Raw genomic sequence first — 72089 nt, forward strand, 5'->3', positions numbered from 1 at the left:
ACAAGGACAAAGAAAAAGACAGGGAAAGAGCATGATATGAGATACTTTTGCTTTTGACCTTGATGATATGAGATACCTTTGCTTTGAAGAAGCGGTGAATGAATCAGCACATGCTTCAATCCGCCGTTTCCTCCTGGGTCATATGTACTCCAGGCATCTGGTATCATCTTTGGGGAAGAAGAAAGAATTGAGTATTTTGAAAGGCTTTGCTGGGAGTGCGCCCTCAGAGGTGAGGGAGAGTTGGGCATTTTCTTCAGGTTTGCCTTGCCATAAAAGACGAAGGTCGACATATATAGAGATAATATCAAGTGGTGGTATTGTTCTTTTACCCGTGTCGACAAACGTCTCTTCGATTTTTGAACGGACGCCTCTTCGATTTCTGCACGACGCCCCTTCGATTTCTGAACGACACGTAGTAGTGCGTACGCGGCTCTGTCTGAGTTCTTTTGACAAAGTCGCACGCGTTTTCCGAAAAGCAGAGAAAGCGTCGCCGAAATTTACGCTTGTCGGCAAAAGTGTAGCTGCGATGATGACCTCCACGTGAACTTTTGACAAAGTTGCACACGTCTTCTGAAAAGCCGAGAAAGCGTCGCCAAAATTACGCCGGAAATTCCGGCTTTTTGAATCGGTGGACGCGTCGCCTTGGCTTCTTATAGATGTATCGATCACCGCAACAAACACACTCTGAAGATTTCCCATTCTTTGAAAATCGAATCCGGCCCTTTGAGAATTAACTCCATCCACCCCATCTCTTTGAACACTTTTGAAAATGGCAAACCCATCGAACCTTAGCTTAGATTTGAGTCTCAGCAGCGATCCGGTTGCGCCCCGTCAAGGTAATGTATGGCGTCCTTCTTTTTTATCTTCTAACGGTCTTCTTGCAGGTGAAGACTCCGTGATGCAGGACGCCACAACAGCTACAATAGTAGCTAGAAACCTCCTTACTCCAAAAGATAGTAGGCTGCTGTCAGGACGGTCCGATGAGTTGGCCGTTCAAGAGTCCCTCGCACTTAGTGTTCAGTGTGCGAGTTCTGTGTCCAACATGGGCCAACGCCTGCTTGCCCGCTCCCGTCAGGTGGAATCATTGATGGCAGAGGTGGAAAGTCTTAAGCAAGAGATCAAACTGCTTAAGTACGAGAATAGAAGTTTGCATGTGCTTGCAAACAACTATTCGACGGGCATGAAGAGGAAGCTTGATGAGCTGCAAGAGTCTGAAGGTCGGATTCACAGTGACCGTCAAAGGTTTTCGTCTTTCCTCCAGAGGCACCTTTTTCCTGGCTCATCCAGCGCTTGGCCAAGTATTGAGGCCTGGAATGCTCTAGCTCCGATGCCTCCCGCTCCGATGCCTCCCGCTCCGATGCCTTCCGCTCCAATGCCTTCTGCTTCAAAGCCTTCTGCTTCGACGCCTCGTAGTGGGGCTTCACGTAAACAACCTTTGTGAAGCACCACCTTTCTCCATGTTTAGTATTTTATTTAATAAATGAAATTTTTTTTTTTTTTTTTTTCAGTGCATTGGGTTGCCTCCCAAGTAACGCTTTCTTTTACGTCTTGCAGCCGGACGAAGAACCCAATCACTCCAGGATATGTTCACGAATCGGACGAGAACTCCGAGTCATAAACTAGTACCTAAAACAAGAAACAAAACAAGATTAAGAATCTGGAATAAAATAAAAACAAACGAAAATAAAACAATCCAAGAGATTAGCAAATTTTCTAGTCCTCGGCAACGGCGCCAAAATTTGATACGAGCATTATACGCATACAAATTAAACCCTCTTTTCGTCAAATTGTAGTATATGTATAAGTAGGGATCGTTCTGGACCGGGGATTAGGAGGGATTGTTAATCACTTGGATTTGACTCAAAAACGTAAAATAACAATATGAATGTATTTCTAACTAATCTAACACTTTAAAATAAATGGGGGATTGGTTTTGGATGAATTTAAACTAAAACAGAAACTTGGAATTAAAACAGATTCTAAAAACGAAATTAATGAAATAGAATGATGAACAACTAGTTAGAGGGTTCCTTATCCACACATGAACATAAGCATATAAATTGACTCCCAGTTATGACTTCAACAAACGATGAATGACAATGCTCCAAGTTAATTAGGTTCGCTTAAACTAACTTTCAGATTTCCCTAGATTCATTGGATTGAATGGGATACGCATTACAACCAAATTATTCCTAATCAAAGTCCCTAACCATGGAATACGCATGATAGAGACATTCAACAAAGATCATTAAGTTCAACGGAAATCATAAACATCGACTAGGCATTCATAACTATGGAATACGCATGTTAATCCAGCCTAGGGTTTACTAAACACAATCGTGACTAGCGATCTTTACTACTCATGAATATAAGTCCATAACGATTAGGTGAAATTCCCTTATATCCTAGCATCAAGTTTAGACATGCAAATTAAGTGTCGACCCTCAACCCACATACATAAACAAGTTCTTAATCAAAACAGAAAAGTAACCCACATCTAAAGTTCATGAATTCATAACTGGAGTAAATCAAATCATAACTAACATATGTCCATGGCTTCAAATTCGCCTCTAACTACAAAGAAATTAGTTTCACATGTTTAACATAATTGAATAACAAGTTAAATTAAACATGAAAACAGAAACAAGAAACAAGAAAAGAAAGAACAAATGGATGGAAAGTTAGCTACGGGGTTCATCTCCACATATGTTATACTTGCATAATAAAACGATTTCCAATTGCATTTCAATAAATCATTAATTCTCAACGCCCCGGGTTAATTAGGTCCGCTTAAATTAACCGTCAAGTTTTCCTTAAGTTAATGAATTGGATGGGTTAGCGCAACGCAATTCACAACATTCTCCAAAAGTCCTTTACGTGAAAAGCACAATAAAGATACAATCAAAGATCATTAAGCATCATGAAAACTTTAAGTGTTGACGAGGCATTCGTTACTATGGACTACGCATGAAACTTATGCCAAGAATTTATTTAACGCGATTGTTTATAAGCAACCTCCACTACTTGTGAATATAAGTTCGTAACTATTAGGTGAAACTCACTTATATTCTAGCGTCATATTGATGCATGAAAATTAAGCGCGCATTCTTAATAAACATTCATAAATAAGTTATCAATCAAACGGTTAAACAAATTGAACCACAACTTATGAAACGCAATTAGAATTAATCAAATCAAAATGCAAGCATAAACATATATTTCGAATCACCCCCTAGCTAAAGGGGGTTTAGTTTATTATAACTTTGAAATCAAAGAAATACCTAAACATTCCAACAACTCAAACTTGAATTGTATGAACGTTTAGGCACTCTTCTCTTCCATTCCTCATACGTACAAACAAAGAGAATTGAATTTAAACATTGAAATCAAAGAAACACCTAAACATTCCAACAACTCAAACTTGAATTGTATGAACGTTTAGGCACTCTTCTCTTCCTCGTTGTTGTAGCACAAGGTCTAAGGATAGTTTGATGGTGTGAATGGTTTGGGGAGTGGTGTTTGGATTAATAGGGAAATGGAAAAATGGTGTTTGGATTACAAGGGAACTCACGGCAAAGAGAAGGAATGGAAGTGTTTGTGGTGTGTTGTGTATGAAATGAGATGTGAATTGAATGGGTGAATGCAAGGGTATTTATAGGAGTAGTGGAGGGAACATATGGCTATGTCATTTGTAGGTGAAGTAGGTGGATGTTGTAGGTGAAGTAGGTGGATGTTGTAGGTGAAGTGGATGTTGTAGGTGAAGTAGGTGGATGTTGTAGGTGAAGTAGGTGGATGTTGTAGGTGAAGTGGATGTTGTAGGTGAAGTAGGTGGATGATATGTTAAGTGATAAGTGATAAGTGATATGATATGTGGTTATGATATAATAAGTGGTTAAGTGGTGATGATAAGTGATAAGTGATTAAGTGATATGATATGTGGTGATGATAAGTGATAAGTGCATGTGGGTTAACTAATGAAGGAAATGCATGTGCAATGACAATGTGTTAGAATGGATGTGTGTTATGCATGGCATGATTGGGATTAGGAAAGGTTTAAATGTCCTAAAACTAAAGAGAACAAGGTTCCAACACTTTGGCTCCAATTAGGTCTTCAATTTCGTCCAACACTTTGGCTTCAAGCATAAGCTATCCGTCCTTAGCCCAAAAGTGCTCCAAAAGTCTCCAAAATGCATCTTTTTGCTCCTTTAGCCCTTTGGACCTACAAACACACGAAAATAGCTTAAAGTACTAAAATAACTAAAGAAACATAACGTAAATGTACGAGAACAAGCCATTTAAGTCGCATAAATATGCTCCTATCAGTGCACAGTGCGGAAGCTAATAAAATAATAACAAAAATAGTACGAATAAATAAAATCAAGCTTACACAAAGTAATAACAAACATGTGCAAACGTAAGTGTGAACACAAAGTTCAGAGCACGAAGACCTAATGTAGTCCAGGAGAAAACGACACAACAAAAGCACACCCGAAGGTGGTCCTACACTGGTGATAATCTGTCAGATATGCCAGGGAAATCCTCCGGGAAGCCACTATGAGTGCTAGCCAACTAGAACCTAGAGGGGCGCAAAACAAAAAGTGTGAGTGGGCAAAAACAAAGCTTTTCAAAAGCCATTTCATAAACAAGATTCTAACCCCTCGCCGTAAAACCTGTATACTTCTCAGAAAAAAATAGAATATACATATATATATATATAAATCATGCTTCGAAATATGCCATGTCACATGTCTCTAAATGGAATGCAAGTGCTCAGGAAAGTCAAATCAATGCCATGTAATCTGTCAGCCGGAGTCACCTAACGTGACCTGTACGCTTGAATCTAGAGCTCAAATCTCCATCTCACTAACTATACCTGCACACGAGTCGGAACCACCTAAAGTGGTCTGTACGATAAGACTGGGTGTAATATAAGTACGCTCAAGTGCTACGATCACGTGAAGGCTAGGCGAATAATCGCGGGTCACCTACGAGTCGGAACAACCTAAAGTGGTATGTACGACAGGACTGTGCACCTAACTTGGATCCAAGATGAGCGTGTGGTGCGGGAGGTGAACATCACGTGAAGGACTGTGCCCAACTCTGGGCGGGAGCACTAACACCGGGGGTGCAGGTTATGAGCTCTCCATGCATCTCAAATCACTACTGAACGTAAATATATAAATATATGCGACTCATAATGCGTAAATAAATGGCAAATAATATGCATGGCATATAAACGTATAAACGTTTCAAATCAATTTATGGGAAAAACATAAGTATATAGGTATATACGAAAAACCAAAAGCCCACTCACTGGTATGTAGAAGGGTTGTAACCCCCTTGCCTCGAGTGACCGCGCTCGTCCTCGAGATAGGTTTCACCTATATGCGAAACAACTATAAAAACGTTAATTTTAAAACACATAACCAACCTTATGAAATAACTTCTCATACAATGCTCAAATGGGGTGTATGAATACACCAACGTGATCTACTCAACCTCAGGAACATCCCCATATTTTTAGAAAAATTTTCCACTGTCGCACGCACCCCCACGCACCGGCCACGCGCAGGCACGTGCCTGGCACGCTGATGACGTCAGTTAACGCCGTCAGGAATATCCCATTAACTTTAACGGATTCCGTTAACGTCGTTAGGAATATTCCGTTCAAACTGACGGAATATTCCGTCGTCTTCTCTAGCGAGGCTCCGGCGCCGGAAAATCGTAAAAATTTCAAACCTTCATATCTTCTTCGTTTTTCAACCAAATTTCACAAAATCCATACCACTTTCAAGTGCTAAAATCCACGGAATCTCGCCAAGAAAACACCACCAACTCCAGCCAACTTTGTAACTCACGATCCCGACATCCAAAACCTTCAAACGAACCACCCCGAGCATCCTAAGGAACTCACCAAGCTTCTTATAAGCTTGAAATTCCCAAAAACACAAGAATTAACGTGTGCATAAACAGTGACAAAATCGGGGTATCCCGAGTTCAACGTGAAAACGAAGGTATCCTTACCTGAAATGGGTACGGTTGAACTTCTACGGACCTCACGAGCATGAATATATACTTTGTTTCCTTGATCTGTGAAGATTTGGAGGGTTTTGAGGTATGTTCGTACAAACGAGAATGGAAATGGGAGAGAGAAATGGCTCGGGATAGGGGTGCAGGGCAGGGAAAGGGTGAGGGTGAGTGTGGGGAAATGTGTGTGGTCCACAACCAGCCAAACCAAGCTAAAAAACAACCAGATAACGAAAATTCACACTAGGGACAAAATCATCATCTCACACTTACAGTTTGAAAATTCCGGAACGGGCTGTCACACCTCGACCCTATAAGAATGTAATGAATAAATTTGATCTTCAATTTAAAATATTTACACTAGTGGATACCACAAAATCTTATTTTATACTTAATGGAAGTATAACATTAACTCTTAAGTGTTTATTTAATCTACCGTTTTGACACAATACACATTCTACGAAACTTTTTTCAATGATCTAATCGTCAAACTTGTTTGTATATACTCCGAAATCGCATACATAAAAGCTGTTTTCCTATTTATAAGAATTTAATCACTAGCTAGCTCATGTTCTGACATTTTCTTAGTCTTTTGAATTAATATTAGTTTACTTCATCAGTCAGTTTCTCATCTCTTTCATTTATATGAACATGGCTGATCTCATTCAAGTGACACAAGATTTGGTAAAATAGCTGATCTCATCCATTTATTTGTATCATTTTCAAACTAATAGTTTCTAATCGTCAAACTGGTGAATGTGCTTTTGAAGTGTTATGTGCGAAGACGAGTGCTCATATTATAACAAAAAATAAAAACTTAATCCGTGAGCATAATATTCTGACGGCCGTCCAAAATTTTGCTTTGTTCGTGTCGGTTATATTCTACAAGGCCATGAGTGAAAAAAGAATATTTAAACCATGTGTTTATTTACTTATTTTTAATCAATATAACATTTACAATAATAAATAGTCAATTTCTGTAGGTTATTGTCACATCCCGGCCCGGGACGGATCCCTTCCCGGGCCCGCTCCACCACCGTAGCACGATATTGTCCGCTTTAGGCTTATCATTCCCTCACGGTTTTGTTGTTGGGAACTCACGAGCAACTTCCCAGTGGGTCACCCATCATGGGATTGTTCTAGCCCCCTTCTCGCTTAACTTCGGAGTTCCTACGAAACTCGAAGCTAGTGAGATCCCAAAAGGCCTCGTGCTAGGTAGGGATGAGAATATACATATAAGGATCACTCCCCTGGGCGATGTGGGATGTCACAATCCACCCCCCTTAGGGGCCCGACATCCTCGTCGGCACACATGCGACCAGGGTTAGGCTCTGATACCAAATTGTCACATCCTGGCCTTAGGCGGATCACTTCATGGGCCCGCTCCACCACAGTAGCATGATATTGTCCGCTTTGGGCTTACCATTCCCCCCTTAGGGGCCCGATGTCCTCATCGGCACACCACGACCAGGGTTAGGTTCTGATACCAATTTGTCACATCCCGGCCCGAGGCGGATCACTTCCTGGGTCCGCTCCACCACCGTAGCACGATATTGTCCGCTTTGGGCTTACCATTCCCTCACGGTTTTGTTTTTGGGAACTCACGAGCAACTTCCTAGTGGGTCACCTATCATGGGATTGCTCTAGCCCCCTTCTCGCTTAACTTCGAAGTTCCTACAGAACCCGAAACCAGTGAGCTCCCAAAAGGCCTCGTGCTAGGTAGGGATGGGAATATACATATAAGGATCACTCCCCTGGGCGATGTGGGATGTCACAATCCACCTCTCTTAGGGGCCCGACATCCTCGCTGGCACACACACGACCAGGGTTAGGCTTTGATCCCAAATTGTCACATCTAGGCCCGAGGCGGATCACTTCCCGAACCCGCTTCACCACAGTAGCACGATATTGTCCGCTTTGGGCTTACCATTCCCCCCTCTTAGGGGCCCGACGTCCTCGTCGGCATACCACAACCAGGGTTAGGCTCTGATACCAATTTGTCACATCCCGGCCTCGGGCGGATCAATTCCCCGACCTGCTCCACCACCGTAGCACGATATTGTCTACTTTGGGCTTACCATTCCCTCACGGTTTTGTTTTTGGGAACTCACGAGCAACTTCCCAGTGTGTCACCCATCATGGGATTGCTCTAGCCCCTTTCTCGCTTAACTTCGGAGTTCCTATGGAACCCGAAGCCAATGAGCTCCCAAAAGGCCTCGTGCTAGGTAGGGATGGGAATATACATATAAGGATCACTGCCCTGGGCGATGTGGGATGTCACAGTTATAACCGCCACCGTTAACTTAAAAACCGCCGGAATATGTTAAAAATATTTTTTTTTTAAAATTCAAAAATACTGACGGTTATAATAATTTTATGGTGGTTGCATCCGACACTAAATATCCGCCAGGAATTTATGTCGAATATCTTTTATCTGACATAATGGCTTATTAAATCGCCACCATCATCCGACACCTAAAGCTAAGATTGTAGCTGTCACATCCCTAGCCCCCACCATATCCCGGGCTCGACTCCACTGTATCACGATATTGTCCGCTTTGGGCCCCTACCACACCTTCACGGTTTTGTTTCTAGGAACTCACACGACAATTTCTCAGTGGCTCACCCATCATGGGATTGCTCTCGTGCCCTATTCGCTTAACTTCGGAGTTCCGATGGAACCCAAAGCCAATGAGCTCCCAAAAGGCCTCGTGCTAGGTAGAGATGGAAATATACATATAAGGTTTACAGGATCCACTCCCCTGGGCGATGTGGGATGTAATAGTAGTAGTGCTAGAAACCTCGTTAAGTTTAGAATTTTAGTGCTCGCAAGTATACAAATCAAATGACAGTATAGCATATAAGCATAGATATCATCCCACAGAGATCAAATTGATTCTAAAGATTTTACTAACTAAATTGAAACAAATTATAATTGAGAAGCTTTAACAGAAAAAGATATGATGATTTGAGTTAAACTTAAAATTAAAATAAACTTGAAATTAACCACATGAAAATAATAAAATTAAAAACATAAGAAAAATAAGACCCATGGCATCTTAATTCACCGTAACCAATTCTACATAATTCCCTTAATATGGAATGCTCAAGTTGTTCCCCAATATTGATGATTGGTTATCCTAAATTATTCAACAACCATGGCATCTGGTTACATCAAAAGTATCCTTACATGTTAACCCTCTTTGGCATCTAGATGAATTTAAACAAGCAGGAACCTATTAAGCTCTAAATTGTAGGAAAATCACATAAACCCTAATTGCATGGTGTCTACAAATAGGTGTTTATGGTATCAATTGCAAGAAGCTAAACGAAGTTAAGTATGGCATCTACTCTAACTTGCATCAAACCTAGAAGGTGATCTAAATAAAAATCAAGCACATTACGATTAGCAAAAGATACTCAGTATGGAATAAAAACTTGATAATAACAATACAACAAGGGAATTAAATATTCATGATCAGGCTACATCGTAACCCTAGAAAAGATGAAAAAACACTCTAGCTTTCTTCCTCCTTGCCTCAACCTTCTCCTCCAATATTTTATTTTGATTTTGGTTGAATCCTCACAGTGGAGAATCAAACTCCATATATAAAACCCATGGCAAACTAGGGAATTAAAGGCTAATTGAAAAACCTTTAAAACCTGTAAACCCCTAAGCATAATGGACTTTAAGTCCTTATTAAAGAAATGGAAAAATAAATGGAAATAATAAAAACTAGAAATTAAGTCTCTCCTAAATTCCATTGAATAGTATCTCCATGTCGATTTGATTCCAAAACCGTTGCAATGTGGCGACTCGTCCTGAATAAATACATATTTTCTCCCCTAATGTGTGAAAATGACGATTATGCCCTCGTTGGCTTGGTGAGGTGGATGTACGTATATAGTTTTAAATTATTTTTCCCGTTCATATGATCAAATTGTACTCGACGCCACGAGATCGTTGACGTGAGTTAGGGCCGAATCTAGTTCGTAGCGAAAATGTTACCAAGGAATAAGTGAAATTTGGGTTGGTTTCTTTTTAGTTGGACTCAATTGTTTGAGCCCTAAACATTGTAGCCCAACTAGGGCTTGAGACCCTTTTATTTCTAACCTATATCATGACATACACACACATGCACACGTGCCAAACCCTTCCCCCTCTCCTTCTTTCTCGAACCCTCTCTCTCGTCCGTATAACCATAGACCAATTATGCAAAAAATCCTCCAAACCTCATGGATCGACCTTTCTAGGACCATCATCATTATTCTCTTTACTCCACAAGACTGGTGGTACCATTGGTTTGAAGAAAGGGCATTGGGAACCCAAGAACTTGCGAGCTCTGATGGGGTAGAAGTTACTCCGACATGATCGTTGAGATTTTTCAAGGTTTTAAGGTCCAAAAAGCATCATAACCAACTCTATTGGGACCCTAGGTTAGTTTTGAAGTGACTTGGACGTCGGAATAGGGTAGTTCGCAGAGTTGCAAACCTTACTAGAATTATGTTCTCCTTGTTGAGAGCTTCAAATCCATATAAGATTTGTGGAATTTGGTTGAAAAATGAATGAGAAAATGAAGTTTAAATTTTTCCAGAATCCAGCATTGCAAACGGCGACCGGCGGTGGTTCCCAGCGAGTCATCGGAGAAGGAAGGGGAATATTCCGTAAACTTTGACAGAATATAATGACGGCGTCAGGTAATTTTAATGGAATATTCAAGGAATTTAACAAAATATGCCCTAACGCCGTTAGGGATTCCGTCAGTGTGCCACGCACGTGCTTGTGCGTGGCCGACGCGTGTGGTCATGCCTTGGCCATGATGGTATATTCAAATATGGGGATGCTCGTGGTGTTGAGTTAGCTATGATGGTATATTCAAACACCCCAATTGAGCAACGTATGAGAAGTTATTACACGGTTTTGGTTATGTGATTAAAATTAACGTTAAATTAATTGTTTCACATATAGGTGAGACGTTTCCGGAGGACGAGCGTAGCCAGGCGAGACTCGAGGGTAACAACCCTACTACATACCAGTCAGTGGGCTTTTACTTTTCTATATATACGTATATATGTTTTCCATTTTCCCATAAATGGTTTTAAATGGATTTTCGTTTTTAAATGCATATCATTGCATGACGCTGTGGATGCCAAAGTGAGCTTCAGGTGAGTGCATATTGATGATAGTAATTGCAGTGTGTATGGTTATGTTTAGATGCATTTAGTGCTTATTATCTTACACCTTGGTGTTAGTGCTCTGCCCAAGGCCAAGGCCTAGCCTTTATGTGATCGCTCACCTTCCGCACCACACACTCACCTTGGATCCAAGGTAGGTGTCAGCCTGTTTTACAGACCATATTAGGTGGTTTCAACTCATAGGTGACTTGCTATACATCGCACAACATTCACGTGATCGTAGTACTTTAGTGTATTTATTTACACCCAGCCTGTCATACAAACTGCATTAGGTGATTCCGACTTGTGTGCAGGAATTAGTAGATGAGTTATAGGCTCAACTGTACAGGTCATGTTAAGTGACTCCGGCTAACATATCAGTTTACATTGAATTATTTCTCCTGGCTTACTTATTTCATTGATGAGATACTTCACATGGCATATACTTGGTTTTCACTACTCTTGAGCATGATTTCTACATACATATGTATTACTATTTTTTGGGAAATTATACGGGTTTTATGGTGAGTGGATATTATTTTTGGAAAGAGAAATGGTTTTAAAAAGCTTTGTTTTTGCCTATTCACGTTTTCTGTTTTGCGCCCCTCGAGGTTCTAGTTAGTCGTTCGTGTTGGTGGATTATGAGGACTCTATGGCGGTTCTGATAGACTTCAATTAATGTAGGAATTTTATTTCATAACCTGTGTAACTAATACTTAGCCTGCTGGACTGCACTTAGGTTACCTATGCTCTAAATATATGTATTTACACTTTAAATACCTTCACTTGCACTTATATATTTGTCTAGTGTTAGTTAGCTAGTTTGGTTTTTGTTCACCCACATTTACATAATAATATCACTTCCGCATTGTGCACAGGGCTACGTCACCCTCACATGACAACCAACATGCATCGACTTCGATCGGGGTGTGTCAGTTTGGTATCAGAGCCTAGGTTTAGCAGTCTTGTATATTTTGTGGGTATTCTAATCATTTTGAATGTCTTATGTCAGAACCATGCCGCCTTGTAGAGAGCCACGTACTTTCCCCCAGTTTAATTTTCTAGATGTTGCCCAACTTGGTGAAGCCATAGCTAATGCCATTCAGTGCACACTTTGCCCTCCCCAGAGAACTCCCTTGGAGACCATATATAACTTAAAGTTGAATAATATTATTGGTACTCAAGGGCCCGAAAGAGTTGAGCGTTGGCTTAATCATGTCGAGAAAACCTATCGGGTAATGCAGTGACAGGGGAATTTCCCTGAGGATAGATGGGTCGAGATGACTACTTGGTTTTTGGGTGAGGAGGCTGCATCATGGTGGAAGTAGGAATCTTTTCAGTTGTCACTGGAAGAAGCTGTAGATTGGGAGGTTTTTTAAGCAACTAATCCAGAAGAGATTTGTACCTCCAGAGTATTTGGATCGTAAGAAGGAAGAATTCTCGCATTTAAAACAGGGGAAAATGTCAGCTAATGAGTACTATAGAAAGTTTATTAATTTGTCTCGATATAGTCCAGAGATTGCTGAAAATGCTGCGGAAATGCTTCGACGATTTAAGTGGGGTACTCGAAAGAAATGGTGTTCTATGGCGACTACGACTCCCTGCTCTACATATCAGGAGTTTTATGAAGTTCTACTTTGGGTTGAGGACTCTAAGAATGCTCGAGATGATAGTGAGGAGGAAGAAGAAAAAGATAATAACCAGAAGAAAAATAATAATAAAGATAAAGGCCAGTCATCATAGGGACCTCGCAAGACGCAAAGTTTTCAAAGAAACGGTACTAGTTCTGGTTCTCCTAGTGAGGGCTCAAGTTCCACTGCACTGCAGAGGGGTGGTCGTTCAAGAGGTTCTCGTTCTAGAGATAGAGAGATTTTAGTGGTTCTAGTGGTCCATTCTGCGGTAGATGTAATAGTCGACATTTTAGGGATTGTAACAAGGTAATAAAGGATATTTTGTTTGTGGTCAGACGGGACACCAAGCTAATCAGTGCCTTCAGAGCTAGCAGAAGCCCCAACCACCTACCTTGCCACCACCAGTTCCTATTTAGCAAGTACTATGGCCTAGTGGCTATACCCCGACGGGTTATGGGGGTGTATATCATTATCAGGGAGATATAGCCCTATCTTCTGGAGAACCGTATCAGTACCTGATAAGAGCATATTTATGCGACTTTATTAGCTTGTTTCTTTGCATTTAGTGAGTTAGTTTCTATTTATTATAGTGATTTAAGCTATTTTCGTGTGTTTGCAGGTCCAATTGGCAAAGATGACAATAAATGGCCAAAAGGAGCAATTTGGAGCAGTTTTGGACTTGGATTGGATATCATGTGTATGGAGCATAATGGATGGACGTTTTTGGTGACAAATGATGCTAAAAATGTGCTACAAATCTGGAAGAATTAAATTAAGGCTTGGAAGACAAGGAATCAGCTGAAAATAAGGAGATCTTATCCAACCTTATCCTATCTTATCCAGTCTTATCTTATCTTATCCCATATTATCCAAACATTATCCTATTTAATCCAACATTATCTAAACTCATCTCCAGCTGCAAAAGGAGTCCTTATCCTATTCTAAATCCATCTCATTTGAATTTAGGAGTCCTTATCATGTTTTAACAATGCATATCTGATTCTAGAAGTCCTGAAATCATGCAAACAGTTTAATTCCTTTTCTCCTAGAATTGTGTGGTGCCCTAATCCTTTTCCTCCACAAACAATGTCGTGTGTCTGCCTTATATATACACACATTGTGCCACAATTTAGAGAGAGAGAGAGAGAGTTTTAGAGAGAAATTCAGAGAAAAAATATAAAGGGTGTCGCAGCGTTGCCAGGAAGGAGAGCTTAGAGCCGTGCCTGCCATCTAAGGCCTTTGGATTACTGGAGCATTTCTAGGTGTATTCTATCCTTAGTTTCAGCTTCAATGTTTAAATTAGATTGTTTTTATTTAGTTGTGATAGACATGTGGAACTAATTTTGTTTTAGCTAGAGGTGAATTCAAAGCCATGAACATATGTGTGATATGAATTAATTACATCTAGTTATTGTTTCATAAATCATGAATGCAATTTACTTATCTGTTTGATTGATAACTTATTCTTGTATGTTGATTAAGGAGGCCTACTTAGTTTGCATGCATGAATTTGATGCTAAAATATAAGGGAATTTCACCTAATAGTTATGAACTTATATTTATAAGTAGTGGAAATCACTAGTCATGATTGTGTTAAGTAAATTCATGGCAAGAGTATCATGTTTTTCATAGTTACGAATGCCATGTCAATGTTTATGATTTTCATAGAACTTAATGATCATTGATATGTATCTCTATCATGAAGTTCATATAGGGAACTTGATAAGAATAATTTGATTGCGTTGTTGAGTCCAATTCAATGAATTTAGGAAAATCCGATGGTTAATTTGTGCAGTTCATGTTTAACTTGGGTCATTGTCATTCATGGTTTATAAGAATAATAACTGGAAATCGATTTGTGTTGCATATGTGTCATGTGTGGAGAAGGACCTTCTAGCTAGCTTTTCACCCCCTTCATTCACCCCAATTTAGTATCAATTAATTTTGTTTTTCGCAACCTATTTAGTTTTAGTTTAAAATTCATCCAACCAAACCCCCCCTTTAGCATTTTGTGTCAATTTACTTCAATTTTCGTCCAAAACACTCCTTAGTGCTTGTTTTGTGTTATTTGAGTCAGTCTAGCTTAGTCTTGTGTATTTGACTTTAGTTTTCAGTTTTTGAGTCAAGTTAGTGTAGATTAGCATCCTTCCTAATCCCTAGCCTAGAATGATCACTACTTACGTAAACTACAATTGTCTAAAAATGGTTTAATTTGTGTGTTAGTTTTTACCACATCAGTACCCACATGACCCACATCACCAGGGTGGTTATGCTCAGTACCTAGGAGGTTACACGCCATATCCACTATATCCAGTGGTGGATCACAATGGTATCCAGGAGGGCAGTCCTAGAACGTTGAGGTTGCTTTGGACAATGATAAAATGCTTCAAATACTAACTTCTTTGACTTAGGGATTACAAAATCAAGCCAAAGAGATGGGGGAAGTGAAGAAGCAAATTGGGCAGATGGCGGAGTTCATAGGGCAGTTTAGATAATAAGGCAAACTACCTAGCTTAACCATTGACAATCCAAAAGAAGGTTTTGAAACGGCCAAAGCTATCACTTTGAGAAGTGGAAAAGAGGTTGGAATCAAGCTAGATACGTCCACGTCAAGTCAAAAAGAGTACGAAAAACTGCTGCTCGAAGAGGGTGAAGTGGACAAAGCCACGGCAAGGATGGAACAAACCTTGTCACAGTCCCCTAGTGCACCAAAACCATCCCACACCACCAAGGTAAGTCTAAATTCAAATTTTTCTAGTTCTATTCCACTAAATATGCCCTTTCCTAGCAAGTTTAGGCAATCAAAGAAAGAAGATAATGAGAAGGACATTCTGGAAACCTTTAGGAAAGTTCAAGTCAATATCCCACTCCTTGATGCAATCAAGCAAGTTTCGAAGTATGCCAAATTCTTAAAAGGAAACTACCACCTAAATGTAAAGATCCGGGTAGTTTTACAATTCCTTGTGTTAGTGGCAATACTAAGTTTGAACATGTTATGTTAGACTTAGGAGCTTCAATTAATGTTATGCCTTACTCAATTTATGCATTTATGATCTTAGGAAAGCTTAAAAATGATGGTGTGATTATTCAATTGGCCGATCATTCTAATGCATATCTAAAAGGAGTTTTGGAAGATGTTTTGGTGCAGGTTAACAAGTTGATCTTTCCAGCGGACTTTTATGTGCTTAACATGGAAGATTCAGCCTATTCTACCCCATTGCAGATTCTTCTTAGGAGACCTTTCATGAAAACAGTCTGCACCAAGATAGATGTGTTCAATGAGACGTTAACAATGGAATTTGATGGGGAAGTTATTGATTTCAATATTTCTAAAACTATAAAATATCATAAAGATGATCATTCTTGTTTTTTTATTGATATATTTGATTCATTGGCGCATGCCTATCTTGACTCCTTGCAAAGGGATCCCCTTGAAATGACCATTACAAAAGGAATGGGACTCAAAAACCAAAGGGCAGGAAATGATCAAACCCACGACATGCATGAAGAGGTCCTTGCCGTGCCTACATGTGAAGATGAGGCCGAGATGGTTGCTGCCCTTCAGTCGTTACCACAACACTTTGGTAAGCCTCCAAACCCAATTCCAATTCCTGTTTCTACTAGCAAGTTGTTACCTTCAGTGATTCAGGCACCTATTCTTGAGCTTAAACTATTGTCGGATCACTTGAAGTATGTTTATTTGAGAGAAAAAGAAACGTTACGCATCATTGTCTCTTCAACACTTACGGCAATGGATGAGGAGAAATTGATTCGGGTGTTGAAAGGATGGACCTTGGCCGATATTAAGGGTATTAGTTCTACAACTTGCACACATCGCATACTTCTAAAGGAGGTGGCTAAACCAACTCGACAGGTTCAACCCTCCAATGATGGAAGTTGTGGAGTGATTTATCCTATCTCGGATAGTTGTTGGGTTTCACCGGCTCAAGTTGTGCCAAAGAAATCCGGAGTGACTGTGGTGAAGAATGCTGAGAATGAGCGTGTACCAACCCGTATCCAAACAGGTTGGAGAATGTGCATTGACTATAGGAAGCTCAATGCCAACATAAGGAAAGATCACTTCTTTTTGCCGTTTATTGATCAAATGCTTAAAAGATTAGCCGGTCATTCTTTTTATTGTTTTCTTGATGGTTATTCGGGATATAATCAAATTGTTATAGCTCCAAATGATCAAGAAAAGACTACTTTTACTTGTCTATTTGGTACTTTTCCTTATCGTCGAATGTCATTTGGTTTATGTAATGCACCAGCCACCTTTCAAAGATGCATGGTAAGTATCTTTTCAGATTTTGTAGAGAAGATTATTGAAGTTTTCATGGATGATTTTAGCGTATTTGGTGATTCGTTTAATGATTGTTTAGATAATCTCACATTAATCTTGAAACGATGCATTGAAACTAACGTTGTTTTAAATTGGGAAAAATGTCACTTTATGGTAAAACAAGGTATAGTTTTAGGACATATTGTTTCGGCCAAGGGTATTGAAGTTGATAAATCAAAAATAAATCTTGTACGCTACTTACCCTCTCCTACTTCGGTTAGAGAGGTTTGTTCTTTTCTTGGACATGCAGGATTCTATAGGTGATTCATCGAGGACTTTTCTAAGATTTCCCAACCTTTATGCCGACTCCTTCAGAAAGATGTCCCATTCAAGTTCGACGAGGAATGTGAGAAGGCCTTCAAACACCTCAAAGAGATGCTTACTTCGGGCCCTATGATAGTTCCACCAGATTGGAGCCTTCCTTTTGAGCTTATGTGTGATGCCTCAGATTATGCATTAGGAGCTGTTTTAGGCCAAAAGAAGAACAAGCAGCCACATGTCATATATTATGCATCCTGGACCCTAAATGATGCTCAATTGAACTACTCCACAGCGGAAAAAGAACTTATTGCTGTTGTTTTTGCTTTAGATAAGTTTCGTTCTTATTTACTTGGTACTAAAGTTATAATCTAGTCTGATCATGTAGCGTTGAAGTACTTACTTATGAAGAAGGAGGCTAAACCAAGGCTTATTCGTTGGATGCTTCTCCTTCAAGAGTTCGATATCGAAATCTGGGACAAAAAAGGAAGTGAAAACGTGGTGGTTGACCACTTGAGCCGTATGGTGCATGAAGAAGATGTTGTGCCTATCCCAAAGACATTCCCAGATGAGCAGCTGTTGTCCATAGAGGTAAGTGTGCCATGGTATGCCGATTTAGTGAACTATTTGGTGTCTAAACAAGTTCCAAGCAACCTAAACAAGCACCAACATGATAAAATTAAAAAGGATGCACGTTTTTATATGTGGGATGACCCATATTTGTGGAAATATTACCCTGATTAGATTCTACGTTGGTGTGTGCATGAAACGGAGTTTAATTCAATTTTAACTTTCTATCACACTTATGCATGTGGGGGTCATTTTGGCACTCAAAGAACAACACATAAAGTTTTAGAATGTGGATTTTATCGGCCTACTATATTTAAGGCTGCTAGATCTTTTTGTGTGACTTGTGATCGTTGCCAAAGAACTGGCAATATAGGTGCCAAAGACCAAATGCCGCAACATTCCATCTTTTTTGTCGAAATTTTTGATGTTTGGGGTTTTGATTTTATGGGTCATTTTCCTTCATCTTATGGTTTTGCTTATATTTTACTTGCGGTTGATTATGCTTCGAAATGAGTGGAAGCAAAAGCCACCCATACTAATGATTCCAAAGTGGTTGCAGAATTTGTGAAAACTAACATATTTGCAAGATTTGGAATGCCAAGGGTTTTTATAAGTGATGGAGGTTCTCACTTTTGTAATCGGACCATAGAGGCGTTGCTCAAGAAGTATAATGTCATGCATAAGGTTTCCACACCTTATCATCCTCAAGCAAGTGAGCAAGTCAAGGTTTCTAATCGAGAAATCAAGCAGATTTTGGAGAAGACCGTTAGGCTAACTCGGAAGGATTGGAGCTTGCGTTTGAATGATGCATTGTGGGCATATCGTACTACCTACAAAACCCCAATTGGAATGTCCCCATTTCGGCTCATCTATGGGAAACCATGCCATCTTCCCGTTGAATTGGAGCATAGAGCACATTGGGCTTTCAAGACGTTCAATATAGACACAGATGCCATTGGAAATCGTAGGAAGCTTCAATTGAATGAGCTTGAGGAGATAAGGAATGAGGCTTATGAGAACACTCGCATTTACAAAGAGAAAACAAAGCTTTCCATCACAAAATGATTCGTAGCAAGACGTTCTCTATAGGGCAGAAAGTGTTACTTTTCAATTCTCACCTTCGTTTGTTTCCGGGTAAGTTACGTTCTAAATGGATTGGTCCTTTTGTTATTATTAATGTCTTTCCTTATGGTGCAGTCCAAATTCAAAGTTTGAAGACGGGACATGAATTTAAAGTGAATGGACACCGTTTAAAGCCCTACTACGAGAATTTCAAGGAGCATGTCATGGAGGACTTACCCCTCCATGCCGTGAGCCCTATTGAAGATTAAAATGAGGTATCGTCCGGCTGGAAAACGTTAAAGCAAGCGCTTCTTGGGAGGCAACCCATGTGTTCAAACGAGGAGATGATGGAATTCTATCTCCAAAACCAGATTTGCGTTCTTAAACCCTACTCTTTATTGCTTTTACTTTGCCATGCTTGCCATGTTTGTTAGTTGTGTTATTTGTTTGTTTGTTTGTGAGTCTATGCTTAAAACATTGAGGACAATGTTTAGTGTAAGTATGGGGGGTAAACAAGCTGTTTTTGCATGATTTTCGTGGGATTTTATCACCTATCACTTCTAAAGTTGTTACTCACTGTTTTTAAGTGTTTTTAGTGTGTTTTGAAGTGTTTTTATGTCATATAACAGAAAATCCGAAAATTTGAAAAAAAAAATCGAAAAAAGTGTTTGAAAAACCCAAATAGAGTTGTTTTTTAGAGTCGTTTTTGTTTTTGTGTGTTGTGTCTTAGGATACCTTCCAACACAATGATGAGGATTTGGTTTTTAATTGCATGACTGTTAAAGAAAGTTACAAACATGGATGGAAGCTTGATATGCTCTTTGCTTTTATGCTTAGTTGTAGTTGTCATTAACGAATTCACATGTAATCACAAAAAGAAAAAATCAGTTTTTGTAACATGCTTGAAGGAAGAAACTCAAACTAACGCTACAACCCTGAGAGACTTGAGCCTAAACTTTGATTGGAGAGATATTAATCTATGGATTTTTGTTTTCTAAAGTCCTTGCATGATCTCATTATTCTTTGTTTGGTTGCTACTTAGAAAGCGTTTCAGCACTATAGTTCCAAATACTAGAACTCATACCCGTTTCATTCAAAGTATGAAATTGATTAGCATAACAAATAACAAGATGAAGTTGTTTAGTTTAAGCCCAGAGCCAAAAAGCTTACCCCTTTGCATATGTATTGTAGGATTAGCCCCTTTGAGCCTTATTTAGCTTATTTTCTTTGTTAACCACATTATCCTTACCTAGCCTAGAATAGGAATATCCATACCCTTGTTCTTAAAGTATAGTGGAGCATGACTTTGAGGGAATTTCTTTTGTTCTACAAATTGCAAAAAAACAAGTGTGGGGGAAAGGATTTTCATTGGAATTCCATGAAGATATTTGTTTATATGAAAAAAAAAAAAACAAAAAACAAAAAAAGAAAAGAAAAAAAGAGTAAAAGTTGAAGAAAAGAAAAGAAAAAAGAGTTGAAAATAAGTGAGAATGAACTCACAAGTGTTGGTTGTTGAAGAAAGGGTCCAAAAGTTTGAATATGGCCCTAAGTGTTGTGTGAATCTTCCTTTCATGTTTAGAGTTGATTGCTGCATTCAAAAGTAAATTCTAAGTGCTTATTTCATTACTTTGCTTACTATAGCTTTAAGAACGTTTGTTTATCCTTACCTTTCTTTATTAGCCAATACCTTAGCTGACACACCCCAACCCAGAAAGTCCACTTGGACCCTGAATCGAGTTGTGCTGGCCGACACCTGGAAGGTGACGAAGCCATAAAATGTGATAGTGTATAAAAAGTGAATAAATTTGAATCTAAAAGTGTCGAAGTACCAGAGTGCGCTACGAGTGGGAGCGAACCCATTTCACACGCGATGTCAGAGCATAAGTAAGGTACAGTAGTGTGGGTAAGAATCATACCCTCAAACATATCCATCAAGACTAAGATTCGTCACAGATTCTTGTCGATACAAACTCAGTAGCTAAAACTTGGAGGGCACCAAACAGAAGGTGTGAGTAAGCAATAAAACCAAGCTTCCCAAAGTTATTACCTCTCTAAAAGTAATGCCCCTAAATGTAAAACCCATATCGTTTTCCATAAGACAGTACAACATATATACATATATCCAAACCATACTCAGAAATGACCAAAACCACGGTTTGCCATCAACTCCACCATACATTAATAAGTAGGCCAAATGAACTAAATCAATACAAAGGGATATATCAGTCAGAGTCATCTAAAATGATATGTACAACTTATCCATATCTCATCAATCATGGCTAGCATATAAGTCGGAGTCACCTATAGTGACCTGTACGACTTATCCATATCTCATCAATCCTGGCTAGCATATAAGTCAGAGTCACCTATAGTGACATGTACGACTTATCCATATCTCATCAATCCTGGCTAGCCAATAGCTCAATAAGTATACCTGCACCCGAGTCGGAACCACCTAAAGTGGTCTGTACAACAGGACTGGGTGTAAATAAATACGCTCAAGTGCTACGATCACGTGAAGACTGGGCGAATAATCGCGGGTCACTTACGAGTCGGAACCACCTAAAGTGGTCTGTACGACAGGACTGTGCACCTACCTTGAATCCAAGGTGAGCGTAAGATGCGGGAGGTGAACATCACGTGAAGGACTGTGCCCTAGCCACAGGCGGGAGCACTAACACCGGAGTGCAGGTTTATGAGCTCTCAATGCATTTCAATATAACATGTGCAACTCATGGCAACTAGTACGACAGTATCGAAGTTGCCTAACACATAACTGTAGTCATGCTATAACGCAATCAATTCAACTAATACCATAAACTCACCTGAACTTACATGGGTGTCCTGAGTTCACCTTTGCACTTGAAAGCATTCCCAATAATTATATGCAAGTAATATACATATGGATATACCATGATGCAATCTAATACTCAACCATGTCGTAGCATTTTCAATTATAAACAATACAGTGAGAAGTGTACAATCAATAACGCCCTACTCCCACACTACTTATTTTCAGGAATAATTATCCATGACAACCCAATTAACACTAATTTAACAAACTAATTCATAAAACTAAAACTTGCCTTTACCAATTTCCTTCGCATTACTCAATTTCCCAAGCAAGGCTTTTGTCTCAAATATTTTATGGTTGCATCTAACGTCTCGTTAAACTGCCTACGTACCCTAGACAAGGATCAAGCCATTCGTAGTTCATATAGGTACTTCAAGCATTCACAATAATTATACGAAGGTAATATACCTAATCAATTTAAAAGTGTCAATAGAACTCTCAACAATATGTACGATAAAAAGGAAAAGATCCACTCACCTGGAGTCCACGCTATGATTCTCTAGCGCACACATCGAGGCATCCTGAATGATTGGTCCCTGTGACCAATCATCAAATCACATCTCAAAACTCTTATCCGAAGAATACGTAATTCACATAAAACACAACCTCAACGACATTCTAAAATAGTTTGAGACTCATTGACCACAAGTCAACCGTCAATCAATCATCGACGGTAGGGTTTACAACACTGTATAACTTGACCCGGAAGATCCGCATATCAGATTTCCAATCCATAACTCCGAACGATCCACAATATGTTTCTAGAATAACATATTACAATTTCATTACGATCCAACGGTCAGATCTCCGCCAATTACCTAAAACAAGTGGTCGTGAACATTTATTTTACTAACTTACAAATCCAATTCAGGAAGATCCGTAAGTCGGATTCCGATCCATAAATTCCTATGATCTTTAAATATTACGTATTATAATGTATCCAATTTTGGTGACGATCCAACGGTCGGATCATCGATTCACATTTTTATCAAGTAACGTATCGTAACGATTTTAGGTTCCAACTATCAACCTACGTCATTCAAATGAAAAAACTGAATTCAAGACATTTGACATAGCCTAAAAATAGCATTGGCGGCCCATTGGCCACGCGCCGCCGCACGAGCCGCCGCGGGTGGCGGTCGGCCGCCCCGACTTGCCGGAAAATCCAACTATTTCCAAAAATTCTCAAACTTCACAGAAATGAATATCTCAGTGAGTGGAGCAACTTTCATACCTGCCACGAAGTCCAAAAGTGGACGGAAGATGGTCAATTTTGCCCACAAAGCCGGCGGATGCCTAAAACTTCCCGACGTCAATTCGTCGTCTACGGTGGTCCAACGGGGTCAAGGTTGGTTGGGTTTTTCTCCTGGGATGATGGGCTACAAAGCCCAAGTGGTGGCATCGGCCATCGCTTTGCCGATTTGCCGGAAATCGAAAAGGGTGGCCGGAGCACCATTGATTTTCGTCAACTTTCGTGGCCTCAAACCGCCCCATAGCATGGTTAATCAAGGTGGTTCTTGGGTGGGTTTTGTAGAGGGGAATGAGAGCTTCAAGATGATGGTGGTGGCATCGAAAAACTCCACCGGAGTTGGCTGGAATCGGCCTTGGAAAATGGACCCGTGGTGGGTGCGGGTGGACGGGAACCACTTCCTTTTCTTTTTTTTTTTTTTTTTTTTTTTTTTTTTTCCTTTCTTTCCTCCATTTCTGATTGGGCTTCCCCCACAAAGTGGGGATTTAATTTAAATAAACACTAAACCTTGAATAACCAATTTCGAATGTCCGTAACTATACCGTTATAATCCGGACTCGCAAACGGCTTTCGCCTATACATTCGTACCAATGAATACTACGAGGATATGCTAAAAGAATAAGTCCCACATCTCTCAAATCGATGGTCAACGGAAGTCAAAGTCCTTGCCTCTAGGGCAATTTCGTAAATTCACGCTTTTAAAATAAAATAAAAACGTAAAATTTGAAACGGGTTGTCACATTAGCCCCGTTACAACCCTTAGATTTTGATCTTGATTTTTATGTGTTTCAATATGTGGAGTTTAAAATTGGTACAAGCATATGGTATCCCTGGTTCTCGCATCTAAGTAGTGGCACTCCATTCATGAGATCATATTCATGTTAATAATTCCAGAAAGTGCCTTATTTGATTATACATATGTGAGTATTAGTCTACATGTTTACATCAATCTTCTCACATATACCTAGTGTAGGGAGTGTTGTCAGAAAATCTGTGTGAAAATAAAGTGTATCTGGTGAGGGATTGAGGGAATTCTCTAAGGCATATTACTACATTCAAAATCATGTTTTAATTGATTAAATAGGAGCTAGTGAGTGGTGACTATGGTTAAGTATATGCTCGAGGGTAGGGATAACTAAAATCTATGGGAGTAGTGATCTTTAATATGTCATGTTGCAGTGGAAATCCCTGAGGTAATGTTGGAAGGTTTAGGTTGTGTTTTGTTTGTTTTGTTTGTTTCATTTTGCTCGAGGACTAGCAAAAGCTAAGTGTGGGGGAATTTGATAGGAGCATATTTATGCTGCTTAGTTATGTTGTTTCCTTGCATTTAGTTAGCTAATTACTACTTATTATAGTGTTTTAAGCTATTTTCGTGTGTTTGTAGGTCCTAATGACAAAGTTGGTAAGAAAAGGCAATTTTGAGCCCTTTGAAGCAGTTTTGGATTTATTATGGATAGCTTGTATATGGAGCAATGTGGATGGACGAATTTGGAGTCAAAAGAAGCTAGGAACATGCTACATATCTAAAGAAACAAGTTCAAGACAAAGAAGATAAGGAAAAAGCAAGAAATATGGAAACTTACCCTAACAACCTTATCTTATCCAAACCTTATCCTATCTTATCCTAACCTAATCTTGTTCCACCTAAATTTCAGCTGCAAAAAGGGCTTAATTTCATATTTATACACCTAGATATATGGTTCTAGAACACCTTATCTGCTCCTAAAAGGGTGTCGTACCCTTCCCCCTTTATTCCTTCTAGAAGTACCAAAATCTGCCACAAACCACATAGTTTCTAGAAGGCCTAATTTCTGGCGAATTTCCCTAACCTTTTTCCTCTTGGATTCTGATTCGAATTGGCCTTTTTTCCTTGTGGATTTGGATTGTATAAGTCCATATCAGAAATTAAATGGGGCTATGTGATAGGAGCATATTCATGCAACTTAATTAGCTTGTTCTCGTGCATTTATGTTGTGTTTACTTAGCTATTTTAGTGTTTAAGGCTACTTTTGTGTATTTTCAGATTATAAGGCTAAAGTGTGCAAGAAGATGCAAATTGGAGTCTTTTGGAGCGAAAGAGGAATGAATGAGTTGAAGATTTGAAGAAACGACAAATTCCTACTCCAACGATGAATTCTTACCAAAACGAGGAATCCTACTCAAACAAGGTTTCCTACTGGAAGTAGGAAAGTTAACCCTAAGTTTCCCGTTTTGGTAACCTTTCCTAATCTAAACGTCCGTATTTTCTAGCCACTTTGTAGGCCTTGAATGCACTTTAGTACACAAGACCAAGGCCCTAGGTTCCTTAAACATACTTAGCCGCACCTTTCCATATCCTCCCCTTTAATCCGTAGCCTTCCATTTTATTTTCATTTTTATAATAAAACAAAACAGCCATTGCATCCAAAATTACCCACCTTGGCCGTGCATCCTATCACCAAAACCTAAAGCCGTGCATCCCATTATTAATAAAACCTAAGATACCAAAAAGTTTTCAACCCGTGGCCACCATCCCATTTATTTATTCACCTTTGCCGTGATTCCATGAGGATTTTCAACCTAATTTTGACATAAGCCGCCACCTCCCATTTTTCCACCATAGGCCGTGGATCCCACCATCCAACCCTAATTTTCATTCAGCCACCATTCTTCAAACCCGTGCATGATACACCCCATTCATTCACAATCTGTGCACTCCCATTCCCCTCGGATTTATCCATACACTTTCCACCACCATAACCTAATTTTAGATCACAGCCGCAGCCATCCCCACCATTCCATACACCAACCACACCTCCATACACCATCCACCAACCTTGCCGCACCACCCAACCTCCCTATATCCATCCCCAAATCAGAAAAACCTCCAGAAATTCCCTAGACCATCTCTGCCGCAATAAGGAAAGGAGAAAGAGGAGCTTGGACGCGCAGAAATTCAAGTGGATTCGTTGTGCGTTTTAGGTGTAATCCATCCTTTGTTCGTTATGTTTAAATTCAATTGTATTTCTCTTTTTGTGAACATGAGAGGCTAAACCCCTATTTAGCTAGGGGGTGATTCGAAACCATGTTTATGCTTGCAATATGAATTGATTACTTTTGGTTGGAATTTCATGAATGGTGAATTCAATTGTTTAACTGCTTGATCGATAACTTATTTGTGTATGTTTATTGAGAGTGCACGCTTAATTTTCATGCATGAAAATGATGCTAGAATATAAGTGAATTTCACCTAATAGTTATGAACTTATATTCACAAGTAGTGGAGGTTGCTTATAAACAATCGCGTTAAATGAATTCTTGGCACTAGTTTCATGCTCATCATAGTAACGAATGTCTCGTCAACACTTATAGTTTTCATGATGCTTAATGATCTTTGATTGTATCTTTATTGTGCTTTTCACGTAAAGGACTTTTGGAGAATGTTTTGAATTGCGTTGCGCTAACCCATCCAATTCATTAACTTAAGGAAAACTTGACGGTTAATTTAAGCGGACCTAATTAACCCGGGATGTTGAGTTTCATAATTCATCGAAAGACCAACTGAAAATCAAATTGTATGCAAGTGTGACATGTGTGGAGAAGAACCTTCTAGCTAGCATTCATCCATATTTTCATCACATTCATATTTATATTCTGCCTTTTAATTACAATCTTTGCATTTAGTTAATTTCGTCAAAACCTCAATCCCCCTTTACTTTAGTGTCTAATTTAGTTAGAACGTGTCTTAGTTTGTGTTTATACGTGTTTTGTATTCTTTGAGTCTTTTGATTTGTTTTAGTGTTTTATTATTTAGTTTTGCATTCTTTGAGTCTAGTTTGTGTTTTAACGTTTGTTTTACGTTTTTGAGTCAGTTTCCAAGTGAATTAGTAATCCCTCCTAATCCCCGGTCTAGAACGATCCCTACTTGCATCTTTACTACAATTGTCACAAGAGGGTTTTAATTTGTGTGCTTAATTAGTTTGCATCAAATTTTTGGCGCCGTTGCCGGGGATTAGCAACTTTGCTAATCCCTTGGATTGTTATTTTCTGTTTAATTTAGTTTTTGTTAAGAATTCTGATCTTGTTTTGTTTTCCTTGTTTTAGGTACTAGTGCATGACTCGGAGTTCTCAACCGATTCGTGAGCATATCTCGGATTTTGACAGCGATTTTGAGAGGACTTTGAGACGGAAGAGGAAGCCACACGAACCAAGTCCACAACGTCTGGAATCTGACCTTGAAGAAGAAGAGGCCACGGCAGGTGTATTTGAGGAACCCACGGCAGGGATATTTGAAGAAGTCCAAGGCATGGCGGTGGACAACCGTACACTCAAGGAGCTTTCCGCCTCAGGTTTGGATAATGCCGCACCCTTGTGCATTCAATACCCCACGGCTGCCCAAGGTAAGACGGATGAGTTTGAATTAAAGTCAAGTTTGCTTCATCATATTCCTAAATACCATGGCTTGTCCATGGAAGATCCTAACAAACATTTGAAAGAATTTGAAGTAGTTTGCTCTAGTATGACTCCCGTCACTGTTGACGGAAATATCTTGAAGATGAAGGCTTTTCCATTCTCTTTGATGGATAAAGCCAAAGATTGGTTATATGAGTTAGCTCCCGGCACTGTCACTTCTTGGGAGAGTATGAAGAGAGCGTACTTGGAGAAGTTCTTTCCAACTTCTCGCATCATCCTCCTACGCAAAAAGATAAGCGGAATCCAGCAAGAAGAAGGTGAGTCTTTTCCTACGTATTATGAACGATTTAAATCACTTGTTGCTTCTTGTCCACAGCATCAGATGAAGGAGGAGTTGCTCTTGCAATATTTCTACGAGGGTCTCCTACCTCTAGAACGTCAAATGCTTGATGCTTCGGCGGGTGGAGCATTGGTGGACAAGACGCCCAGGGATGCCAAGGTCTTGATCGCTAACCGAGCATTGAACGCTCAACAGTATGAAGGAGTAGGCCAAAGAGGACCCCCACGGCAGCAGGTTCATGAGGTAAGTTCCGCACCTGATATTCATTCACAGTTAGCTAATCTTACTTCCATTATGTCACAGATGGCCGAGGGAATGAAGATGCAAGGACCTGTGGTATGTGGCGTATGTTCTATCCAAGGACATGTCTCCGAAAAGTGTCCTCAACTCATCGAGAATGGCGGATGGGAGAGTGCGAATGCCATTGGGTTTCAAAGCCAAAATCAGTCAAGACATGATCCATACTCCAACACGTATAATCCGGGGTGGCGAGACCACCCAAATTTCAAGTGGAGGGAGCCCCAGCAACCACCACAACAAGGAGGCTTTAGACAACAACCCCCGGGGTTCTTTCCCAAAACCTACGGCCCACCCCAAAATCAAGCCCAATCCGGCCCAAGTGCCTCAGGTACGTCTCTTGACAATGATGCACTTCTTAAGATACTAACTAAGTTGTCTAATGGGCAGGAAGATCAAGCGAAGGCTATGCAAAACCAAGATAAGAGGGTGGATCAACTTGAGAAACAAATTGGGCAGATTGCCGAGTTTGTAGGTAAGTTTCGAGATCCCGGACAACTCCCTAGTTCCACCATTCCAAACCCAAAGGGAGGGTTCGAAACAGCCAACGCAATTACCTTGAGAAGTGGCAAGGAAGTTGGCATTACATCCAAACCATCACCATCAAGCCCCGAAGAAGATGAAAGACGGAGAATTGAAGAGGATGAAGCAAGCCAACCCACGGCAAAGGTGGAAACACCTTTGCCACAAGCTTCAAATGACTCCAAATTGTCTAATTCGGCCAAAAAGGGTAAGAATGTGTCAAATTCGGTTCCTGCTAATGTTTTTCCTTTCAATGTGCCTTTTCCTAGTAGGTTCATGCAAACAAAGAAGGAGGAGCAGGAAAAAGACATTTTGAAGACGTTTCGGAAAGTCCAAGTAAACATTCCTTTACTTGATGCCATTAAGCAAGTGCCCAGGTATGCAAAGTTTTTAAAAGAGTTATGCACAACTAGGAAAAGAATTGCAAACAAAGAAGTCGTGAAAGTAAGTGAAAATGTATCTGCGGTTTTGCAACGAAAGTTACCTCCAAAATGTAAGGATCCAGGGAGCTTTACTATCCCATGCACAATTGGAAACACGAGATTTAAACAATGCATGTTAGATTTAGGTGCGTCTATTAATGTCATGCCATATTCCATTTATGCATCTATGAACCTTGGTGAGTTGAAACAAGATGGCGTTGTAATTCAATTGGCCGATCGTTCTAATGTTTATCCCAAGGGAGTCCTTGAGGATGTTTTAGTGCAGGTTAATCATCTCATCTTTCCTGCAGATTTCTATGTCTTAGAAATGGAGGATGCGAGCGATGCTCCATCATTGCCACTCTTGCTAGGCCGTCCGTTCATGAAAACGGCCCAAACCAAGATTGATGTGGCCAAGGGAGCACTAACAATGGAGTTTGGTGGTGAAATAATTAAATTCAATGTTTATGACTCTATTAAGAATCCTAACGATAGTCATTCTTGTTTTGTTGTAGATGTGCATAAGGACAAAGGGCCGAAAGGATCCACACTTACCACGAAGGATGAATCAAGCACCACCATTGGAGAAGAACGTGGAGTGATTGCCCTACAACCACCCAAGATGGCCGAAACTTCAAATGGGGACATTGTTGATAGGGCTCCTGATTTTGAGCCTTCACTACAATATGTTTGTAAGTCGCCAAGCCCAATTCCAATTCCCATTTCAAATAATAGGTTGTTACCTTCTGTGATGCAGGTGACCAACGGATTTAAAGGTGGTGGGAGCAGTTACATGGACGTTCGGAACCGAAGCACCACCATCAGGGAGGATCACTATCCCCTCCCATTCATTGAGCCATACTACGAGAAATTTCAAGGAGTATACCGTGGAGGACATACACATCCATACCGTGAGCCAGAGTGAAGTGAGAAAAGAAGGTCTCGTCCGGCTGCAAGACGTAAAAGAAAGCGCTACTTGGGAGGCAACCCATGCAATCAACAAAGGAAGAACTTGGGAATCGCTCCACACTCAGATTTGCGTCCCTAAACCCTTTCCTTTGTTGCTTACTTTATGTTATGTGTAATGTGTTCAATTGTGTCTAAAACATTGAGGACAATGTTTAGTTTAAGTGTGGGGGGGGTAACATTCTGTTCTAAGATATTTTTGCATGAAATTCGTAGGGTTTTACCACCTAACATGTCTAAACTTGTTTCCCACTGTTTTTAAGTGTTTTTAAGCTATTTTAGAGTGTTTTAGAGTATGTTGACTTAAAAATCCGAAAATCCCATAAAAATTTGAAAAATTGCTTTGAAAAACCCAAAAAGAGTTGTTTTTGTGTGTTTGGTTGTGTCATAGGTCACCTTCCAACACAATGATGAGGATTTGGTTTTTAATTGCATGATAGTTAAAGAAAGTTACAAACATTGATGGACGTTTGATATACTCTTTGGTTTATGCTTGTTTGTAGTTATAGTTTACGAATTCACATGTAATCACAAATGATAAAAATCAGTTTTTGTAACATGCTTGAAGGAAGGAACTCAAACTAACGCTACATCCCTGTGAGACTTGAGCCTAAACGTTATTTGGAGAGTTAAAATCTGTGCATTATTGTTTTCTAAAGTTGTTGCATGATCTCATTATTCATTGCTTGGTTACTACTTAGAAGGCGTTTCATCACTTAGTTCCAAATGCTAGAACTCATGCCCATTTCATTCAAAGCATGTTATTGAATTGCATAACACACATTCAAGATGAAGTTGTGTAGTGACCACCACCAAAAGCCAAATAGCCATGTGTCCTTAACTCATTTTGTGTTTAAGTTTAACCCCATTCAGCCATGTTAGCCCATGTTCTTTGTTAACCCACATTATCCTCACCTAGCCTAGATTAGGACCATCCGTACCCTTGTTCTTGAAGCATAGTAAGCATGAATGAATTCCTTTTGATTATGTGTTGCAGAAAATAGGTGTGGGGGAAAGAGTATTTATGTGAGTTGATGTGTCATAGGCACGGCTAGAAAAAGAAAAAAAAAAAAAAAAAAAAAAAAAAAAAAAAAGGAAAAGAAGTGAAAAAGAGTTGAAAAGTATTGTTTGTTGAAGTAAGGGCCCAAAACAATGAATTAGGCCCTAAGAGTTGTTTGAATCTCCCCTATTTGTCTAAAAGTTGATTTCTGCATCCTAAGGGAATTCTAGGTCATAATTTCATTACTTTACTTACTATTGCTTAAAGAACTTTTGTTATCCCTACCTTTCCTTGTTAGCCAACACCCCAAGCCCCGTTACAACCCTTGACTTCTATCTTGAGTGATGTGCATTTCAATTGTGGAGTTTGAATTTGGTATGAGCATATGGTGTCACTGGTTCTCGCATCTAAGTAATAGCATTCCATTCATGAGATCATATCTTAACACGTTTAATTACTCCAGAAATTGTGTTCTTTGTCATAACGTATGTGAGTACTAGTCTTTCATGTTTATATCAATCTTCTCACATATAACTAGTGTAGGGTGTGTAGTCAGAAAATCTGAGTGAAAATTGAGTGCATAACTAGTGAGGAATTGAGGGAATTCTCTAAAGCATGTTACTACATTACAAATGTGTTTTAATTGATTAAATGCGAACTAGTGAATGGTGACTATGATTAAGTATGTGCTTGGGGGGAAGGAAGACTAAAAGCTATGTGAGTAATGATCTTTGACATGTCATGTTTCATTGGAAATCCCTGAGGCAATCGTTGGAAGGTTTAGGTTATGTTTTGTTTGTTTTGTTTCGTTTTGTTTAGTTTAGTTGTTTTGTTTTGCTCGAGGACTAGCAAAAGTTAAGTGTGGGGGAATTTGATAGGAGCATATTCATGCAACTTAATTAGCTTGTTCTCGTGCATTTATGTTGTGTTTACTTAGCTATTTTAGTGTTTAAGGCTACTTTTGTGTATTTTCAGATTATAAGGCTAAAGTGTGCAAGAAGATGCAAATTGGAGTCTTTTGGAGCGAAAGAGGAATGAATGAGTTGAAGATTTGAAGAAACGACAAATTCCTACTCCAACGATGAATTCTTACCAAAACGAGGAATCCTACTCAAACAAGGTTTCCTACTGGAAGTAGGAAAGTTAACCCTAAGTTTCCCGTTTTGGTAACCTTTCCTAATCTAAACGTCCGTATTTTCTAGCCACTTTGTAGGCCTTGAATGCACTTTAGTACACAAGACCAAGGCCCTAGGTTCCTTAAACATACTTAGCCGCACCTTTCCATATCCTCCCCTTTAATCCGTAGCCTTCCATTTTATTTTCATTTTTATAATAAAACAAAACAGCCATTGCATCCAAAATTACCCACCTTGGCCGTGCATCCTATCACCAAAACCTAAAGCCGTGCATCCCATTATTAATAAAACCTAAGATACCAAAAAGTTTTCAACCCGTGGCCACCATCCCATTTATTTATTCACCTTTGCCGTGATTCCATGAGGATTTTCAACCTAATTTTGACATAAGCCGCCACCTCCCATTTTTCCACCATAGGCCGTGGATCCCACCATCCAACCCTAATTTTCATTCAGCCACCATTCTTCAAACCCGTGCATGATACACCCCATTCATTCACAATCTGTGCACTCCCATTCCCCTCGGATTTATCCATACACTTTCCACCACCATAACCTAATTTTAGATCACAGCCGCAGCCATCCCCACCATTCCATACACCAACCACACCTCCATACACCATCCACCAACCTTGCCGCACCACCCAACCTCCCTATATCCATCCCCAAATCAGAAAAACCTCCAGAAATTCCCTAGACCATCTCTGCCGCAATAAGGAAAGGAGAAAGAGGAGCTTGGACGCGCAGAAATTCAAGTGGATTCGTTGTGCGTTTTAGGTGTAATCCATCCTTTGTTCGTTATGTTTAAATTCAATTGTATTTCTCTTTTTGTGAACATGAGAGGCTAAACCCCTATTTAGCTAGGGGGTGATTCGAAACCATGTTTATGCTTGCAATATGAATTGATTACTTTTGGTTGGAATTTCATGAATGGTGAATTCAATTGTTTAACTGCTTGATCGATAACTTATTTGTGTATGTTTATTGAGAGTGCACGCTTAATTTTCATGCATGAAAATGATGCTAGAATATAAGTGAATTTCACCTAATAGTTATGAACTTATATTCACAAGTAGTGGAGGTTGCTTATAAACAATCGCGTTAAATGAATTCTTGGCACTAGTTTCATGCTCATCATAGTAACGAATGTCTCGTCAACACTTATAGTTTTCATGATGCTTAATGATCTTTGATTGTATCTTTATTGTGCTTTTCACGTAAAGGACTTTTGGAGAATGTTTTGAATTGCGTTGCGCTAACCCATCCAATTCATTAACTTAAGGAAAACTTGACGGTTAATTTAAGCGGACCTAATTAACCCGGGATGTTGAGTTTCATAATTCATCGAAAGACCAACTGAAAATCAAATTGTATGCAAGTGTGACATGTGTGGAGAAGAACCTTCTAGCTAGCATTCATCCATATTTTCATCACATTCATATTTATATTCTGCCTTTTAATTACAATCTTTGCATTTAGTTAATTTCGTCAAAACCTCAATCCCCCTTTACTTTAGTGTCTAATTTAGTTAGAACGTGTCTTAGTTTGTGTTTATACGTGTTTTGTATTCTTTGAGTCTTTTGATTTGTTTTAGTGTTTTATTATTTAGTTTTGCATTCTTTGAGTCTAGTTTGTGTTTTAACGTTTGTTTTACGTTTTTGAGTCAGTTTCCAAGTGAATTAGTAATCCCTCCTAATCCCCGGTCTAGAACGATCCCTACTTGCATCTTTACTACAATTGTCACAAGAGGGTTTTAATTTGTGTGCTTAATTAGTTTGCATCACTATGACTTATTTCCCAAACCTTGTGCCGCACCCTAAGGGCCCTAATCCTTTGTTTCTGCTAAGTTCTAACCCTAATTCTGGTTTCCTAGGGTTTTATGTGCACTATATATATATATATATATATATATATATATATATATATCTAAGCTTTGCCGCATCCCCCTTACACACCCTACATAGCCATTCATTCTTCCATTCATTGATTCACACATATCACCCATCATATATTCAGAAAACCATCTTTGCCGCAGCTTTAGGAGAAGGAGGAGCTTGCCGTGGCTTCCATAGGAGAAAGAGGACCTTGTGCCACAAGCAATCTGCATCCATTGGGGATTTTCAGAATTCTTTCTTCCCTCGTTTTGTTTCCATGTTTATTTTAATTTGCTTTTCAATTGTTATGAACATGTGTAACTAAGTTTTTCTTAGTTAGAGTTGAATTCAAAGCCATGGACATATGTTTTATATGAATTGATTTCCTCCAGTTTTTATTTCTTGAATTGTGATTGCAATTTACTTAATTGATTTATTGAGAACTTGTTCTTGTGTGTTGATTAAGGATGCATACTTAGTTTTCATGCATGAATTTGATGCTAGAGTATAAGGGAATTTCACCTAATCATTATGAACTTATATTCACAAGTAGTAAAAGTCACTAGTCATGATTGTGTTAAGTAAATTCTAGTCAAGAGTATCATGCAGCTCATAGTTACGAATGCCTTGTTAATGCTTATGATTTTCACAAAGCTTAATGATCTTTGATTGTATCTCTATTATGTTGTTCATGTTGGGAACTTGATAAGAATAATTTGGTTGTCGATGCGTATTCCATCCAATTCAATGAAACTAGGGAAATCTGAAAGTTAATTTGTGCTTCTCACAATTAATTTAGGGTATTGTCATTCATGGTTTAAAGGGATAATAATTGGAAATCAATTTGTGTTTCATATGTGCATGTGTGGAGAAGGACCTTTTAACTAGCCTTTACCCATTCAATTCACCTAATTTAGTGTCTAATCTGTTTAGTATTGTAATCTGCCTAGTTTAGTTAATTTTGTCAAAATCAATCCCCTTTAATATTTTGTGTCTTAACTTAGTTAGAATCTGTTTAAGTTTAGTTCTATTAGTGTTTAGAGTCAAGTAAAGGTCAAAATTCATCCAAATAACCCATTAGTTCTTATTTGTGTTAGTTTTGTCTCAAGTCGTCATAATATGTCCATATTGAGTCTTTTGAGTCTTTTTAGTTCAATTTTCGTCCAAATCACTTTCTAGGACCTGTTTTGAGTCAATTTAACTTAGTTTGTGTGTTTTGAGTTTATTTAGCTTGTTTTGAGTCATTAGATTCTAGTTTTCTGTTTTAAGCCTAGTTTTATGTTTTTGAGTCAGTTTTGAGTAAATTAGCATCCCTAGTTAATCTCCGGTCTAGAACGATCTCTACTTGCATATATACTACAATTATCAACAATAGGGTTTAATTTGTGTGTCAAGTTAATTTTCACATCACTGATGCTTTCCCTGACGATTTACCTGGATTACCACCAGATAAAGAAGTAAAGTGCACTATTGATTTACTTACAGGTACATCTTCTATTTCCTTAACTCCTTATCGAATGACTCCTGCTGAGTTGAGGGAATTGAAAACACAGTTGCAAGAATTGGTTGATAAAGGTTTCATTCAGCCTAGTACTTCACCTTAGGGAGCTCCAGTTTTATTTGTATGGAAGAAGGATGGGACTTTGAGGCTGTATATCGATCATGGACAGCTAAATCGGGTAACGATTAAAAATCGTTATCCGTTGCCGCGTATAGATGATTTATTTGATCAGCTTCGAGGTGTCTGCATGTTCTCTAAGATTGATTTAAGGTCTGGGTATTATCAATTAAAGATCAGAAGTGAAGATGTCCTTAAGACGACTTTTAGGACTCGATATAGTGGGATGATGATTGTGAGCGGAGCTTCCAGCAGCTAAAGTATTATCTCACTCACGCACCTGTTTTGGCATTTCCAGATGACGGTGGTAATTTTGAGATTTATAATGATGCTTCCTTAAATGGCTTAGGCTACATATTAATGCAGCATGGTAAGGTGATTGCATATGCTTCACGACAGTTGAAGCCACACGAGATGAATTATCCTACCCATGATCTTGAGCTAACAGTATTATTTGTGCCCTGAAAATTTGGAGGCATTATTTGTATGGAGAAAAGTGCCAAAATTTCACAGATCATAAAAGCCTCAAGTATATTTTCACTCATAAGGATCTTAACCTTCGGCAACAGAAGTGGATAGAACTGCTCAGTGATTATGATTGCACAATTAAGTATCACCTTAGTCGTATGAACACGGTGGCAGACGTACTTAGTAGAAAATCACATGCCAGACTTAATGTTTTGCATGCTAGCCGCGTTCTTCTCCTCATAGAATTAAGGTCCACTAGAGTGAAATTAAGGGTAGAAGGTCAAGAAAAAGCTTTACTTGCTAGTCTCCAGGTCAGACCGATTTTGATAGATCACGTGCTTGAAGCTCAAGTGGAGGATCCAGAGTCTCAAGAATATCAGAGGCAGTGTTACGAGGGAAAAAGAAAGATTTTAGAATTCGAGAATCTGATGGCATACTTATGCAAGGAAGTTGGATATACATGCCGAATATTGTAGAACTAAAGAAAGATACACTCGATGAGGTGCATATATCAGCCTATACGATGCATCCTGGGAGTACCAAGATGTATCACACTATTTGAACTTTCTACTATTGGCCTGGCATGAAAAGAGAGGTTGTTAAATATGTGAGTTGATGTGCAATTTGTTAGCAAGTCAAAGATAAGAAGAAGAAGCCTTTTGGATTAATGCAGCCACTTCCCATTCCCCAATGGAAATGGGAAAATATTACCATGGATTTCGTGTACAAGCTTCCTCGTACGCGAAATGGTTACGATGGCATCTGGGTGATAGTGGAAATATTACCATGGATTTCTTGTACAAGCTTCCTCGTACGCGAAATGGTTACGATGGCATCTGGGTGATAGTGGATCAGTTTACTAAGTCAGCACAAGGTTCTGGTTAGTATTATTTTTGATCAAGATCCTAGGTTTACTTCTAAGTTTTGGGTGGCTTTCTAAGAAGTTATTGGTTCACGATTACTTTATAGTACGACATACCATCCACAGACAGACAGGCAATCTGAGAGAATTATCCAGACACTAGAAGATATGCTGAGATATTCGGTATTGCAGTGTAGCGACGCATGGCATAAGCATTTGGATTTGATGGAGTTTGCCTACAATAACAGTTACTATTCTAGTATCGGTATGTCACATTTCGAGGCACTTTATGGTAGATCCTGTCATACTCCTCTATGTTGGTCAGAAGTTTGTGACAGGGTGTTAATGGGCCCTGAGATTGTTGATGAGACTATCCAAAATATTCAGGTAATTAAAGCTAACCTGAAAGCGGCCCAATATCGATAGAAGAGCCTTACCGATAAACACGCCACTAATAGGGTGTATAAAGTTGGAGATTGGGTATTTCTGAAGCTATCTCCGTGGAAGGGTGTAGTACTGTTCGGTAAGAAAGGTAAGTTAAGTCCTCATTACATTAGACTGTACCAGATCATCGAGCAAGTTGGTGAAGTTACCTACAGACTTGAGTTACCTCCAGAACTATCAAGAGTGCACGACATTTTTCATGTCTTTATGCTTCGTCATTATGTCTTTGATCCATCACACATGATTCCTCCTTAGCCATTAGAAATTAATCCAGACTTGACATACGACAAGGAGCCAGTGACGATTTTAAACTAGAAGAATAAGGTTCTTAGGAACAAGATTGTGTGCATGGTGAAAGTTTTGTGGAGGAATCATTTAATGGAGGAAGTCACTTAGGAGACGGAAGATCATATGCGAGATTTATATCCACGCCTATCTTATGGATATTAATATGTTGTTATGCTAATGTATAGAAATTTTGGGGACAAAATTTTCTTAAAGGGGTTAGGTTATGACGACCCGTCCCGAATAAATATATATTTTCTCCCCGAATGTGTGAAAATTACGATTATGCCCTTGTTGGCTTGGTGACGTGGATGTACATATAAAGTTTTAAATTATTTTTTCCGCTACTGTGATCAAATTGTACTCAACGCCACAAGAGCGCTGACTCAAGTTAGGGCCGAATCGGGTTCGTAGGGAAAATGTTACTAAGGAATAAGTGAAATTTGGGTTGGTTTCTTTTTAGTTGGACTCAATTGTTTGTGCCCTAAACATTGTAGCTCAACTAGGGCTTGAGACCTTATTATTTCTAACTTATCCCGTGACATACGCACACATACACACATGCCAAACCCTTCCCCCTCTCCTTCTTTCTCGAACCCTCTCTCTCGTCCATATAACCGTAGACCAATTGTGCAGAAAACCTTTTAAACCTTATGGATCGACCTTTCTAGGACCATCATTACTCTTCTCTTAACTCCACAAGACTGGTGGTACCATTGGTTTGAAGAAAGGACGTCGGGAACCCGAGAACTTGCAAGCTCCGATGGGGTAAAAGTTACTCCAACGTGGTCATCGAGATTTTACAAGGTTTTAAGGTCCAAAAAGGGTCCTAACTAACTCTATTGGGACCCTAGGTTAGTTTTGAAGTGACTTGGACGTCGGAATAGGGTAGTTCGCAAAGTTGCAGACCTTGTCGGAATTTCGAAGGATTTTCTTACTACTTTTTGTCGGTTTTAGGACTTCAAATAAGTAACGTTATGTTCTCATTTGGTTGAAAAATGAATGCGAAAATGAGCTTTTAAATTTTTCCAAAATTCGGCGTTGCAAACGGCGGCCGACGGCAATTCCCAGCGAGTCACCGAAGAAGGAATAGGAATATTCCATTAACTTTGACATAATATATTGACGACGTCAGGTAATTTTAACGAAATATTCAAGGAATTTAACGGAATATTCCCTAACGCTATTAGGGATTCCATCAGCATGCCAGGCACTTGCATGCACGTGACCGGGGCGTGAAGGCGCACGAGACACCAAAAAAAATTTCTAAAAAATATGGGGATGCTTGTGGTGTTGAGTTGGCCACGATAGTATATTCAAACACCTCAATTCAGCAATATATGAGAAGTTATTACACGGTTTTGGTTATGTGCTTAAAATTAACGTTAAATTAGTTGTTTCGCATATAAGTAAGACATTTCCAGAGGACGAGCGTAGCCAGGCGAGACTCAGGGGTTACGACCCTGCTACATACAAGTGAATGGGCTTTTTTTCTTTCTATATATACGTATATATGTTTTCCATTTTCATAGAAATGGTTTTAAATGGATTTACGTTTTTAAATGCCATGTCAATTGCATTACATTTTAGTATATGCATTAGTATAGATATGCATATTATTGCACGACGCTGCGGATGCCCAGGTAAGCTTCAGGTGAGTGCATATTGATGATAGTAATTGTAGTGTGTATGGTTATGTTTCGATGCATTTAGTGTTCATTATCCTGTACCCCGGTGTTAGTGCTCCGCTCGAGGCCAGGGCCTAGCCTTCACATGATCGTTCACCTCCCGCACCACACGCTCACCTTAGATCCAAAGCAAGTGCCAGCCTATTGTATAGACCATATTAGGTGGTTCCGACTTGTAGGTGACTTAGGATACTTTGCATGGCCTTCACATGATTGTAGCACTTAAGCGTATCTATTTACACCAGCTTGTCATATAGACCACATTAGGTGGTTTCGACTCGTGTGCAACAATTGGTAGATGAGCTATAGGCTCAGCCGTACAGGTCACGTTAGGTGACTCCGGCTGACATATCAGTTTACATTGAGTTATTTCACCTGGCTTACTTGTTTCATTGCTGAGATACTTGACATGGCATATACTTGGTTTTCACTACTCTTGAGCATGATTTCTACATATATATGTATTACTATTTTTTGGGAAATTATACGGGTTTTACGATGAGGGGTTATTATTTTTGGAAAGAGAAATGGTTTTAAAAAGCTTTGTTTTTGCCCACTCACGTTTTCTGTTTTATGCCCCTAGAGGTTCTAGTTAGTCGTTCGTGTTGGTGGCTTACGAGGACTGTACGACAGTTCTGACAGACTTCAATTAATGTAGGAACTTTATTTCATAAGCTGTGTAATTAATACTTAGCTTGCTGGACTGTACTTTATGCTCTTAATATGTGTATTTACAATTTAAATACCTTCACTCGCACTTATATATTTGTCTAGTGTAAGTTAGCTAGTTTGGTTTTTGTTCACCCACATTTACATAATACTATCACTTCTGCATTGAGCACATGGCTACGTCTCCATCACGTGATGGCCAGCATGCCTCGATTTCGGTCGGGGTGTATCATGCAATCTCATATTCTTACTGTAATGCATGTCTTTGTGCATTTAATTAGCTTCTTGCTCCACTAGAATTTCTCTAGACACCCAAAAAACTTGTTTTGCACTTCGTTTTCATGTAACTCCAGTATTGGAGAAAAACTTGTGTAGGGCTTGGCTTGCCATTAAACTTCGCTGAATGGCCTTACAATCCACTCAAAACTCGCCACATGGCAAGTTTTAATATAATATTTTATCATTCTTTTATATTTAAAATTTTTATAATTATTTTCTCTACTAATTAATATATATTTGTGACATCCCACATCACCCAAGGGAGTGATCCTTATATGTATATTCTCATCCCTACCTAGCACGAGGCCTTTTAGGAGCTCACTGGCTTCGGGTTCCGTGGGAACCCCAAAGTTAAGCGAGTAGCGCGTGAGAGCATTCCCAGGATGGGTGACCCATCGGGAAGTTCTCGTGTGAGTTCCCAAAAACAAAACCATGAGGGCGTAGTTGGGGCCCAAAGCGGACAATATCGTGCTACGGTGGTGGAGCGGGCCCGGGAAGTGGTACCCCCCGGGCCAGGATGTGACAATTTGGTATCAGAGCCTAACCCTGGCCATGGTGTGCCGACGAGGATGTCAGACCCCTAAGGGGGGTGGATTGTGACATCCCACATCGCCCAGGGGAGTGATCCTTATATGTATATCTCATCCCTACCTAGCACGAGGCCTTTTAGGAGCTCACTAGCTTCGGGTTCCGTAGGAACTCTAAAGTTAAGCGAGTAGCATGCGAGAGCATTCCCAATATGGGTGACCCATTGGGAAGTACTCGTGTGAGTTCCCAAAAACAAAATCGTGAAGGCGTGGTCGGGGCCTAAAGCGGACAATATCGTGCTACAGTGGTGGAGCGGGCCCGGAAAGTGGTCCGCCCCGGGCCGGGATGTGACATATATAATCCAATGTTCCTTTTTTTTTTTTTTTCCTTCTTTCCCCCTTTCCCCTTTTTTTTTTTTCTTCCCAAATTCCCCTTCACTTAGTCTTCAATACCCTTTCCCACTACTTTCTCTCCCAGTTTTGTTTCTTACTTTTCTTCAAAAAAAATTTTGCACCCACTCCAATCTTATCATGGAAAGCAACCAAGAATCTATAAGTTTCTTTTCTTTCTTCATACAATAGTTGCCTTGATCATGTGACACAAATAACCCACATATATAGGCGTATTAGGGTTATTTTTTTTCTTTTAATTTGGGGTTTTTAGGTTCGTGTCAGGATGGTTGGTTTTTTATATTTATAATATGAATTAGGGTATCTTCTATGTCTTTTACCTTCTTTATTATGACTCTTTAATTAATATGTCAGTCTCATCTTTGATTTTTTTTTTTTTTTTAATTGATAGGTTGCTGCTATGAAAATGGAGTTTGAAGAAGATTTGACAATCGGAATGGTGGTGCATTCAAACGCTGAAGCTTTTTAGGTACATAATGCTTATGCTTTGAGGAAAGAGTTCAATCTTCGTAAAGGGCTTATCCGAAGAGATAAATCAAATAATGTTATGCAACAAGATTTTTTGTGTTCCGAGGAAGGGTTTCCAATGTTTAAAGACTTATGCAATGGCAGCACGATTGATAAACTAACTACACAAATAGGTTGCAAGGCTTTAATCAGATTTTCAGTAAATCAAGGTCTATGGAAGACTTCACATGTTAATCCAAGTCACAATCATGAGCTTTCCAAGCTTGAAGAAAGACAATTTCTAAGATCAGGTAGAAATATACATGATGCTCATGCTGGGGTCATTAGTTCTATGGTGGATGCAAATAGAAATATACATGACGCTCACAATCATATGAGTTACTTAGCAGAAGAAGTTGGAGGGGATAAAATTGTTGGATTCACAAAGATTGTCAAAAAATTTTGTATAGGAAGAAGTCTTAAATGATGGTAGGAGGAGATGCACAAAGTTTGTATTAAAGAGATGGACCAAAACGGTCAAAGAAGGGATGCTTTTGAGTAGTGATATAAATGATTCATCACCACAAGGAAATCTGAAGTCTACTAAATCATTACGTCTCAATCAATTGATGCATAAAGGAAATAGTCTTTTTAGCTTAGCGTCAATGAGTGATTAAGGTGCTTACATTGTTAGTGAAAATTATCAGAGGCAATGAAGTTTGTTGAAAAAGGCATAAAGCAAAGAAAGCCTCAAATAAGGTTAAAAAGAAAAATAGCCTCTCTACTTCCAGTGTTCAAGATGATGATTGACATATATTGGATCCTTCAACCATGAAAGCTAAAGGGGTAACCAACAAGAGATTGAAAAGTGCTTTGGAAAAATCGAAGAAAATGGCAAAAGTTAGATATACCTCCCAAATGTCACCACCTAATGCTATAGTTTCTGGTAATACTCATTCTATATGGTACTTTATACTTTTTTTTATTGTGAATATGCTATATTATTATGTATGAATATATGTCCACTTGCAGAGCAACATGATCAAGAAACTATCAATGCTCCATCAAATATGACAACCTCTTATTCATCATTTCATGACTTTTATAATCAGGTTTGTATTGAAACTTATATTTGGAGTTCTAAGTCACAATTTGTGTTATCATTCTAACATTTTGTTTATTGAAGTTTATATTTGGAGTTCTAAGTCACAACTTTAGCTCTTCAACTTCAAGCATTCTTAGAAAAATGTGCAAATACTGGAAACATAGAGCTCATAGATTGAAGATGGATGAATTGAAGAAACGATGTGAGATTTTTATTTCTTTGGTTGCTTGACAATCAGTCCAAATAACTTTTAGAGTCACTTTGGAAATCAAGTTTTTTTAACAGCTTATGTTTTGGTCAAAGTTTTATTTCAAATAGTATTATCTATAGTTCTTAATTATATTTGGTAGAGATGTACTTTCTTGAAGAAAGAAAGCTACTACGATCAAAACAAAGTGAAAGATAACAAATAGGTTATGAAAAAATTAACTCAATAATCTGGAGTGCGCACTTTTATATTCATAGAGGGGAGAGAAACAGTGGGGGAAAGAATTGTTTGTATTTGGAAAGAGGAGAGAAAGTGGGGAGGGGGGGGCAGAATTTCATAATGATGCACAATGATGAGTCGATTGACACACCCTGACTGAAATGTCCACTAGGACTCTGAGTCGAGATGTGCTGGCCGACACTTGGAATGTGACGAAGCCATAAATTATAGTGATGTGGAAAATGTGAATAAATTTGAACCTAAAAGTACCTAAAGACCAGAGTGCGCTGTAAGCGGGAATGAACCCATTTCACATGCAACGTCAGAGCATAAGTAAAGTACAGTGGTGTGGGTAAGGATCATACCCTCAAAGGTAGCCACCCATACTGAGATTCGCCAAGAATCTTCATTGATACAAACTTTCAGTAGCTAAAACCTGGAGGGGCGAAAAATAGAAAATGTGAGTGGGCAAAACCAAAGCTTTTTAGAACCATTTCTCTTTCCAAAAATAATAACCCCTCACCGTAAAACCCGTATAATTTCCCAGAAAATAATTATACATACGTATATAAAAATTTGGCTTAAGAGCAATGAAAACCAAAGTGAGTGCCATGTCAAGTATCTCAGTAATAAATATGTAAGCCAAGTGATGCAAATCAATACAAAAAGATATATCAGCTGGAGTCACCAACGTGACCTGTACGGCTGAATCTATAGCTCAAAAATAATTCCTGCACATGAGTCGAAACCATATAATGTGGTCTATACGACAGGCTATGTGTAAATAAATATGCACAAGTGCTATGATCACGTAAAGGTTGTGCGAAGTATCGCAAGTCACCTACAAATCGAAACCACCTAATATGGTCTGTACGACAGGTTGACACCTGCCTTGGATCCAAGGTGAGCGTGTGGTGCGGGAGGTGAACGATCACATGAAGGCTAGGCCTTGACCTCGGGCGGAGCACTAACACCAGGGTGCAGGATAATGAGTACTAAGTGCATCCATGCATAACCATATACATCACAACCACTAACATTATAATGTACTCACCTATAGCTTACCTGGGCTCCGCAGCATCATGCAACATTATGCATGACTACAACTCCCTAGCATAATGCATATACTAAAATATAACGCAAGTATGACATGGCATTTCAATCAAATTTCATTTCAAACAATTTCTGGGAAAAAAGTAAAGCATACATACGTATCTATAGAAAACCAAAAGCCCACTCACCTGGAGTCTGCGCTGCAACTCCCTAGCATGAATATCAAGATGTCTTGAACGACAGTCGCCTAAAGCAAATATCAAATCACATCTCAGAATCCTTACTGATAAAACATGTAATTTACATAAAACACATCCCCCAAGGACTATCTAGAATGATTTGAGACCCATTGACCAAAAGTCAACTGTCGGTCAAAGATTGACGGTAGGGTCCACAACCCTAAGTAACTCAATCCGGAAGATCTACTCCTCGAATTTCCAATCAGTAACTTCCAAACATCTACATTATGTTTCTAAAACATCACCTAAAATTTCATTATGATCCAACGGTTGGATCTCCGCCAATTGCAAATTCAAGTGGCGGTTAATGTTTTATTTTACCAACTTACAAATCCAATTCAGGAAGATCCACACCTTGGATTCTCAATCCGTAAGTTCCTGTGATCCTCAAATATTATGTACTATAACATATTAAATTTTGGTGACAATCCAACGGTCGGATCGTCGATTCATATTTTTACCAAGTAACGTACCTTAATCAAACTAGATTTACAATAATCAAATCACATCATATGGATATCAAATCTCAGATCAATATGTCGATTTATCATAAAATAACATCGATGATCCACTGGCCACGCGCCATCGCCAGTGGCGGTCGGCCGCCCCGACTCGCCGGAAAATTCAACTATTTCTAAAAATTCTCAAATTTTACATGAATGAAGATCTTAATGAGTGGGGCAACTTTCATACCTGTGACTAAAGCCAATTTGACCGGAAAATGCCCCAATTTAGCTTGAACCGTACAGAACCCTAAACTTGGGTGTGTTCGATTCAACCTCCAAATTCACTCCAACATCTCAAACATAGCTTGGGCTTTGTTTCTGGGGTTAAGAGCCTAGTGGTGGTGGTAATTTGATGGGTTAACTTCACAATCGTTGGATTTCGCCATGGCACCCATAGAACCCACGGGTTTCGTTCTACTCGAATTCAAGCTCAAACCCAATAAAATTTAGTTGGAAATGGAAAAGGGGAAGATAAGGATTAGTTTTTACGTGGTGGTGAGGGTTAGATCGCCAGAAAACCGACGAAAAAATGTCAGGAAGGCGACGGTGTGGGTGGTGCCCGATGAGTTACACGAGCCAACTCGTGTCTCCCCTCATTTTCTTTTCTCCTTTCCCCTCTTTGCTCCTATTTCTGATTGGTCACCTTCTTCCCTCCTTTCCTCCTTTCTCTTCTCTCCTTCTCATCCCAGCCGTCCATTTCTTTCTTTCCTTCCATCCCAACCACACACGTGACCTCACAGATCTCTGCTCTAGAAATTTGGAGCCTTCCAAGTTAAATAAAATTACCAAAATATCCCTAACTTTAAACGTTAATAACTCTTCCGTTATAACTCCAAATCACGCCCTGTTTGCGCCCATGCGTCCGTAGCAATGGGTACTACAAGAATATGCCAACAAAATGAACCTTACATAACACGACAAGGCAGTGAACAAAAGTCAACGCTTTGCCTCAAAGGGCATCTTCGTAACTTCACTTATTAAAATTATAAAAATCATAATTTTTAGGAACGGGCTATTACACGATAATATACTACATATTTTAGGGAACTTTCATGAAAAGGGCTTGGACTAAGTTTATTTTAACCAAAAATCATGCTATTCTTTATTTAATGAAAAAGACAAATTTTAATGAAAAACCCTTAAACTTTAATGAAAAGGACAAAAGAACTTAAATTTTAATGAAAAAGACATAATTTTAATATTAAAAAAATTAAAAAAACCCGCACATCGTCACACATACTGTTTATGAAACCTTTTCCCATTGGATTGTGCAATCCTTTTCCTTCAGAAATTGTGCATAAATTAGCCTATAAAAACAACCCTATGCCGCACCATTCAATCCATCCATTCACCCATTCATTCATTCATACATTCAGCCATCAAACACCACAATTCACACCACATCACCCTAGTGCCACAAGGAAGGAAGGAATGAGAACAAGACTTGTGCAATCTGCCATCCAAGGAGGGTTCAGAATTTGCCATTGGAGTGTGGAGTGTTTCTAAGTGTATTCTGTCCTTTGTTTTAGTTCAATGTTTATGTTAATTTGGTTTTTAATTATGATGAACATGTGGAACTAATTTCTTTTTAGTTAGAGGTGAATTCGAAGCCATGATTATATGTTTTATATGAATTGATTATATCCAGTTATTGTTTCTTGAGTCTTGATGTGATTTGCTTATCTAAGTTATCAAAACTTGTTTATGTATGTTGGTTGAGGGTCGACACTTAATTTGCATGCATGAATTTGATGCTAGAGTATAAGGGAGTTTCACGTAATAGTTATTCACTTATATTCACAAGTAGTGGAGGTTGCTAGTTACAATCGTGTTAAGTAAATCCTTGGTATGAGTCTCATGTGTTTTATAGTGGTGAATGCCTTGTCAATGCTTATGATTTTCAGAGAACTTAATGACTTTTGATATGTATCTCTATCATGCGTTTCATATAGGGAACTTGAGAATAATTTGGTTGCAATGCGTATTCCATCTAATTCAATGAAATAAGGAAAATTTGGTGGATGATTGTGCGATGCAATTAACTTGGAGTGTTGTCATTCATAGTCTAAAGGAATAGTAACTGGAAATTGGTTTATATGCATATGTCATGTGTGGAGAAGGACCCTCTAACTAGCCTTTCACCCATTTAATTCACCTAAACTCGTTTTTGCAAAGTGTTTTATACAAAGTTTCTATTTTAAGTTTTAAATTCGTCAAAAACAATCCCCTTTTCATTTAGTTTTGTTATTTGAGTCAAAATCTGTTTTCTTTTAGTCTTTTGAGTCAAGTTAAGTTTTATTTTCGTCAAAATCACTTGTTAGGTCTAGAATTGAGTCTTTTTTATTATTTGTTGCTATTTTGAGTGTTTTAAGTTAGTTTTGAGTCTATAGAGTTTAGTTTAGTGTTTTTGAGTCTTATTTGTGTTGATTAGCATCCCTAGTTAATCCCCGGTCTAGAACGATCCCTACTTGCATATATACTGCAATTGTCACAAATAGGGTTTAATTTGTGTGTCAAGTTAATTTTCACATCAATTGCCCAATTCTCCAAAAACCCTAATTTCCACTCTTTTGTTTTTCAGGAGGGAAAATTAGGGTTAAGGTTTGTGGGTGGGGGATTGGATTGTGGGAAAGGAATGGGAGACATGTAGGGGAGATTGTTGTGATGGTTTTGTTTTTGTTTGTTAGTTTGGTTGGTGAGAAAATCAAAGGTTTTGGGAAAAAAAATTGGGGATTTTGGGGGTGGAGGGGTTTTAATATAGGGAGTTTTGACGAAAAGCCTACGGTACTATTCACTTTAATGAAAAACCACATTTTTACACTAAAAAGTCAATTCTGGTATTATTCACTTTACCCTTTATTTTGTCCTTATCATTAAAACTCAAAGTTTTCAAGCTATTTTCATTAGTTTTCCTTTTAATATAACAAGGGTTGGTGGTTGGGGTTGCGGTGGAGGAGGGAAATTTTGAAAAGAGATTTGCCAAATAAAGAAGAAGAGGGGGAGAAGGGCATGCCGGGTGTTTTGTGGATGGGATGTGTTATCCATACACCGCATTTTACTTCTCATACACCCTTGATAATTTTTGTCCGTTTATCTTCTTCAATTCATCCGATCCAATAGCCGAAAATTAAAAAGATGTGTGAGAAGTAAAATGGGGTGTGTGGAGATCATACTCCTTGTGGATTGGTTTAGTGTTTTACTTTTTGAGCTTCTAAGCCCTGATTTAGACCTTTATAGCCGCCATCATCTTGGGTGGTGGTTTAGTGGCAATGGGCGGCAAAGTTGCTTTGTTACCTATTCCATTAGGAACCACAGATTTTTTGGTGCATCACTTTCATGCATTTACAATTCATGTGACGATATTAATACTCCTAAAAGGTGTTCTATTTTTTCTTATCACAAGACTTGTGTGTGATATATATGATACGAGTACAGTACAAATGATTTGAGCAAGCAATCCATTAAATTTAAATAAGTAACAATACATATCATTACTTGTACTGTAGTAAAACTTTAGATAAAATGTCTTTTTCATTTTTATTTTTTAGTTTTATTTTTATTTTTTGTTTGGTCAGTTTGGTGGGTTTTGGAATTTCATATATTGTCGTAAAAATTGGAGAAATATATGCCTACATGCTTTAGCTAATAGTGAGGAAGGCTTGAGAATAGTTGTGTTGTTGTTGATATGTTAGGTTTTTCAAAAGACAATCATTTCATTTTTTGTAAACCTTCACGGATGTGGCTCTATATAAATAGCATTCCGTGTGTAATCACAATACATAGCAAAGAAAAGAAGTGAAAGCAATAATATTAGTATCCCTCCATTCATCTTTTTACCTGCAATCCTTTTGTGTTATAGTTACGAAACTAAACAGTATGATATTTTGCACCTACTTCGCTCATGTCCCTAGCAAAAGTTATCTCTCTAACTTTTAATATATATATATATACAAATTGTCACATCCCGGGCCCGCTCCACCACCATAGCACGATATTGTCCGCTTTGGGCCCCGACCACGCCCTCACGGTTTTGTTTCTGGGAACTCACACGAGAACTTCCCGATGGGTCACCCATCCTGGGAATGCTCTCGCGCGCTACTCGCTTAACTTCGAAGTTCCCATGGAACCCGAAGCCAATGAGCTCCCAAAAGACCTTGCGCTAGGTAGGGATGAGAATATACATATAAGGATCACACCCCTGGGCGATGTGGGATGTCACATCTCGGCCCGGGGTGGATCACTTCTCGGGCTCGCTCCACCACCGTAGCACGATATTGTCCGCTTTGGGCTTACCATTCCCTCACGGTTTTGTTTTTTAGGAACTCATGAGCAACTTCCCAGTGGGTCACCCATCATGGGATTGCTCTAGCCTCCTTCTCGCTTAACTTCAGAGTTCCCACGGAACCCGAAACCAGTGATCTCCCAAAAGGCCTCGCTTAGGTAGGGATGAGAATATACATATAAAGATCACTCCCCTGGGCGATGTGGGATGTCACACAGATCATTTAACAAGAGGGATCCCTATTTTTCAAAAAAAATGGGAATACCCTCTTGACTATTATATTGGATTTAATGAAATTGCGTGATTGAGATTGTGTGGCTTGTGATTTAATCTCAATCACACAATTTCATTAAAGCCAATCTAACGATCAAGAGGATGTCCCTATTTTTTTGAAAAATGGGGATCCCTCTTGTTAAAGGATCTGTATATATTGTTTATAGGGTACATTTATACTATTGTTTTTCATACTAGTGATATATGAATAGAATTGTGTAATTTTTGGTTGTTAGATTTTTTTTTCATTGCGTCTTTAAAATCGCACATCTAATTATATGTTTGTTTTGGGTCATATATTAAAGAAGAAAATCAAAATTTAACCATATAGTATGCTAAGATAAATACTTTTAAACAGTTTTAATATGATACCATAAAATTATACAGAAAGAATATTTCCTTGTAAATGTGATTTGGTTACTAATATATCATGGGACTCGAATTGTAATGCCGAAGTGGACTTCATAACACTAATTGTATGCTATTTTCCTATTTCTAAACGTGCGTCGGACGCCAACATGATTTTAATTTTACCTGACATTATCTGTTCTGAAGTTGAGGGGAATTCGCCTGTTCATGGCTACAGTCAAGAAAATGCCACTCGATTTCATTCCATTTGCAAAAATGCCAGCCAAATTAGGCTGGATTGGGAGGGTAATTCTCAAAAGTTCAGAGGGTGATTTGTCCATATGGCTCAGCACGGAGCCACTCGATTTCATACTATTTACAACAATACCAGCCAAATGGGGCTGGTTTGGGAGGGTAATTTTGTCCGTTTGGTTTGGCACGGATTGCTGGGTTACAAGCGTGCGCTCTCCTCTCATCTCTCACTCTTCCTCTCTCTCTCCTACTCAAACCCTAGCAGCCACAACACCATCTCTGGAATAGCATCGACTCCGGCTTCCTAAAACCGAACCACACAAACTGACCTCCATTTCTGTAACTCGAGAGCGTCGGTGAGATGAAGGAGAGGAGCAGGGAGATGGGCTCGAGTCCGCCAACGGCGGAAGAGATCTTCAGGGATTACTGTGCGCCGAAAACGGACGTCGTCCACTCTTTAACTAACGGTACTTCGATCTCTCTCTCTATTCTCCCTTTCTCTCTTAATTTCCTTTCTGTTTTGTTTGAATTTCATTTTTGTGATTTTGGATTTACAAATGGATTTTGTGTTCAAATTTCCTTTTTGTGATTTTGGGGATTTTTTTTGTAGAGCGTTCATCATCGTTGAAGATGCCTCTTCTCGAGTCTTCTGCTTCATTCCGTTTCTCTCATCCAAAAAATTAATCACTGCTTCTCAAACTCTCTCTCTGTCTCGCACTGCCATACCAGGCGCCGCAGCCGCTCAAAGGCAGGGTCTCCAAAGGCGGCGTTTTGTAAAACCTTCCCTACTCAAGGCAAGTAATTTCATGCCCAATTTGGAATTTAAATCTATTTATTTTAATTTTAAATTGATTTGGGGTTACTGAAATCAGCTATGGAAAATCTGCTACTGTCTGAGAAAACTCAAGACTACAGTTTTTGAAAAGCTGCTTAATTGAAGTGAAATTTCCAGTTTTTGAGCCCGATTTCAAGTCTTGAATTTTGAATTTGTCTATATGTAGCTCAGCTGAAGCTATCTATGTCGTACTTTAAAGTATTTGTATTGGTAATTATGTGTTTTAAGTTGCGCAAATGAGTTGTCCCAATATCTTTTGTGTGCAATATGGTGTAGAAATGTGGCTTTTGATGTTTTGGCAGGCATTGGAAAAAAAATTGAAATTGGTTTTCGCTCAATGCATAGTTAATCTTACAATACGGTTTATTAAATTGGGTTCATGAATATATGGGTGGTAGCAAATTAGCAATGACGGGACTTGCAAGGAAGAGGCTGATGAGAGACTTCAAGAGGCTGCAACAGGACCCACCTACAGGGATTAGCGAGGTGCCCCAGGATAACAATATAATGTTGTGGAATGCTATTATATTGGGGTAAGTTGGAAAAAAAGCAGTGCATAAAAGAAATCTACTGTTGTTTTCTCTTCTATTATGCAACATTAATATTTCATTTTTTTGGTAGGAGACTCAGTAAGTTGGAAAAATGCTTATATTTCTTATTTTTGGAACTCTTTATCTCAGTGTTTCTTGAGTAGTTTTCTTGAAGTAAGAAAAGATGGGCATTTGTAAGTCCTATCAATTTTCAATTTTTATTTTTCTTGCTTTTATTTTAGTTTCTTATTACTAATTTTAATTTTGGGTGTATTTTTTATGATGGTTGTCAAACGATGTTGTTTTGACAGGTTTGATCATGTGTATAAGTATTTGATAGTGAATACATGCAGAATGCTTCACAATTGAAAAGAAGTAGAATGGTATTTTCAGGTAATTGTCGAGATTTTAGTCGATCCCCTTTTGTCGCGAAGCCAATTTACAGTTCTTATCATGTAAATTGGTTGACTAAAATGTTAGTGTATGCAAAAAGGCTATTGATGCTGTTGGTTTTTTTCTGTAATCGAATTAGGAGTTGCTATTGTATTCTTAAGCATAACATCTGCCCACCAATGACATATTCTATTGCTTTCTACAGCTGCCAGTGCCTAAACCCCCAACAAAATGGAAACTTTTGTTAGGTAAATCATTATTGCAGAAGCCGAACAGTACCTTTACTCAGTTTTTTTTTTGTAGCTTTCTTCTTCCCCCCTTCAAGGCTTTGTTTTGGTTCTCATACGTGGCCATTTTTGCTCAATGAGAAATGTAGTTGGATTTAAGATTTTGCGAAATTGGAACATCTTTAGGAAAATGACAGAATTTGGGATTGGACCTGTCAAGTTATAAGAAAAGTCATAGTTATCCACGGACATGATTGCTATCCATTTGAATTTTGTTACAATAAATTTCCCTTGGGCATAATGGTTGCACTGAATTCGTTTTGTGATGATTCAATTTTGGGTTTGAAAAATGCTCACTGTTTGAAATTTGAAATTCTGTTGATTTTCCATTCAGGTTGAACAAAAATATCTCCAGGATTCCCATTTTTTTAATGGTGCTGTTAGGGTAAATTTTCTTTATTCTTCTTGCAGATTAATTTTCGATGGATTATGTCGTCTGAGTAGTATACAAGCCGGACATTGTATCTTTGAGAATGTTTATGGTGTATAGTTCTGCATAAGTTGATTTTAGGAGTGATATAACCGTATATGGAGCTACGTGGTGCATGCACTGGAAATTTTATGTTTTAGGATTTTTTTTTATTTCCTCCCTCTAGTTGTTTTTATGTATGGTGGATGAGTTGAATTTGGAAGTAAAGCAACTCAATGGTTGTCTTTTTCTTTTTTATTTATTGCAAGAATGCTACTAGAAGAATGGCAGATTTTATCATGACTGTCATTGAAGATTTATCTTGAATCCGGACAGGTTTTTGTCAATTGTTATTTACGAAGGTTGTGACTGTTTGTGCTGGCACCAAAATAAAGTTTGTAGAAGGTTGCTGACCAACAATAAAAGGTAGCTTGCAATTTTTATTTTAATGAATCTTATTAAATGCATTTGAGTACCACAAAAATTTACTCAATTATTTATTAGGAAAATCACTCTCTTCACTAAAACTGTTATTCATTTACATTAACAACTTTTATTTTTCCAATTTGTAACAGAGAAGCATGTATATCATGAAAAATAAAAGACGGCAGTTCTGAAGTGACAACCAAGATAGTTTAGAAGTGTAATATAGTTGTAAGCAGGAATGTAAACCAGGGATGAAAAATGTTAATATAATTCTGATTCTGGACGACTCATGCGAATTTTATCTGAATTTGAATAATTTTTTATCTGGGTGTACAGTTACGTTTGTGATTTGTTGTTTATGTGGTGAAAAAATAAGATGGCTTTATACTTTATACTTTTTATGAGACTTAATTTTGAGTTTTGAATTTGAGTTCTCATGCAAGAAGAAAGGTCACTTGAGTTTTGAGTTCCCATATATTTTCATTGTTTCATTTACACATCTGTTGGATAATTGGAGGGGATTGGGAGGCAGATGAGTGAGACTTCTGATGGTTATACAGAAATAAATGGTCTCTCACATCTTGAACCAGATTACTCTGGGTTTTGGCAGGTATGAATGATTCTAGCCTTTTTTTAGAGTAACTATGCTGTCCATATCAATCAGAATATTCTGTTATTAGAAGCAATTACATAGAGTTAGGCGAACTAAAATGGCTGGACAGAAAAAATGGTCCTAATTGTTCACTCTCTAATGATGTTGGCATGTAACGTTGATTGTTCTAAACGTTGGCGGTGCTTCTGTTTTCCATAATGTAAGCCCAAGATTATGCAAGGGTGCTCAATTTGGATTTGTTGCATGGCTAGAAAGATGATCTTGCAGTCATTATTGAAGACAATTATATGCCAAGGTATTGATTCTTTCGAATCCCAGTCTAAAAAAGTCAGGTTTATATATATTTTGCATAATTATAATTAGTCTACTTGGGTTAGCTTAAGATTACAGAGAACAGCCTACTACATGGGAGAATAAATCTTTCTTATAGCATGCATATCCATATATAACAAGAAAAGTTTCACTTCCTTGGTTCTTAGGCACTAGACCGTCTTTCCTTTAGCTTATAATTAGCTGCTCATGAATTCTTGGCATCTTATTTTATTATTCTTATTGGGGTGTTTTATAGCACTGTAGATTTTTTCAAGGAGCTTCCTCAGTTTGTTGTCTAAGGCTTGTTAATTTTAAGTAATATTTATGGTGTAGATTGGGGAAACAAACTTGAGGTATTAATTTTTCAGAGATAGTTTATGCTTGAAATTAGCCCTGTTTTTATATCTTCCAACATTTTGTTTTCTTGGAGTTACCACCATGTCCTTGAAAATTTGCTGAAACAACAATGGAACAGTTTTTTTGTTTTTTGTTAACTGCTGAAAGGTGTCAGGCCTACAGGTCATATATTTTGCCACCTTAGTTGCAAGGGCAAAATATGTGTGGACTGCATCATGCTTCTGTTTCTTATGGAAATAGGCGTCCCGAATTTTTTTTTTTTTTTTTCATTGAACATTAGTGCTTGAAAGCTTAGCTGCTGAAACAAAAATGGAATACTTTTAATGTTTTTTGTTAACTGCTAAAACAGGCGGCTGGCCTGTAGGACATATATTTTGCAATCTTAACTTCAGAGGCAATATATGTGTGAACTGCATGTTGCTTCTGTTTCTTATGGAAACAGAGGATTTTTTGCAACCACATCTTTTGTAATCAAGAACGTTCAACTTTATCATGTTAATTGTATGATGTCTTTTCATATCAGCTCTGTTGAATGTATAACCAAGCTGCTTATCTTACCGACCTCTTTAACTCATCTATCTCTTTGTTCATTCATGATTATGTTTAATTTATTCAAGTTAAATGTGTCGTATTCATACAGTTAAGGTTGGTACATTGAAGTCCTGCAGCAATGCGTGGGCTATTTTCTAGTGTTAATCTAATTTCCCAGGTTCGAGGCCTGCGGTGGGGTGGGGTGGAAAAAAATAAAAAAAAATAAAAAAATAAAAAAATAAAAAAAATCTTAAAATTCCAACTAATGTGAAAACATTTGGATAGTCGCCATATTAGGAAACGATAATAATAGTTGTAGGCCCATTACTTCATGTTTGTTTCTTAATTAGCACAATAATGGTTGCATGATGTGAGGTCCGCATGAAGCACAAGAAGATTTTCAATTTTGCAATTGATGCTTGTTAAATTATGTTTCTGACAAACCCTTACCCAAATATCCTTGTGGATACCGAAGTTAAGCGTGATTGCTGATACTCCGAAGGTGCTGAAGTTATGTTATGAAAATGTTGAGTAAAAGTGTGAATAAATTAAAACGGAAGCCTATAACTGTTGGTGAGAGTGCACAGTGCTGGATGTAAATGTAATGTTAGATTACAGATGCAAGTGCAATAAGAGTAAAAATATTCTCATCATAGGTAAGATGTAATAGTATGAACATCGATTATCATAAATCCAAATATTCAAATGTATGGTAAACGACAACATCTCAAACTATATAAAGTGGAATGCTCATTACAAATATGCAGATACACAACCCCAAGCAGAAAGTAGCTACATGGAACATGCTGGGTATAATAATTGATGCTCAAATACTACATACACGAGAAGCTGGTGCTAAGGGCATCACATACGAGTCCTAGTTGCCTATTGCAAATTTGTACAGGAAGGCATCTACAATGGGTCCGTAGTGAGTGTAACGATGCGATGTGAACGTACATGTGAATTTGGTCCTGACCCATATGTATGATGAGCAGTTATAAATATGTACGATCATGCCATAATTGTCTCATAACTCACTAGAAGAAAAAAGGTCATTTGCGAAGGTCAAATGCAGTCGAAAAACACATTCTGCTGTCGGATATAAGTGATAACACCCTCGCTAGGTGTTGAAAATTGCCCCATCGGAAATTCTTTTTTTTTTTTTTTTTTTCCTTCTGACTGGCCATCGAAAATGCTTCATTTTTGACACATGTGGCTCGTAGTTACTAATTATTTTGTTGGAAATAAATTTTCAAAATGGCAAAATTATTTTATTTTCAACATCATATAGTCGCAAATACTTAACTGACCGTCGAAAATACTTTCCATACAACATCTATTTTTTGCGATGATATATTTTTAACTCTCAGTCGAAAATATAATTTTTATATTGATTTTTCTCATTTAATTATTTTCATAATTTTGGCTGATAATCTAAACTAAAACCTTAATTTTAGTGAACCAAGCAAATTATTTTTTGTGACATCCCACATCGTCCAGGGGAGTGATCCTTATATGTATATTACCATCCCTACCTAGCACGAGGCCTTTTGGGAGCTCACTGGCTTCAGGTTCCATGGGAACTCCGAAGTTAAACGAGTAGCGCGCGAGAGCACTCTTAGGATGGGTGACCCATCGGGAAGTTCTTGTGTGAGTTCCCTGATGCGTTATTTATACGCACACAAATTAAACCCTCTTTTTGTCAATTGTAGTAAGTATGCAAGTAGGGATCGTTCTGGACCGGGGATTAGGAGGGATTGCAAATCTCTTGGAAACTGACACAAAAACGTAAAAACAATATAAAACGCTATCCTAGACTCAAAGAATGCAAAACTAAAGTTTAAAACACTAAGACAAACCAAAAACTCAAAATGCTTTAAAACATAAACTAAACAGATTCTAAGCACTAAAGAATAAGAAAGTAAAGGGGGATTGAGTTTTGAACGAAATTAAACTAAATGAACAAATTGTAATTAAAGCAGAATGTAAATATGAATATGATGAAAATAGAATGAATGGATGCTAGCCAAGGGGTTCATCTCCATACATGTTACACTTGCATAATAAAATGATTTCCAATTGTATTTCAATAAACCATGAATTCTCAACACCCCGGGTTAATTAGGTCCGCTTAAATTAACCGTCAAGTTTTCCTTAAGTTAATGAATTGGATGATTGCATACGACAACCCAAAGCATTCCTCACAAGTTCCCTACATGAATTGCATAATAGAGATACAAGCAAGAATCATTAAGCATCATGAAAACTATAAGTGTTGACGAGGCATTCGTTACTATGATTGCATGAAACTTATGCCAAGAATTTGTTTAACGCGATTGTTTATAAGCAACCTCCACTACTTGTGAATATAAGTTCGTAACTATTAGGTGAAACTCACTTATATTCTAGCGTCATATTCATGCATGAAAATTAAGCGCGCATTCTTAATAAACATTCATAAATAAGTTATCAATCAAACGGTTAAACAAATTGAATCCACAACTTATGAAACGCAATTAGAAGTAATCAAATCAAAATGCAAGCATAAACATATATTTCGAATCCCCCCCTAGCCAAGGGGGGTTTAGTTCCTCATACAAAACAAAGAGAATTAAAATTAAACATTGAAATCAAAGAAACACCTAAACATTCCAACAACTCAAACTTGAATTGTATGAACGTTTAGGCCCTCTTCTCTTCCTCTTTATTGTAGCATAAGGTCTAAGGATAGTTGGTTTGGGGGAATGGAAGTGTGGAATGGAGTGAGGAGTGATGGAAATGGAAAGATGGTTTTTGGATTATAAGGGGAGACTCACGGCTAAGAGAGAAAGGGATGTGTTTGTGGTGTGTTGTGTATGAAATGAGATGTGAATTGAATGAATGAATGCAAGGGTATTTATAGGAGTAGTGGAGGGAACATATGGCTATGTCATTTGTAGGTGAAGTAGGTGGATGTTGTAGGTGAAGTAGGTGGATGTTGTAGGTGAAGTGGATGTTGTAGGTGAAGTAGGTGGATGTTGTAGGTGAAGTAGGTGGATGTTGTAGGTGAAGTGGATGTTGTAGGTGAAGTAGGTGGATGTTATGTTAAGTGATAAGTGATAAGTGATATGATATGTGGTTATGATATGATAAGTGGTTAAGTGGTGATGATAAGTGATAAGTGATTAAGTGATATGATATGTGGTGATGATAAGTGATAAGTGCATGTGGGTTAACTAATGAAGGAAATGCATGTGCAATGACAATGTGTTAGAATGGATGTGTGTTATGCATGGCATGATTGGGATTAGGAAAGGTTTAAATGTCCTAAAACTAAAGAGAACAAGGTTCCAACACTTTGGCTCCAATTAGGTCTTCAATTTCGTCCAACACTTTGGCTTCAAGCATAAGCTATCCGTCCTTAGCCCAAAAGTGCTCCAAAAGTCTCCAAAATGCATCTTTTTGCTCCTTTAGCCCTTTGGACCTACAAACACACGAAAATAGCTTAAAGTACTAAAATAACTAAAGAAACATAACGTAAATGTACGAGAACAAGCCATTTAAGTCGCATAAATATGCTCCTATCAAATACCCCCACACTTAGCTTTTGCTAGTCCTCGAGCAAAACAGAAAAAGAAAACAAAAAGAACAAAACACAACCTACACCTTCCAACAATCGTATCAGGGACTTCCAATGCACATGACAAATTAAAAATCATTATTCTCACAGATTTGAGCCATCTTTACACTTAAGTACATTCTTACTCATAGTCACCACATACTAGTTCACAATTAAGCATTTAAAACCATGTTTTGAATGTAGTAACATGCCTTAGAGAATTCCCTCAATTTCTTACTAGATGTACTCTCGTTTTTCACACAGATTTTCTGACTACACACCCTACACTAGGTATATGTGAGAAGATTGATGTAAACATGTAGACGAACACTCACATATGTTATAATAAGGAAAGCATTTTCTGGAGTTAATAAGCATGTTTAGATATGATCTCATGAATGGAATGCTACTACTTAGACGCGAGAACCAGTGACACCATAAGCTCATACCAAGTTCAAACTCCACAATTGAAATACATAACACTTAAGATTGAAGTCACGGGTTATAATGGGGCTTGGGGTGTTTGGATAACAAAGAAGGAGTACGGAAAACAAAGGTTCTTTAAGCAATAGTGAGCAAAGTAATGAATTAGACATTTAGAATTCCCTTTAGAACGCAAAAATCAACTTTGAACACCCAAGGGGGAATCACACAAAACTTAGGGCCATATTCAACTTTTTTGGATCCTTTCTTCAACCATCAACGCTTGTGAGTTCATCCTTACTTATTTTCACTCCTTTTTTTTTTTTTTTTTTTTTTTTTTTTTTTTTTTTTTTTTTTTTTTTTTTTTTTTTTTGAATCTCAAAACATATATATAAACTTAAGAACAAACTTTCACTCCCCCACACTCATTTTCTTGCATAATGTAACTCAAAAGGAATTCATTTTCCGTCATGCTTACTATGCTTCAAGAACAAGGGTACAGATGATCCTAATCTAGGCTAGGTAAGGGGTGATGTGGTTAGCAAAGAAAATAGGCTAAACGAGGCTCAACGGGGTTAAGACTTACAATATATACGAAATATAGGAAGTAAGGCTATTTGGCTATGATGGCAACTACACAACTTCATCTTGATATATGTTATGCAAATCAATAACATGCTTTGAATGAAATGGGCATGAGTTCTAGCATTTAGTTCTATCATGATACAATTGCCTTCTAAGTAGCAACCAAGCAAGGAATAATGAGATCATGCAACAACTTTAGAAAATAAAGAATCACAGAAAATAACTCTCCAAAGAAAGTAATGGCTCGAGTCTCACAGGGATGTAGCGTTTGTTTGAGTTTCTTCCTTCAAGCATGTTACAAAAACGAATTTTTCTTTTATGATTGCATGTGAAGTCATACATTATAACCATAACCAAGCATATACCAAGAGTAAATCAAACTTTTCTCTATGTTTATAACTCTTTCTAACCGTCATGCAATTATAAACCAAATCCTTATCATTGTGTTGGAAGGTACCCTAAGACACAAACACACAAAAACGATTTTTAAAACAACTCTTTTTGGGTTTTTCAAAACAATTTTTCAAATTTTTATGGGATTTTCGAATTATAAAACAAAACACACTAAAACACTCTAAAACAACTTAAAAACACCTTAAAACAGCAAGGAACAACATTAGAAGTTATGGTGGATAAAACCCTACGAATTTGCATCAAAACACTTTAGTTACCCCCCCACACTTAAATCAAACATTGTCCTCAATGTTTTAAGCATAGATTCACACAAAACATAAGTAAACTCACAAAAAAAAAAAAAAAAAACTTAAACATACTAAACATGGCAGAATGTAAATAACAAAGAGAAGAGTTTAGAGACGCAAATCTGGTTGTGGAATGTAAATTCCATCTTCTCCTTGTTGATTGCATTGAGGCTTTGATGTTGTTGATTCCACAGGCTCATTCTTGAACTGGTTTCCTCCCATCGTTGATTTTCCTTTGTGCTACTCTTGAACTGGGCAGCAGGATTCTTTTGGTCTCCCCCGGAGGTCTGAGCTTTCCCCTTTTATCTGTTTCTTTGTTCAATCTTTGCAGGAGTGGTCCCTTCTCTGGAAGTGTATCAACCGTTGAAGATGACTACTCGAGAGCAACGCTAGGTAAGCAATCAGGAATAAATTCCAGGCAGTCGGATCCAGATCGGAAGACTGACTCCAAGTGCCGGCTGATTGCTTCTTTCACTTTGCCATGCGAGTAAGAACAAGGACAAAGAAAAAGACAGGGAAAGAGCATGATATGAGATACTTTTGCTTTTGACCTTGATGATATGAGATACCTTTGCTTTTGAAGAAACGGCGAATGAAGCAGCACATGTATTTGTTGTGGTTGTCTCCACATGCTTCGATCGACCGTTTCTTTTTGCCTCATCTGTACTCCCGGTATCTGGTATCTTCTTTGGGGGAGAAAAAATCGAGTATTTCAAAAGGCGTTGCTGGGAGTGCGCCCTCAGAGGTGAGGGAGAGTTGGGCATTTTCTTCAGGTTTGCCCTGCCATAAAAGACGAAGGTCGACATATATAGAGATAATATCAAGTGGTGGTACTTTTTACCTTTGTCGACAAACGTTTTGATCCCGCAAATCCGGCTTTTTGAAATAATGGCGCCTCTTCGATCTCTGAACACGCCTCTTCGATTTCTGAGCAGGCGCCCCTTCGATTTCTGAACGACGCCCCTTCGCTTTCTGAACGACACGTGGTAGTGCAGATGCGGCTCCTTTTGACAAAGCTGCACGCGTCTTCTGAAAAGCTGAGAAAGCGTCGCCGAACTTTGCGCTTGTCGGCTAAAGATGTGTAGTTGCGATGATGGCCTCCACGTGTTGTCTGAAAAGAAGAACTCTTTTGACAAAGTTGAACACGTCTTCTGAAAAGCTGAGAAAGCGTCGCCTAAATTACGCCGGAAATTCCGGCTTTTTGAATTGGTGGACGCGTCGCCTTGGCTTTTTTATTGAGCTATCGATCACCACAACAAACACACTCTGAAGAATTCCCATTCTTGAACATCGTCTCCGGCCCTTTGAAATTTAACTCCATCCACCCCTTCTCTTTGAACACTTTTGAAAAATGGCAAACCCATCGAACCTTAGCTTGGAATTGAGCCTTAGCAGTGATACGGGCGCGCCGCGTCAAGGTAACGTATGGCGCCCTTCTTTCTTATCTTCTAACGGTCCTCTTTCAGGTGAAGACTCTGTGATGCAGGACGCCACAACAGCTACAATAGTAGCTAGGAACCTCCTTACTCCAAAAGATAGTAGGCTGCTGTCAGGACGGTCCGATGAGTTGGCCGTTCAAGAATCCCTCGCACTTAGTGTTCAGTGTGCGAGTTCTGTGTCCAACATGGGCCAACGCCTGCTTGCCCGCTCCCGTCAGGTGGAATCATTGATGGCTGAGGTGGAAAGTCTCAAGCAAGAGATCAAGCAGCTGAAGTATGAGAATAGAAGTTTGCATGTGCTTGCAAACAACTATTCGACGGGCATGAAGAGGAAGCTTGATGAGCTGCAAGAATCCAATGTTCGAATGCAAAGTGACCGTCAAAGTGACCGTCAAAGGCTTTCGGCTTACTTCCAGAGGCACATTTTTCCTGGCTCGTCCAGCGTTTGGCCAAGTATTGGGGCCTGGAATGCTCCCGCTCCGATGCCTTCCGCTCCGATGCCTTCTGCTCCGATGGCTTCCGCTCCGATGCCTCCTGCTTCTATGCCTTCCACTTCTATGCCTTCCGCTCCGACGCCTCGTAGTGGGGCTTCACGTAAACAACCTTTGTGAAGCTCCATCTTTCTCCATGTTTAGTATATTTTTTTTTTTTTTTTTTTTTTTTTTTTTTTTTTTTTTTTTTTTTTTTATGAACATAAATAAAATCAAACGGCATGGAATTGGTCCTTGAATGGAAGGTGATACTTGAAGTGAACCGGCATTGGTTTGAATTCTAGTGTAGGTGCCTGATTCAAAAAAAATAGTAAGTTAGTATAAAATCTAATGGAATTTGGAAAAGAAAACTTACTTGTTTTGTCCGACAAGAACTCAATGACAAACACCACTCCTTTGAAAGTTTCAGGGATATTGGACTTGGCCAGATTGCAAATGATGGTTATGACTTGTCCAATGTCATCAAATTTAACTTCTTTGGATTTTTTGGTTTCAAGAACGTCCTCTTTGATGAATTCATGACATTCCTTACTTGTCACCTTTGGAAGGACTTCCAAGATGTCTTTCTCACCTTCTTCTTCCTTGGAAGTCATGAATCTGCAAGGAATAGGGATACTTGTTGGAACGGGATTAAAAATAATGAAATTTGGAACAACCATACCTGTATTAGATGGCATAGGAGCAATAGGTGCCTCCGGTAAAGGTGTTTCCACCCTTTCCGTGGGTTGGGTGTATTCCTCTTCCTTGTGATTTGATTTTGATGGTTGAGGGTCCGTTCCAACCTCCTTGTCACTTCTCAACATGATAGCATTGGTGGTTTCAAATTCTCCCTTCTGATTTGCAATGGTTGAACTAGGGAGTTCGCCTTGGTCGCAAAATTGTCCTTCGAACTCCGCTATCTGCCCAATTTGCTTTTCCAGAGTAGTAAGTAATTGAAAAATCGTATCATTATCATTTGAATTACCTACATTACTTTGGGCAGGTTGTGGTGGCTGCATAGGCGTTGAATAGAACTCCTCATACGGCTGCCAATATCCTTCTTGTTGAGCCTCATTGTCTTGATTTTGTAAGCCCTGCACCAAACAAATTAATTCATCAAGTTTTTGATTATAATCTATTGACGAACTTAAATTTGGTTGGGCATATTGAATATGAGGTTGTGGTGGCTGCATAGGCGTTGTATAGAACTCCTCATATGGTTGCCAATATTCTCCTTGTTGAGTCTCCTCGACTTGGTTTTGTGAGCCCTGCACCAAACAAAGTAATTCATTAAGCTTTTGATTATAATCTATTGACGAACTTAAATTTGGTTGGGCATATTGAATATGAGGTTGTGGTGGCTGCATAGGCGTTGTATAGAACTCCTCATAAGGCTGCCAATATCCTTCTTGTTGAATATGTTGAGGTTCCCACCATATAGAGTTTGAATGATCACTCCAATCGGAATTGTAAGTATTGGAAAACACGTCGTTCCTTGATTGATTATGATCAAATGTACCAACTCTTTGCGTTTGGTACTCTTCCATAAGCTGTGACAAAAGAGAAGCACTATCAAGTGCCATGTCTTGCGTCTAAAATAAAACTAAAAAAAAAAAATATATATACACAAACGAAAATAAAACAATCCAAGAGATTAGCAAAGTTGCTAATCCCCGGCAACGGCGCCAAAATTTGATGCGTTATTTATACGCACACAAATTAAACCCTCTTTTTGTCAATTGTAGTAAGTATGCAAGTAGGGATCGTTCTGGACCGGGGATTAGGAGGGATTGCAAATCTCTTGGAAACTGACACAAAAACGTAAAAACAATATAAAACGCTATCCTAGACTCAAAGAATGCAAAACTAAAGTTTAAAACACTAAGACAAACCAAAAACTCAAAATGCTTTAAAACATAAACTAAACAGATTCTAAGCACTAAAGAATAAGAAAGTAAAGGGGGATTGAGTTTTGAACGAAATTAAACTAAATGAACAAATTGTAATTAAAGCAGAATGTAAATATGAATATGATGAAAATAGAATGAATGGATGCTAGCCAAGGGGTTCATCTCCATACATGTTACACTTGCATAATAAAATGATTTCCAATTGTATTTCAATAAACCATGAATTCTCAACACCCCGGGTTAATTAGGTCCGCTTAAATTAACCGTCAAGTTTTCCTTAAGTTAATGAATTGGATGATTGCATACGACAACCCAAAGCATTCCTCACAAGTTCCCTACATGAATTGCATAATAGAGATACAAGCAAGAATCATTAAGCATCATGAAAACTATAAGTGTTGACGAGGCATTCGTTACTATGATTGCATGAAACTTATGCCAAGAATTTGTTTAACGCGATTGTTTATAAGCAACCTCCACTACTTGTGAATATAAGTTCGTAACTATTAGGTGAAACTCACTTATATTCTAGCGTCATATTCATGCATGAAAATTAAGCGCGCATTCTTAATAAACATTCATAAATAAGTTATCAATCAAACGGTTAAACAAATTGAATCCACAACTTATGAAACGCAATTAGAAGTAATCAAATCAAAATGCAAGCATAAACATATATTTCGAATCCCCCCCTAGCCAAGGGGGGTTTAGTTCCTCATACAAAACAAAGAGAATTAAAATTAAACATTGAAATCAAAGAAACACCTAAACATTCCAACAACTCAAACTTGAATTGTATGAACGTTTAGGCCCTCTTCTCTTCCTCTTTATTGTAGCATAAGGTCTAAGGATAGTTGGTTTGGGGGAATGGAAGTGTGGAATGGAGTGAGGAGTGATGGAAATGGAAAGATGGTTTTTGGATTATAAGGGGAGACTCACGGCTAAGAGAGAAAGGGATGTGTTTGTGGTGTGTTGTGTATGAAATGAGATGTGAATTGAATGAATGAATGCAAGGGTATTTATAGGAGTAGTGGAGGGAACATATGGCTATGTCATTTGTAGGTGAAGTAGGTGGATGTTGTAGGTGAAGTAGGTGGATGTTGTAGGTGAAGTGGATGTTGTAGGTGAAGTAGGTGGATGTTGTAGGTGAAGTAGGTGGATGTTGTAGGTGAAGTGGATGTTGTAGGTGAAGTAGGTGGATGTTATGTTAAGTGATAAGTGATAAGTGATATGATATGTGGTTATGATATGATAAGTGGTTAAGTGGTGATGATAAGTGATAAGTGATTAAGTGATATGATATGTGGTGATGATAAGTGATAAGTGCATGTGGGTTAACTAATGAAGGAAATGCATGTGCAATGACAATGTGTTAGAATGGATGTGTGTTATGCATGGCATGATTGGGATTAGGAAAGGTTTAAATGTCCTAAAACTAAAGAGAACAAGGTTCCAACACTTTGGCTCCAATTAGGTCTTCAATTTCGTCCAACACTTTGGCTTCAAGCATAAGCTATCCGTCCTTAGCCCAAAAGTGCTCCAAAAGTCTCCAAAATGCATCTTTTTGCTCCTTTAGCCCTTTGGACCTACAAACACACGAAAATAGCTTAAAGTACTAAAATAACTAAAGAAACATAACGTAAATGTACGAGAACAAGCCATTTAAGTCGCATAAATATGCTCCTATCATTCCCAAAAATAAAACCTTGAGGGCATGGTCGGGGTCCAAAGTGGACAATAGCGTGCTACGGTGGTGGATCGGGCCCAGGAAGTGGTCCCTCTCGGGCGGGGATGTGACAATTTGGTATCAGAGCCTAACCCTGGTCGCGAATCTGCTGACGAGGACGTCAAGCCCCTAAAGGGGGTGGATTGTGACATCCCACATCGCCCAGGGGAGTGATCCTTATATGTATATTCCCATCCCTACCTAGCACGAGGCCTTTTGGGAGCTCACTAGCTTCCGGTTCCATGGGAACTCCGAAGTTAATCGAGTAGCGCGCGAAAGCACTCCCAGGATGGGTGACCTATCGGGAAGTTCTCGTGTGAGTTCCTAAAAACAAAACCGTGAGGGCATGGTCGGGGCCCAAAGCAGACAATATCGTGCTATGGTGGTGGAGCAGGCTCGGGAAGCGGTTCCCCCGGGTTGGGATGTGACAATTTGGTATCAGAACCTAACCCTGGTCGCGAGTGTGTCGACGAGGACGTCGGACCCCTAAGGGGGGTGGATTGTGACATCCCACATCACCCAGGGGAGTGATCCTTATATGTATATTCTCATCCCTACCTAACACGAGGCCTTTTGGGAGCTCACTGGCTTCGGGTTCCATCAGAACTCCGAAGTTAAGCGAGTAGCGCGCGAGAGCATTCCCAGGATGGGTGACCCATTGGGAAGTTCTTGTGTGAGTTCCCAAAAACAAAACCGTGAGGGCATGGTCGGGGTCCAAAGCGGACAATATCGTGCTACGGTGGTGGAGCGGGCCCAGGAAGTGGTCCATCTCGGGCCAGGATGTGACAATTTGGTATCAGAGCCTAACCCTGGTTGTGAATGTGCCGACGAGGACGTCGGGCCCCTAAGGGGGGTGGATTGTGACATCCCACATTGCTCAGGGGAGTGATCCTTATATGTATATTCCCATCCCTACCTAGCACGAGACCTTTTGGGAACTCACTAGCTTCAGGTTCCATGGGAACTCCGAAGTTAAGAGAGTAGCGCGCGAGAGCACTCCCAAGATGGGTGACCCATCTGGAAGTTCTTGTGTGAGTTCCTAAAAACAAAACTGTGAGGGCGTGGTCGGGGCCCAAAGCGGACAATATCGTGCTATGGTGGTGGAGCAGGCCCGGGAAGTGGTTCCCCCGGGTTGGGATGTGACAATTTGGTATCAGAACCTAACCCTGGTCGCGAGTGTGCCGACGAGGACGTCGGACCCCTAAGGGGGGTGGATTGTGACATCCCACATCGCCCAGGGGAGTGATCCTTATATGTATATTCCCATCCCTACCTAGCACGAGGCCTTTTGGGGGCTCACTGGCTTCGGGTTCCATGGGAACTCCGAAGTTAAATGAGTAGCGCGCGAGAGCACTCCCAGGATGGGTGACCCATCGGGAAGTTCTTGTGTGAGTTCCCCAAAACAAAACCGTGAAGGCATGGTCGGGGCCTAAAGTGGACAATATCGTGCTACGGTGTTGGAGCGGGCCCGGGAAATGGTCCCCAGGGCTGGGATGTGATAATTTGGTATCAGAGCCTAACCCTGGTTGTGAGTGTGCCGACGAGGATGTCGGACCCCTAAGGGGGGATGGATTGTGACATCCCACATCGTCCAGGGGAGTGATCCTTATATGTATATTCTCATCCCTACCTAGCACGAGGCCTTTTGGGAGTTCACTAGCTTCGGGTTCCACAGGAACTCCGAAGTGAAGCGAGTAGCGCGCGAGAGCACTCTCAGGATGGGTGACCCATCGGGAAGTTCTCGTGTGAGTTCCCAAAAACAAAACCGTGAGGGCGTGGTCGGGGCCCAAAGCGGACAATATCGTGCTATGGTGGTTGAGCGGGCCCGGGAAGTGGTTCCCCCGGGTTGGGATGTGACAATTTGGTATCAGAACCTAACCCTGGTCGCAAGTGTGCCGACGAGGACGTCGGGCCCCTAAAGGGGGTGGATTGTGACATCCTACATCGCCCAGGGGAGTGATCCTTATATGTATATTCCCATCCCTACCTAGCACGAGGCCTTTTGGGAGCTCACTGGCTTCGGGTTCTATGGGAACTCCGAAGTTAAGCGAGTAGCGCGTGAGAGTACTCCCAGGATGGGTGACCTATCGGGAAGTTCTCGTGTGAGTTCCCAAAAACAAAACCGTGAGGGCGTGGTCGGGGCCCAAAGCGGACAATGTTGTGCTACGGTGGTGGAGCGGGCTTGGGAAGTGGTCCCCCCCGGGGCGGGATGTGACATTTTCACCCTTGACAATAGACAATTTTATTTATAATTCAAATAGAGGTAACTTTTAGCTATTTAGTATTATGGTCTAATGATATTCCTTTTCACTTGTAATTGAGAGGCCTTAGGTTCGATTATTACCAAAGGCGAATTTGAATCAAATTATTGCTAGCCCATTTGAGGCTAAGTTTACCCCGCTCCCCGTTAGTGTAGATAATATCGTTTATTCAAAAAAAGAAAAAGAAAAATAGAGGTAACTTTTTGCCACTTAGTACTAAGGTCTAGTGATATTCCTCTTCACCTGCAAGTGAGAGGTCCTAGGTTGGATTCTTGCCAAAGACGAATTTGAACCATATTATTGCTAGCTCATTGTGAGGCTAAGCCCACCTCCTCCCCTTAATGTAGATAATATCGTTTGTTCGTAACTTTTACATTGGCACGATGTCTAATATAAAAATCCCTACAAACAGAAAATATACCCAAATGTAACTTCAAAACTAATAACAATAACAACTTGTCGTCCAGTTCTCCCAACTCAATTGGCTAATACAAACTTGTTGCCACAGCGCACAAACCCCATGATGCCAGTCCGTGAATCATTTCAACCTTTACATCTCCAGAGACTGCAGTTGCATTATTCTGTTTACGCACAAACCCCATGATTGCAGAGAATCTCACACATTGTTATCTAAGGCAATGTATGGTTGTGCACCTGCAATGCTCAGTTGTGTACTTACTAATTCCTTCACAAAACATATTTAAAGGTAAAAGCTTTTATAAAACCAATGCAAAGTTTATACAACCTTCAATAAAAAAACGCAACGTTCAATAGATAAAAAAAAAAAAAAATAAATAAATAAAATTATCACCTTTTGTTCCATGAATTTGTTCCGTGCTTATCGAACTCATCAGTGAAAGACCTTTAAGTCTAGTTTTGTGTTTTTGAGTCAGTTTTAAGTAGATTAGCAATCCCTCCTAATTCCCAGCCTAGAACGATCCCTACTTATCCATACTACAATTGTCAACAAGAAGGTTTAATTTGTGTGCTATTTTTATATCACATCAATCTGCTATCGGTTTTATCCGACATAGAATGCTTTTATTTATTCATTATTAATAAATTCACTGTCGGTTATATCCAACACAAGTTCTGTCGGTTTTCGAGTAATTTCTGTCGGTTTTATCCGACAGAGAATGCTCTTATTTATTCATTATAATATATTCTCAGTTGGTTATATCCGACACAAGTTCTGTCGGTTTTAGAGTATTTTCTGTTGAAAAATTCATTTCCTGACACTGGCAATTCTGTCACTTATTATATCCACCACTGCATCCATTTTCTGTCGGATTTTGCTTAATATCCGACAGTAATATACGTTTCTTGTCAGTTATCATAGCGACACTAATAAATAGTTTTGCAGTAGTGCTCAACGACCCTTGACGAAATCCATCACTTCATTCAAGATCAAGCCTCTATGGCCTTTGAAGAAAACTTTCATGTCAATTCAAGATCAAGCCTCAACGGTCCTTGAAGAAATGTTTCGTCCAAGAAATACGCCTCAACGGCCCTTGAAGAAATGTTTTGTTTAAGATCAATCCTCTACGGCCCTTGAAGGAGCGAGCTAATTCAAGATCAAGTCTCGATGACCATTGAGTTAGAACATTCTGATAGAAGCATATTTAAGCGACTTAGTTAGTTTGTTTTCTTACATTTATGTTGTTAGTTCATAGTTATTTTAGTATTTTGAGCTATTTTCGTGTGTTTGTAGGTCCAAATGGTTAAAGTGGCAAGAAGGTGCAATTTGGAGTATTTTGGAGCAGTTTTGGGCTTCGAATGACTAGCACATGCTTGGAGCAAGGTGGATGGACGAAATTGAAGACCAAAGGAGGCTAGGAATCTGCTATAGAGATGGAAGAAATTAATTCAAGATTTGGAAGTAAAGAAATCAGCCACAAAGAAGGAAACATGAGTCAAACTTCCTTATTTTGACTTTGCTTCCCTAATCTTTTCTTACATAAGTTCCAGCTACCAAAGAGAGTCCTTAATTAATTTAGGACACTTAAATATAAGTTCTAGAAGCCTTAATCCCAGAAAAAGAAGGATGCCACACCACCTTACCCTTTCTTCCTTCCTTGCTGTGCAAGGGAAACACCATTCCTTTTCCTATTTGCCTTGCTGCAAGTTTCCTATCCCTTTTTCCCTTACAATTCTGACTTTAATTCTCCTTTTCCTTGTGGATTTTGGGTCCAATTCTTTCCTAAAACAATTAATTAAAGCTAGGATCCTTTCCCTAAAATATATACCTTTTGCCGCACCCATACACACGTCCATGCATTCATATACACAATTCAGCCATCATTCATACTTACTCACCACCCATAGCCGCAACCTTCCATTCAACCATAATCCATACACAATTCCGCACCTCTTCATCCATCATATCTCCCTGCCATTCATCAATCCTTCACCATAACACACCAAAACCCAATTTCACACCTTTACAACCTTGTGCCGCAGCCTAGCAAGGAAGAAGGAAATGAGAGGCAGCCTTAGACGTTTTTGGCTATTCAAGTGGGATTGTTGGAACGTTTTTAGGTGTAATCTATCTTTTGTTTTCAATGTTTAATTTAAATTCTCTTTGTTTTGCTGTGAACATGAGAGGCTAAACTTGTTTTAGCTAGAGGAGACTTTGAAACCATGATTATATTTGCGATATGAATTGATTAATTCTAGTTGTGATTTCATAAATTGTGAATGCAATTTACTTAACTGTTTGATTAAGAATTTATTCTTGTATGTTGATTAAGGAGGCCTACTTAGTTTGCATGCTTGAATTTGATGCTAGAATATAAAGGAGTTTCACATAATCGTTACAAACTTATATTCACAATGATGTTAAGTTGAATTCATGGCATGAGTATCATGATGTCATAGTTACGAATGATGTGTCAATACTTATGATTTTCACAAAGCTTAATGATCTTTGCTTGTGTCTCTATTATGCAGTTCATGTAGGGAGCTTGGGAAGAATAATTTGGTTGCTGATGCGTTGTCTATCCAATTCAATGACTTAAGGAAAATCTGAGAGTTAATTAATGATGTCACGGTTAATCTGGGGTGTTGAGGTTCATGGTTTATTGTAAAAGCAATTGGAAATCAATTTGTATGCAAGTGTGTCATGTGTGGAGAAGGACCCTCTAGCTAGCTTATCACCCATCCATTCACCCAATTTTGTGTCAAACTTTGTTTAAGTCTTTAAGTTACTTGTTTTTACTTTAAATTCATCAAAAACCCAGCCCCCTTTACTTTGTTGTGTCAAATTAGTTAGAATCTGTCCTATTGTGTGTTTTTAAGTGTTTTGAGTCAAAACCAATTCAATTTTCGTCCAAAGTAAGTCTTAGAGTTTGTTTTGAGTCTATTTGATTGTTTTGTGTTGTTTTGAGTCTTTTTAGTTTGTTTTGAGTCATATAAGTCTAGTTAAGAGTCTTTGAGTTTATTTAAGTGTTTTTAAGCCTAGTTTTGTATCTTTGAGTCGGTTTTTAGTAGATTAGCAATCCCTCCTAATCCCCGGCCTAGAACGATCCCTACTTATATCTTTACTACAATTGTCAACAAGAGGGTTTAATTTGAGTGCTATCTTTTATCACATCAAATTTTTGGCACCGTTGCCGGTTGCTAATCCCCCGTTGTTTCTTTTTGTTTCTTTTTCATGTGTTTTGTTTTAGTTACTGACCTTGTTTTGTTTTCTTGTTTTTAGGTACTATTTTATGACTCGAAGCTCTTAACTTGTTCGTGCAAATATCTTGGACTTTGATGACGATTTTGAGTAGACTTTGAGAAGGAAGAGGAAGGAGCCAGAACTTAATCCACCTAGTTCTAGATCAGAATCTGATTTTGAGGAGGAAGAAGAGGCCACGGCAAGAGAGGAAGAAGAAGCTCAAGTCATGGTAGCGGATAATCGAACCATCAAGGAACTTTCAGCCTCGGGAATGGACAATGCCGCACCTCTATGCATTCAATACCCTAGGGCAACTCAAGAC

General features: G+C 38.9%; 1 protein-coding gene and 1 long non-coding RNA gene across 13 annotated transcripts; both read left to right on the top strand.

Moving 5' to 3' along the window:
- Positions 1-27261: 27261 nt before the first annotated feature.
- Positions 27262-35994, top strand: LOC148696358 (uncharacterized). Its single transcript, XM_088695195.1, has 2 exons — positions 27262-28773; positions 35722-35994. The coding sequence occupies exons 1-2, from the start codon at positions 27262-27264 to the stop codon at positions 35992-35994; spliced, it is 1785 nt and encodes a 594-aa protein (XP_088551321.1).
- Positions 35995-50263: 14269 nt separating this feature from the next.
- LOC137714736 (uncharacterized) lies at positions 50264-55036 on the top strand. 12 transcript variants are annotated; one of them, XR_015963641.1, is made up of 9 exons: positions 50264-50767; positions 50911-51094; positions 51534-51668; positions 51757-51859; positions 51977-52058; positions 52264-52306; positions 52680-52730; positions 53091-53180; positions 53330-55036. It is a non-coding gene; the product is annotated as an uncharacterized LOC137714736 (long non-coding RNA). The 12 variants fall into 12 exon arrangements; XR_015963636.1 differs by having other exon boundaries at positions 51816-51859; XR_015963635.1 differs by lacking the exon at positions 51757-51859 and having other exon boundaries at positions 52680-53180; positions 53330-53790; positions 53998-54088; positions 54812-55036.
- The last annotated feature ends 17053 nt before the right edge of the window (positions 55037-72089 follow it).

The sequence above is a fragment of the Pyrus communis genome, chromosome 6 (assembly GCF_041283825.1).
Source record: "Pyrus communis isolate YQ-2024b chromosome 6, ASM4128382v1, whole genome shotgun sequence".
NCBI classification, from domain to species: domain Eukaryota; kingdom Viridiplantae; phylum Streptophyta; class Magnoliopsida; order Rosales; family Rosaceae; genus Pyrus; species Pyrus communis.

Bases quoted from the DNA above. Each gene is read 5' to 3' on its own strand.
- LOC148696358 (XM_088695195.1), top strand. From the start codon at position 27,262: ATGACTCGGAGTTCTCAACCGATTCGTGAGCATATCTCGGATTTTGAC. The intron at 28,774-35,721 runs GTTGGCATTACA...ACTTCACCTTAG, and splicing joins CCTTGAGAAGTGGCAAGGAA to GGAGCTCCAGTTTTATTTGT.